The sequence below is a fragment of the Chenopodium quinoa genome, unplaced genomic scaffold (genome assembly GCF_001683475.1).
Source record: "Chenopodium quinoa cultivar QQ74 unplaced genomic scaffold, ASM168347v1, whole genome shotgun sequence".
Lineage (NCBI taxonomy): Eukaryota > Viridiplantae > Streptophyta > Magnoliopsida > Caryophyllales > Amaranthaceae > Chenopodium > Chenopodium quinoa.
In genome coordinates, this window is record NW_018743021.1 from 1,196,550 (window position 1) to 1,257,497 (window position 60,948).

A 60,948-nucleotide genomic window follows, 5' to 3' on the forward strand; every position below is an offset into this window, starting at 1 on the left:
ACTTGAGGTGCATAAATTATGCGCATCTAAACAAAACAAAAAAAATAATAATAATAAATAAAATAATAAAATAATATAACTATGTGGCCTTTATCTACCCAAAACATCTCATAAGTTAACATGGTTTGAGATTGCAATTTATTTTGGGAGTGAGAGAGGATAAGGAGATTACTTAAAGTTGTTATTGAAAACTGGTCTATTTCTTTGTATTTAGGTAAGACTAGAATACCCTTGCCATGCACGGCCATAATTAAATTTTACAATAAATAAATATGGTGTTAATTCAACAATAATTTATCCAAAAAATTAATTGTAACAAAGTAACTTAATTTAAATGTAAAGATTATTGAATTGGATTGTATAAAAAAAATATAGTAATAGAAACTTAGAAGATTTAACGTTTTGTATAAGAAAATTAAATTGTTAGCTTAGGTAATTAGGTTAGTACCCATATACGAACTCATATACATTTGTCCTTAAATTTTTGACACACTTTGATCGGCATAATATGAAATTTTATCTGAGTTCATTTTACTTTAGGATAATTAGTATTCTGTAATCAACTTTTTAAATATATTTTAGTTTGCGGATAATTAGAACAATTAGATTTAATTTTCCAATATATGTTATGTACGAAGTATACTATAATAAAATTATTTTGTTCTTATAAACGTTATGTATAGTTTTAAAATTAATACTCCGTAAAAAAGTATGCTACCTAAATGATATTTCTTTAAAATTGATATTGATAATATTATAATAATCTTGGAAAACAATATATTCCAATACCTTGTTTTTTTTTAAAGCTATGTTAGTATTTTTGTAATTAAAAGTTTCCTAGTATATATAGAATATATGTAAAAATTTTAATTGAGTAATATTGGATTAAATATGTTGTCAAAATGGAAATGACTATTATTATAAGTTATAAAATATATAGATGTCATTAAAATGTGGCAAAAAAATTAAAAAGGAAAGGAAAAAAAAAAGCGGGAAAATTTTTAACCAGGAAATGACAAGTGTCATTCCTGGTTTCGCCTTTAGTATAAGCTATTGACATAATTGATTTCAGACATGGATGGATATATTTCTTTGCCAAAATTAAAAATATAGCAAAACAATGATTTATACTTCCTCAGTTCTTTTTTATTTAGGGATTTCACGCTTGTCAATACATTTTTTAACTATTAATATCTTCAATTATACTTTTGAAAAAATTATAAAAATTTGATATTTGAAAAGAATATTTTGAGACGAATCTAACTAGATCCTACATGACTATATTTTTCCGAATGAGTAAATCACAAATGATGGTCAAAGAAAATTAAGTGAATAGTGTAAAAGTCCTAATGGTGCAATAAAATAAAAACGGAGGAAGTATTTTTTATGAGACAACAACATAAAACATAATTTTATAAAATCTATACAATAATGTGTCGGTTATTCTCCATAAACTAGAAGAAATCACCTTTCAGAACAAATCACCTTTCTTCATACTTTCTCCTCTCTACAAAGGAATCGGAATAATGTATGTCCTCCTTAGAAATTGAGTACTCCGTATGTCATAGGTCAAATCTTGTTCAATAGCACAACTATAGTCGTACACGAAATATTTAGTACACTCTTGACAAAACAAATAAAAAATATATAATTAAAGCAGTTAATGAATTTTTTTTTTTTTATTTACTTCTTAGTAATTAAGAAGAAAAATCTGATTTTAACAAAATGTTTAGGTAAATGAGTCTAAACATATAGGTTTAACTCCCTCAAAGGATCCATTCCGATTTGCTGAATTGAAGTGAATTGATTGGAGCTGAACTTAACTGAAGTGAAGTGAAAATTTATGAGAGAAAGAAATTATGAACTAAGCTAATTGAACTAAACTGAACTTATTATAGTTGAACAGAACTAAATTGAACTGAACTGAAATTAAGTTGAAGAGAACATACCCTAAATTAATGCAATTTCTGTTTTACTCATGTAGTATCATGCACAAGGTACTCTAGATTTATAAAATTTATGTTATTTTGATGTGAAATTTTTATTATGTTAATTAATATATACTAACTCAGTTTTTTATTAGTTGACACGTTTTGACTTTAGCACTATTCACACACCTTCCTTTGACCATGTTTTGTGATTTATATGTAAGGAAAAATATAGTCGAGTGGGATCTTATTAGATTCGTTACAATATATATTTTCATAATATCAACTTTTTTTTTTATATAATTGTTGCTTATCAGTAATTAAAGATATTAACGATTTAATTTATACATTGGCAAACGTGACTAAAAAAACGTGTCAACTACGGAGTAAAAGGATACGGAGGAAGTATATGTTTTTTTAATACACACTTCATATGTTTAACTCCCTATAAATAAGGGAATAAAGAAATATCTTAACACGAATTATAGATAAAATGTTTGAAAAGTTGATGAAATGCCAAAAGGAAAAAGAAAGTCATACAACATGACAAAAGTACCATATATTAAAATAAAGGGTCCCTAGAATAAAATTTTTAAAAAAATAAAACATTAATAGAATTCAAGAATTAAGTAATAAAACCAGGGTTATGTCTCTAAACCCATGATTTATACACATGATTTAGGGTTGGCAAATGATGCATGAAACGTGCCCAAACTATGAAAGTGGAAAATGGAATCAAAATAATGATTTATGACAATATTTGATAATTATAAAAATTGTCATTTTCACGATGCCCATCAAGCAAAACGTGCCTTTTTAATTTTTAATATTAGCTCTATTTTGATTAATTTAATAGCTAGTTGATCTACAATAAAATGAGAACCTTATCTTAGAATATAATTAACCATATAGTAATATTTAATTACAGACAATATCTGGAGCGGCCCCGTGACCAAATCAATGGTTATTGATTTTTCTCTCGTGAAGCCAACGCATTCTCTCCAACTCCATTTTCTTTGATGCTTTGGTTTTATTTTTTATCGCTCAAATGATTCATGACTTGATATTATTTGCAACTTGTTTTAATTTATTGTTTCTTTTTTATTTATTTTTTTCAATTTTTTGCGTGTATTCAATGCTTTCCTTCAATTTTTATCGTAACTTAACTAATACTTGTAGTTTACCAATAAAGTATTGGCTCAGCTGATAAGATTTTTATTTCAAATTCTAGAGATTTGGAATTCGAATCCTAACAATTAGTGAGGGTACTTAGGGTAGAGATTCCCTTACCTTTCCCTCTACTTCCAAATACCTAACCCGTAAATAGTGAATATAAGAAAATGTGAGGATTGAGGGTTGGTCACTTAGCTTGTTTATTTTTTTCTTAGTTGTTTTATCTTACTTGTATTTTATTTTGAGTATAAGTTAGAGATGTCCCTCTTAACATTTGGAATAAAATATTCAATGAGATCACAAGAGCTTTGAGTTTTTAGGTTAAGTAGAAGAGTTAAACATACATAAATTTGTGCCCAATTAGTGAATAGTAATAGAGTATAAAACATATTCCTGCAACATACTCCGACCCTTGAGACCCGTATTGTTGTTGAGGTTGCTGGTATAGGGCCATGTGGGGGGGTAGGCGTAGCATAGTAGGCTGCTAGTGCAGGAGCTTGAGGCGGGACAGCATAGCCAGGCCTTGGTGCTTGTTGTTGCGGTACGGATACGGGGGCAGGCCCCATTGAGGTGCTGTTATTGCCCATTGCGGGGCTCCCTGTTGTTGCGGGGCAAGCTGCTGCTGACCAGAGGCTCGACCACAATGCCCCGGCCTTTGCCACGGCCATGGGCCCACGACCCCCGGTGCCACCCCCACGACCAGTCGCCAGAGGCTGCTGTTGAGGCGGTGTGGTGGTGTCTGTGGTGGCCGAGTTGTCAAATTGTGCCACAAACAATGAAGTAGGAGCACTGGAATCATTAGCACGACACGATTCTTCAAACATGAGACGTGATCTTGATGTTTCAAAGGAAGGCAGAGGATCCGTTTGTTGAATCATTGCAGCAACCGTATCAAAATTAGTGCCCACGTGTAACACCCTAGAAATTCCTTTATTTTAAAATACCTGTTTTTCCATGTATAAAACTTTAAATAGGAATATCTAAGACATTACCACCACCGTGAAAACGGTTAAGACAAATATCAAAGATACACAGCGGAATACTAATTTTAAAAACCTTTCCAAAACAAACCAACTTGAAAAGCTAACCAAACAAAAGTAAAGTTAAAACCAAAATGAGCGAAGTAAAATGAAAATCAACCTACAACTTGGGACCATTAAAGGCCCTTATTAAAAACCAAACCAAATCCAAACTTGATATTAGTTCCACATATAAATATTAGCATAAATAATTAGAGCAGAAACACATTGTAACTAATATAAACTAGCATGATTCGCTCTTCACTCGTGCCCCATCATGAATATGCCTCAATACCCGAAAAGCTTATCTTTACTTGTCTCCACTACTCTCCATTAAAAATGGGTCATCATAGGGCCACGATAAAGACATGGCCAAAACACACAAACACACACAATCAGCAAAGCTGAGTACATAAGCGTAATAAAACACACTAACATGCTTTCACCTATCAAAACACACTTACCTCATTGCACCTGTTCACAAGCACACACACCAATCAATGAGACACAATGACTAGACACTAATTAATTCATTTTGCATTGATTACGCATCGAACGGGTTTCCACCTATTAACCTCCCCCAAATAAATTTGAGGTTAACTGGCACGGGAGTTAACCGTGCCAGCGACAAAACCACACAAAGGTGGCGGAATTCCAGCGCATAATAATAAATAATAATAAAGGAATATACAGCGTCCTGTACTCCATTGGAAGTTATGGTTAAATATAAAACCTCATAACCCCCCCATTGTTCATACTCAAGGTATATATGTTCCAAGAGTTTTGGTGTGTAATCTCTTTCACTTTACATTATTTACATATTACTAGACTTGATGATGACTCTCAAAGCATAATAAGTCAATCAACAATAATTATACAATCAAACAAACATACCAATTTAATTCTTGAATAATTAGTGACCACATATTATTTATTGTTGAACCCTTTTTAATTCTACCTCAGTGTCAAAGACACCTTAAACGCATAATGCGCCAAAAATCCTATCCCTCGGTGTTAAAAACACCTTAAGTGCACAAAGGCACCAACATAAAATTTATTCCTTGTGTACATAGACACTTATATAGCTCCTTCCTCATGCTTAAAACATCAGTAAAAATTATTTGAACCATAATAAAATTCCTTTTCAATATTCCAAACATAATTAAACATGTAGTTTAATTAATCATGCCTTCTAACATGCCATAAATAAAAATGTGGTTCAAACACAACATGCCCAAAATATAATTTTCCAATCCATAACCATCACAAATAATTCATGCTTCACAATTCAATCACAAACACCATAAATTCACAATTCCATACATAAACCTTAGCATGATACTACTTGTAATTGATTGAAATCCAACCTAGCATGATTCTACATCATCAAGATATGCTAAGTACGCGTACGTACCTCAAATAAGCTCTTAAAATAATCGAGTACTCTACAACAATTCTCGAACCAAGTCTCCTACATAAAGGGACAATAATACTATATTAATTACCCTTGTATACACAATTTCCAGCAACTTAAACTCACTTTAAATAACTTATTGTAGACACCCATTTGTGTCTCCCCAAAACCAAACCCGATGATGAGTACCTTTCACGTCGGATCATAATCGAATGAAACGAAAGTGTGGAAAGGTCTAGTGTTGCGGAAAGTTTTTATTTCTTTTCTCTTCTCCCTGTTTTGGAAAATTTTATTTTAAGAAAACAGTCAATCCAGTTTGGTTGGTCCATGATATGGGTCCAATAGTGGTGTAGTTGGATGGGGCTTGCAAAGACCTTTCCAACGATATATTATAAGCCCAATTTCGATGAATATTGAGGAAGTTATGACCAATTTACTAAACTGGACCCGGTTTGAGCTTTATGTACGGCCCAATGATCTAGGGGAGGGCCTAATGTGATTTATCATTCCTAATGCAATTAGGAATGGTTTTGGTCTTCTAGAATCTTCTAGAAGGTTCTTTTCATTTCTAATTCAATTGACATTGATAAGTTGACTTTGTTGACTTTTCAGAGTTTTAATGAAGATCAAATAGCATTTTCGAAGGAATTATATTATTTAATCTTCCAGTACGGTAAATTTATCAGATTTTCGAAAACGCGTTGAAATCCAATTTGGCGTCCAACCCTAGGCCTTGGCGCCTGGAACCAGGCTTGGCGCCAGACGCTGGCCATTGGCGCCTAGCGCTAGCCATTGGTTCCTGGCGCCAGCTAGCCAGGGTTGGCGCCAATCCTGTTTTGCGTGCGTCAGACTCTGTTTTGTTAAATTATCTTTTTTGGATGATTTTCTCTATAAATATCGTATTAAAAACTCCGTCTTGATTCACAAGATTTCATCAATTCTTATACTAATTCACCAATATCACTAATTCACCAATATTCACAGATTCACCAACTCTCATCAAGATTTTCTTGATTATTCTCTCTCTTTTCTAAACTTTGTGTTTTCATACAAAATTCCGCATTCACAAGATCTAGAAACACCTAGCCATATTCGAAGTTGTCTTCACCCTAGGCGTGAAAGGTTTAATTTCTGAGGGTTTGGTCCCAAATCTCTATTTCAATTATTTAATTTAATTGCTTTGATTATTATTTTTCCTTGAAGTTACTAACGTGTGTATTTTGTTATTAGAAAGAGGTACGAGGCATCAAAGTAAGTACTTTAATTGATTTATTGATATTATAATATAGAAATCATGTTTATATTGTTATTATGATTCCTAATATCATGTTTAGGGAAAAGGTTATAATATCAAATATATCGAATATGATTGTTGCGATGCTTCCTATGTTCTTCCTAATATTTATGATTGTTAGTATCATGTTAGGGTTAAAGATTTGATTTTTATTGCTTAGTGACATGCTAGGGTTTGTTATTAATCTTGTTAGTATCATGCCTAGGATCTTGCTATTTTTATTATGCTTTAATATTAACATGAACATGATTATAATTGTTATAATTTATTATTATTTTGATGATGATTATTTTATTCATGATTATTATTATTATTATTATTATTATTATTATTATTATTATTATTATTATTATTATTATTATTATTATTATTATTATTATTATTATTATTATTATTATTATTATTATTATTATTATTATTATTATTATGATATGATTATTATTATTCTTCATGATTATTATTGATTATGTTGCTTGATACATTATTTATTCTTTATTGCTTGATCACACCTTTTATGCATGTTAAAGGGAATTGGTACTTGTAATCACGCTTAATAAGATATTTAATAATCTTGTTAGGGTTATTGTGATTATAATTCAAGTGATCGCCAATAATAGTTTATTTGTGCATTAAATTCAACCAACATAGATTAAACAGGTTTAGGGTAAATCTATTGATTGCATGTTAGTCAGAAAGCGCACATGAATACAAGCAGAATAAAGTAGAGGCCTATTATTAGGGCAGGTTCAATCTCTTTTAGGTTGGATTTGTAATATCATCCCCGAACCCTTATTTGGTTCATGACCTTATGGAGTTGACGATCTCTTGGATCTTTAAGGGGTGTAACCTTCATCCTCATGAACGCTTTACAAGTTCCTTAAAAACTTGTTGGCGACTCTTTTGCTCTATCTTCTTCCCTTTTGGACGCCACCGTACTCTAGTGTATGATCACAATGGGGTTCAAGCTAGTGGGATTTTAAAGGCTTGAAATTATTCCCTACACTTATAATAATCTGAAAATTATTTAAAAACCCCTAATTAAACTCCTTTTTAATGGATAATCACACCCTTTTATTAAAAATCACAATTATACTACTTTAAATAAAATTCCACCATTTTAAACTAATAAAAAATCCTTTAAAACTTCATCAAAATACATCTTTATACATAAATTATCCCTAGAAACATTAAATTATCTCTTACCCCTTTTAAACTCAAAGATAAAATTTAAAGCATAAAAAAAAAACTTCGTTAAAAATCAAAAACTGCTCGAAAATCGTATATAGAGGCTGAATTTGGCCACGAGAGGGTAGTGCTCATTACCAAAGGTAGTGAGTCTTTCTTAAAACTTAATTTTCACTCGAAAAACACTACTTTTTTTTTTTTTTATCAAAATCGGAGGAGTTTAGAACCTGATCGGGATTAAAACGAGATTAATATTAACGAATGGAAATCTAATTACTAAAACATGAATTTGCGTGTTCAAAATAAATCTGGAATTAAGTTAAACTAATAAGTAGTTATAATCACCAAAATTTCAAAACATCATTACTATAAAAGCCCTAAATCAATTATTCATAAAAACCCTAAAATCATGATTTTCAATAATTAAAAACCCTAGGTTATAAAATTTACAAAATCTGAAAATTATAAAGTTCAATCATCAAAATACAATTTGATACTAGTTAAATTAATTTCAAACAATAAAATCAAAACCCATAAATCAATAATTATAATTACACAAATTAATAAAACAAAGGAGAGAGAAAATAAGACTAACCTTTTTGTGTGGGAAATTTTTGGGGATTCATGGGGTATTTATAGAGTAAAAAGTGTAGGGTTAAGTTTGGGCTTATAAAAATGTGGGCTTGAGTTATGGGATAGGGCTTAAGTTATGGGTTTTGGAATGGGTTATTCCAATAAGAGTATATAGGGATAATTTACATTGCTCAATAATTAATAAACGTTTGGCCCAAAACTTATTTTACTTTTATAAAACTTTATATTTAAAATACTTTAACCCTTTAAAATATTTAATTAAGCCCTTGACAATACATTTTATTAATACTTAAATACTTTATAAAAATACATAAAAATACGGGGTATTACACCACGAGCCTTGACACTAACCGAATCACCAATTTCTGTTCCGACACGGGTTGATCGACATTAGCAAGTTGATCTTTTATATTCTTCAATTCCCGACAATATGAAGAAATATCCGAAAAATTGGAGAGATGCAAGCTATTAAACTGAGTTTCAAGATCCACTGCCCTTATTGTGTTTGTTATCTTGAAAAATATCCTTTAATTTATCCCATATTTTTTGTGTCATATCCCTTCTACACAAAACAGTCGAGCAAGTCACGTGAAATAGTGCCATAAATCCAATTCTTGATAACATAATCAAGTCTTTTCCACATATCATCGGACAAATTCATAGGTTTCGATGTTTTTGGATCGATATATATGATCAAGAACATTGTAAGCATGACAGTAACACTCAAACAACTCAACCCAATTCGAATAGTGAACCTTTCCACGTTCAAGGAGAAGAGGGATAACATTTTTGATGTTATTCACCCCAAAGCAAGATGAAAATCAGAGGAAGAAGATGATTTGTTATCGTTGTTATTGTCACCATCTTTGGTCAACTTAAGCTTTTGGTTGATATGATCTACTAACATGGTATCGGAACTAGTGTGACACAAAGGTCACGGGGTCAAATCTCATCCATCCTTTTTCAAAGTGAAATTAATTCTCGCCAGGTATGGGAGGATCTGTGCTGCATACACATTTCAAGCCCAAAGGGCCTTTCATGGGGGGGGGGAGTGATAGAGCATAAAACATATTCCTAGGCCTCAGCATCAGTTTAAGCTTTTGGTTGACATGGTCTACTAACAAATAGTATATTATGGAGAATCAATTTTAATTTAAACTTTATCCAACCACGAGTTAGCGCATGTTTAATTCTTACTTCAGATACTTTAAGGGCCATTAGTTTATTAGGCAATAATAATCAATAAAGTCAAATTGAAACAACACTTTTTCACATTTGAAAAAAGATTCAAGGCTAATAAACATTAGGTAATAAGGTAAAATATTGGACTAATCGGGTCTAAGAATTTTTAATTAATGTGAAGCGAATGCACCCTAGGCCTAGAAGCATTATGCATAACAATCACTATACAATTATACAAAAGTTTTTCTTCCACATAAAGTACAATATAAGGAAATATACGGTGTAATAAAATTTTGAGCATATAATCTAAATCTTCAATATTTTTATTCATCTATAGTTAATTAATAGTAGCGGATTAGAGGTTGTGCTATTCTTTCTTATTTCTAATTTATTGTCAAATTAATAATACTAGTACGGATTATTATATTTTGTAAAAAACAATTGAAAATTAAACATACATTTGACGAGGAACATGTTTAACATTTGTATGGTATGTAAATAAATAAAGGCATGGGAAAGGCATAAATCTTCCATAGACAACCGAAGCTTCGTATGTAATAATGAGGGTTTGCTTAACTGAAAGAAGCAATAAAGTATAGAAGGAACTAAAGAAGCAAAGAATTATAGAACCAACTAAATTTGGTCAAAAAAGTTGATATAACTACTCTACTATAAAGTCTAAGCTTACTCGGTTCGTTACGTACCTACCGACCAAGTGATAGTAAAACACTATTAGTATTACTACTGTTGAGTACCGTACTACCGACCAAGTACGATACTTTAGAGCCCTCCTTCTTCATTCATGGTATTTGCGTGCCCTCTATGAATGAGTATGATTCGTGCACTGTAGAGCCGTAGATCGGTAATGTATATGTACACTATTTATGTTTTTACTCGTTTGATTTAGGGCTGTTCTCATATGTTTATTTTCAATTCTGTTCAGTTCAGCTCAATTTTGTTCTGTTCATTTCAGCTCCTAATTTCTTTTTCTTATAAAATATTCAGTTTAGTTCAACTCAATTCAGCTGATTTCAGTCTATTAGAACATACCCTTATTTATTATGGTATTTCTTGAGTAGAGATCAATGGTGAATGAAGGGAGTATTGAAAAAAAGTCTTCTTTGATTAAAGGGGTCGAGTTGAGTTGAGGACTTGAGGTTGTTGTTTAACCATAAACCTAAATTTTGTAAACGATTGTGTTGACAACAAAATCTCTATTACTTCATATTAACAGCAAATAAGTGGAGTACTACGCTTTTCATCCAAAATTTAAAATGATAGGTGCGTCATGTTTGTTAATTTGGTAGTTCACTCAACTCGCTAAGTAGCCACACCGAGTAAGTATTGACCAGTTACCAGTATGACTATTGACTACAGTCTACAAAATGCTTATGTAATTTTTTTATTTTAATTTTTAAGTATGGCTTTTGTGATTAATTAATTACGGAGTACTCGTTTATACAAAAGTAATCCGTATATTTGTGCAGTCTTCTTTCACAAAAAATAAATAATTGTGCAGCCTGGAGGATATTTCTGGAGTCCTGAGCTCAAGTCCCCACTGTCGGCACCTTCCTACAACGCGCTTTGTTTTACTCGTATTATTGTAATTGTAATATACACTCCAACATGAAATTAGGAGGGCTGAATGGCTCATAAGGGGCCCGATATTCTAGCCCTTTAGGAAGTATTCACTATTCAGGATTTTGGTTATATACTCCTTTTGTCCCCCTTTTTTATGTTCTATTTGACTTTTTATAATTTTTAAAATGTGTCTTAAAATATAATACTTTCATTTTCTTTTAGTTGACCCGTATTTTATTTTAGAAAATTTACTTTTGAGGTAACTTTTTTACCTTGTATTTATAAAGTACTTCCACTTGCCTTTTTTCTCTTTCTCTTTTTCTCTCTCTCATTTCCTTAATATATGTGTCTAAATCAAACGCGTCAACTAAATAAAAACGGAGGAAGTATATAACTCAATTTTTATATGCGTTAAAATAAAAACTTTATGTTAATAAAAATATGTGATAAGAGGAATCTAACAGTACCTCATTTAAATATATAATCTCTTATAGAATAATGAGAATTTGCCGTTAAATTTTATTAAATTTGACCTAATAATTTGCAATGGGGCAAAAATAGGATTTGAAGGAGTAGCAACAAGCAATAACCACCAAGAACTTCAGAAGCATGATATACTCCTGTATTTTGTACAAAGTATTTTTTTTCTCTTATCTAAACCTGGCAATTAGACTCGACCTGACCTATGATTAACCCAAACTGAAATTGATCTAATTTAAATCTGGGTCTGACTTGGACTTAGACCCAAATTTAGCGCAAACTCAACTTGACTTCATTAAATCTTAAGTATGACCCGTACTCGATTCGAACAACTTGTTTGCCAGGTTCTTATATTATTTTACGAAGTATAAAGCATAACAATTTTTGTTAAATAACAAACACATCTTAGGTAAGATCAAGGTAATCTCCATAAAATTACCGCTTATTTTCTTCATTTCAATAAGTTAGGACACGTATAAACGAGGAAGCTCATGTTTATCGTTTTGATAAACAAAATTTGTCCATCAAATGACAATATACTTCGTATAACTCTGTATAAGGGTAACCTCCACCATTAAACACTATCCTTATCACTATGTTGCCAAACACAGTAGTGGTTTACTAAAAGCTACTACTTCGTACCTTAAAATTAATAATGAACACACCCTTAAAAGAGCAAGTCGTTAAAAAACCAAAAAACTAAGGGTATGTTCTCATTGACTGTTCTCAGATGAACTGAACTGAACTGAAATGAATATTTTATAAGAGAAGGAAATTAGGAGCTGAACTGAACTGAACTGAACTGAGCTAAACTAAATTTCAACGTAAAAGAACAGACCCTAAATCTTTAACTTATTTCAAACAAAAGTAAATTGATACAAGTTCAATATTTTGAAAATCAATTACTATGAGACACACAAAATTTGTCGAATAGAACAGGTGAATACGAGTAAAAAAAAAAAAAAAAAAGTGGATAGTTATATAATAGCCCACGCAGGCACGCACCCATGACTGAGTGTCAAAAGCCCCTCTAGTCTCCTACCCACTCCTTCTCTAATCAATACTTTAATTTCTCTCTCCTCTTTCTTCCCCCACGCATTTCACACTGCCTTCCCATCTTCTCCAAGCCGCCACTCCCTCTCTTTCACGTGTTTCATTCCTTCCTCTCCTCTCCTCTCCTCATTTTTCATGAATTTCTCTCTCCTTTGAAAATTCATCCCCAATTTAAATAATCAAATAATGATGAATCTCTGCTCATCCGATGACATTAATGGATCTTCTTCTTCCTCCTTGCTCATGACGGACTCCTACAACCCTTCCATCTCCACCACCGCCTCCGCCGCCGCACACGACACCCTTCACAGCCGTCTCCAAGCCTTAATCGACGTCCCCGCCACCCCTCGCGGTGAAAGCTGGACTTACGCTATTTTCTGGCAATACAGCATCGATTACTCCGGCCAATCTCTCCTCGGTTGGGGTGATGGCTATTACAAAGGTGAAGATAAGCAAACCCGTCAAGAAAAGGCGGCGACTAACCGGATTTCTCAGGATTTAGCCGAGCAGGAGCACCGGAAGAAGGTGCTCCGGGAGCTGAATTCGCTCATTTCCGGCGCTTCTCCGCCGGAAGATTCCGCCGTTGAGGAGGAAGTTACCGATACTGAGTGGTTCTTCCTTATTTCTATGACCAATACTTTTGCTAGTGGTGAGGATTTACCGGGCCAGGCCCATTTGAGCTCATCCCCGATTTGGGCCGCCGGGCTTGAACGGTTGTCGAGCTCGCCGTGTAATCGGGCTAAACAAGGGTCTTGTTTCGGGCTTCAGACGATGGTGTCGATTCCGGTGTTGAACGGCGTTGTTGAGTTGGGGTCGACCGAGGTGATTTTTCAGAGCCCAGATTTGATGAATAAGGTTAGGGTTTTGTTCTGTTTTGGGCCTGGGTCTGGGCCTAATGACCCGGGTTGTTCATGGCCTGTTCCGGCTGCGGTTCCGGGTTCTACCCCTGTTCCTTCCGGCGAGAGTGATCCGACTGCGATGTGGATCAACGACCCGAACCCGCCGGAAGTGAAGGAGACGAGAAAATCTCCTACGCCGCCACCGCCGCCGGCGACGATACAACAACAATCTCAGCCGTCTCAATCGAAAGTGATTAATTTGGATAGTCCGATTAAGAGCAACGTTACTGATGCTCAGAAACCTGGGTTTTTTTACCAGAGAGTTGAATTTTTCGGAGTATGCTGGGTTGAATGGAAGTGGGTCTAAGAGTAATGGGAGTTTAAAGCCGGAATCTGGAGAGATTTTGAGTTTTGGTGGGGGTGATGTTAAGAAATCTGTTAACAATGGTAACTCCAACACAATTTTTGGGGCGAATTCTCAGTTTTTGATGGATGAGAATAGCAACAAGAAGAAGCGTTGTTCGCCTAATTCAAGAGGGAGTAATGATGAGGGGATGTTGTCCTTCACTTCCGGGGTGATTTTAGCGTCGTCCGGGGTGGGGAAATCAAGTAACAATGGCGGTGCCCATTCGGAGCATTCGGATTTGGAGGCGTCCGTTCGAGAGGTGGATAGTAGTAGGGTGGTGGCACCCGAGCCAGAGAAGAGGCCGAGGAAGCGAGGGCGAAAGCCTGCTAATGGGAGGGAAGAGCCATTGAATCATGTAGAGGCTGAGCGACAACGGAGGGAGAAGCTTAATCAAAGGTTCTACGCGCTTCGTGCGGTAGTCCCTAACGTTTCGAAGATGGATAAGGCGTCCCTCTTAGGGGACGCCATATCCTACATAAACGAGCTTAAATCGAAGCTGACAGACTTTGAGTCGGAGAAAGAAGGATTGGTTGGTCAAGTTGAAGAGTTAAAGAAAGAGTTGTTATCCTCAAAAGGAGGCGTGGGATCACTAAGCCATCATCAACAACAACCACCACCACACTTCGATAATGATATCAAAGTGAATGGAATCAAACAACCGCATTTGGTAGATTTAGAAATCGATGTTAAGATTATCGGTTGGGAAGCGATGATTCGTGTCAATTGTAACAAGAAGAACCACCCAGCCGCGAGGCTAATGACCGCGTTGAAAGAGTTAGACTTAGAAGTCACACATGCTAGCGTATCAGTTGTTAACGACTTGATGATCCAACAAGCGACCTTCAAGATGGGGAACCGGTATTATAGCCAAGAACAACTCAGGATGGTTCTAACTTCTAAGGTATCAGATCCCAGATAACATAAACAAAATTTAAATTCATGATCAGATGATATTTAGAAGCTAGTTATGCTATGCTGTTCATATTAGTTATTATTGATCCCAGTATGTATAATTATAGTTTAGTTGAGCTTAAATTCTTAGATTAAGTTTAGTGTATGTTGTATGTACAAGTAAACAGGAGCTGGGAATATATATATCCTTTTGCCAATCTCTGTAAATGGAAATAAAATACTTAGCTCCAACATCCAAGTTTTGATTCTTCAGCTGAGTTTTGTTCTTAGGTTTTATGTATGTGTATGATTTCTCTTTAGGCTGTTAGGAGAGTAGGAGTAAGTACTGTGGTAGTGTTAATAACCATTTTTTGAAACTACTCTTATCGGTTTACACTAGTGTTAAGGTTACGTACATCTACACCTCAACTCGGCCACAAGTCACAACCCCGTCAATGGAGTTTATAAGAGGAACTCCAAGTCGACATGCAATTTATCACAACCACATCTAATCCGAATGAAAAAAAAGTTAAATAAATAGCGTATATCTAGAAATGGAGCAATTATTCGAGTACAGAGCATGTATAAGTATTTTAGTAGTACTCGTAGTAGTAGTGTAGTACGGACTATTCCATAGTAGTGTAACGCGGATTGCTTTATAAATAAATTGGCATCAGGCATGTGCAGGTTAAAGGAAATTAAAAAGTGTGTTATGTTTGTAAAGTGACATTCACATGGGAGTTGTTGTAGCTGAGTAACAGTTTTTTGTTTGTTTATGCAAATAATAAAAATGTAATAGCAAACTGTATAGTAGTAATAGGTCTGTAGGTGGATATTTTTGAACAAAAAATTATCTGTAATTGAATAAGCATGTTATGTTGATTGGTTCATTAATAGCAAAGTGCATGAGTTGGAAGATTCAGGTTATCTCACTCCCTCACTCTGTTTATCGCGTCACTGTTTTTGGATCACTAACAACCACGTTTTACTTATTTCTGCTTTTACTTAGAATGTAGCAGCATGTTTGGGCTTATCTTTTTAAGCTTCAAAAGCTTACTTGCCAAACTCCTCTTTTCTTGTTTTCTTCCCCTTCCCTTAATTTGCATCATTATTAGGGTGTTTGTTTTGGACTTGGGTCTAATTAATTCATTTTGAATTAAATTGGCAAATACAAGTTTATCTGCCAAATAAACGAATTTTTGTTAATCCTGGTGGCATTTATGTAAATATATTGAAAAAGAGTGCTCATTTATTCAGTACTTTTGGTGAGCTGTCTAATTACTATTTGCAATTTGCATTTACTGTTTGCTGAGGAAATTACACATGTACCCTACAACTAGTACATAAAAAAACGCATGTACCCCTCCACTGGTACTTGAAAAGACAATTATACCCCAGATAAACAAATTTTATTTATCTGGGGAATTAACTAGGCACAACTTGAACAATTTTAATTGAATTTAATTTTGTTTGAAAATAAAAATTGAATTTTTATCTAAAATGTCTAAACAATCTAATTTTATTCAAAATGGATTATAATATGTTGTACTTATTTTTTTTTATCCAAATCGAAATTTGAATAAGAATAATCTACCATATAATTAAAAGGAAATGACAAGTTTTATAATACTATTAATTAAAAGTACAAAATATTAAGCAAAATTTAGTTTAGTGGAAAACTAACATAAGGTTACGGGAACAACTCCATTAAAAGCACTTTAATTTGGAGGTTGGGATTATTCTCTTACCTTTTCTTCCCCCCTACTTCTAAAGGCTCGAGTTGGTTGAACTTTTGAGAGATTTCGATCTACAATTCTCCTTTTCTTGATCAACATAAAATCATATACAATCCTAATCTGTGTCAATTGTATGTGTCACTTTAATTATAAGTTGCGATTATTTATCCATATATACTACTCCTGGCCTATATGTTTTAGCTAACATACCACCAATGATTTAATATTTAATCTGGCAGCTAACTAACTATTTGAACTCATTTAATATGTATAACAATAATGTAGTTTTATATAGCTAATCATGTTCGTTGCTTTTTCCATAAAAAAGTCATGCAGCTGCCAGACAAAGAATTTAATGCTCAAGTAATTATGTTAAATACTTCACTATTGAAATCAATAACAAACAAAAGATTAGAATTTTCCTGGATTGAAGATCCCAAACTCACAGTCGCGCCGTGGAACAATAATCCACTGCCTTAGAGGCGAAATACGCCACCACCGGTACAAGTTTCCTAGTGACGCACGCCCCCCAAGTTTAACGCAACTCTCTCCGTAATCCGTGCACCCGAACTCGAAGAGTGAAATTGCTCAAGAACTGTTCAGATCTCAAAAGGTAGGTTTGTATTTTTGGCTAGAAAGTGAATGAATATCATGAAAAAGGTATGACTCGTATTTATATGAGTCCTGGAAATAGGAAACACGTAATCAAACCGACCTAGGAAAAAAGGTGGGCCCGATCGGGCGAGCTGCCGCCAGATCGGGCGCGAGATCAGATTTTTCCAGACGTAGCTTCGCGCCCGGTCGGGCGAAGCCCGCCCGATCGGGCGATCTGAAATCCCCATTCCGGGCGAGCCATCGGGCGAAGCCGCCCGATCGAGCTCGTCAAAACCTAGAGTCAGCCGCCCGGTCGGGCGAAGCCCGCCCGATCGGGCGGGAGAGATCTCGTAGAAAAACTCTTGTCCGTCGCCCGGCCGGGCAAAGCCGCCCGATCGTGCGCGAGAGTTCCCGTTTTTTCCTTGACCACCTTCGCCCGATCGGGCGAGAGCCATCCGATTGCATTACTATTTCCAACAATCCCCCACTAATGCGAGCGGATCTTCAACATGAAATCTGAACAGTAATGAAAGTCTTAGTACTTAAATGCTAGTATCCAAAGGTTTGAACTAATACATTAGTGCACAAGGTTTTCAACACTTCCCTAGTGAGTATCCTAAGATTTGAACTCCTAGGAGCGAGGAAGGGACCTTGAATACACATACCTTGACTTTAGAGCTTAAGCAACTCCGCCAATCTTGGCCAACACTTGGGCTCTCATGAGTACTTCAGGAAAACAATACTCCAGTCTTTCCTTGAGAGAGGCCACCTCTCGTACTCACGTAGGTGTTCGTCCTATGTGTTATTCACACACGTTCCCAGCAAATTCAAAGGTCTTTCCCTGCAGGCTTAAACGTGTTTAAGCACCTTGCAAACCTAAGAAATCCATGCAGTGGAACTAGAACATTAAGAACATAAGTTCAACCCTTCAACTTTCGGTGTCATTATCTTTCCTATTTTAAGAGCCATTGGGACAAAGGTCTTAACTATATAAGCACCTCCATCTATCTCTGCTCAGAAAACAACTGGACTAATGACATTAAGAGATAAAATCATCCTAACAGAATCAACTTACAACTCTTATAGAGTAATTGATTCAAACACATGATACACATACAACAAATCCACATGATTCATTTCAATGAAACAAAATAACCAAAACAGGTTCTTGAATTTATTATAACTAATGTATCATATCACATAGCTAGAATAGCTACCATTTCAAGTCATTACAACAAAGGTCCTAAACCCATACCAGTTGATGACTCCACCACTAGTCTACGACTCAAACCCTTAGTAAAAGGGTCTGCCAGGTTTTTCTCTGTTCGAACATAGTCCAACGAAATAACCTCATTCACAATAAACTGCCTCACAGACTCATGTCTGACTCTTATGTGCCTTTTCTTGCCGTTGTAAACACTATTTTTAGCAACACATATAGCGGCTTGTGAATCACAATGCATAGAAACAGGTGGTGACGACTTCCCCCACAGAGGAATATCAACAAGCAAATTTCTCATCCAATCTGCCTCTTGTGTAGCCAGATCCAATGCGATGAACTCAGCTTCCATAGTTGATCTAGCTATACACGTCTGCTTACCAGACTTCCATGAAACTGCACCCCCACTAAGGGTAAACACATAGCCACTTGTAGAGCTTGTTTCATCACTATCCGTTACCCAATTTGCATCACAATACCCTTCAAGAACCAAGGGATGACCAACAAAATTCAATCCCCAAGACATGGTTCCACATAGATATCTGAGTACACGCCTCAAAGCAACCCAATGTTGCTCACTAGGACAATGAGTATAGCGACTAAGTCTACTAACTGCAAAGACAATATCAGGGCGAGTGCAATTCATTAAAAACATCAGACTACCAAGCACCTTAGCATATTCAGTTTGAGACACACCGTCCCCCACATTTTTCACCAAAGCTCCAGAAGGATCAAAAGGAGTTCTCAAAGGAGGCAAATCAAAACAATTAAAGTTCTTCAGAATTTTCTCCACATAATGAGACTGAGACAGAAAATATCCCTTCTTGGTTTTAGTAACTTTAACACCAAGGATCACATCTACCTCTCCCAAATCCTTCATCTCAAACTTTGAATTTAAATATTTCTTAGTTTCATTTATGACACACATGTTTGTGCCAAACAGGAGCATGTCGTCAACATACATGCATAATATCACACATTGCGTATCATACATCTTAGAGTACACACATGCATCACTACCATTGACAACAAAACCAAAACTAAGAATAGTTTTATGAAATTTTTCATACCATTGCTTCGGAGCTTGTTTCAAGCCATATAAGGATTTCTTTAGTCTGCACACCTTATTCTCCATCCCAGGAACTACAAAACCCGGAGGTTGCTCCATGTAGATCTCCTCCTCCAAATCGTCATTCAGAAAAGCTGTCTTAACATCCATCTGATGCACAATCAAATTGTAAGATGAGGCTAAGGCAAACAAAACACGAATAGTGGCAATTTTAGTCACCGGAGAATAAGTGTAAAAATAATCAAGGCTAATTTTTGAGTGAATCCTCTTATCACCAATCTAGCTTTGAACCTCTCCACGGTGCCCTCGTTTTTCATCTTTCTCTTGAAAATCCACTTGCACCCAATAGCTCTACTCCCTTTGGGCAGATCCACAAGCTCCCATGTACCATTTGACATGATTGAGTCAAGCTCACTGTTTACGGCTTCCTTCCAGAAGGTTGCATCAACTGAACTCATAGCTTCTTCAAACGATTTCGGATCTTCATCCACAACCTGAAGACACAGCATGATCTCATCTAGATCATCTTCGATCTCACCTAGATTTCCGCATTCTGCTATAAAGGCTGTTAGGAAATCAGGTCCAAAGCTTGTCTCCACTCTTTGCCTTTTACGTCTCCTAGGTTGAATCTCACTTTCAACCCTAGGGGAAGCAAAATCTGGCCCTGCAGATGAAGGAACTGAAGAAACATCGTCAGTAACTAAATTTTCCTTCAAAGGAAATACCTGTTCGAAGAACTCTGCATCACGAGATTCAGATATAGAGCGATCTTCCAGACTCCTAAACCTGTATGCGGCACTATTCTCAGCGTAGCCAATGAATACTGTATCATAGGTCCTAGAACCTATAGTTGAGCGCTTGAAAGATGGATAGCCCACCTTAGCTAGACACCCCCATACTTTCATGTGATTCAAGTTTGGAGCATAACCCTTCCATATTTCATATGGAGTCTTGTCTAACTTCTTGTGAGTTACTCTGTTCTGTACATAATTAGCTGATAGTACCGCTTCACCCCACAAATTATCTGGCAGCCCGGAACTTAGGAGCATTGCATTCATCATTTCCTTCAAGGTCCTATTTTTCCTCTCTGCCACACCATTTTGTTGCGGAGTATACGGGGCCGAAACTTCATGAATTATTCCCCCACTTTCATATAAGTCCTTGAGGAAATCGGAGCCATACTCTCCACCCCTGTCTGAGCGAACTCTTTTTATTTTCCGCTCCAACTGATTTTCTACCTCTGCCTTATACACAAGGAACTTGGACTCAGCTTCATCCTTCGTCCTCAGAAGATATACCCTGCTATATCTAGAGCAATCATCAACGAAGGTGATATAGTAGCGTTTCCCGCCTCTACTTTCCAAGTTCTTAAAGTAGCACATTGTGAAGAGCCAAGGTCTTCCCTGAAGTCAGCTTCAGAACCACTTTGCCCTTTCCAAGTACCTCAGAGCTGCTTGAATTTCCCATGTAGACTTGTTCACCTTCCTTTGCATCTTCCATACTGGCAAATAGGTCCTTGTTAGCACAAAAGTGTTTAGATGCACCAGTGTCCACAATCCATTCACTGTTGTTCTCAATCAGATTGACTTCAGAGACAACTGCAACAATGACATCTTCATCCTCATTCTCAACCAGATGAGCATGATCCTTGTTTCCTCCACTAGATTTCAGATTTTTCTTCTTCTTATTTTTGCACTGTGAAGCAAAGTGCCCCACTCCACCACATGACCAACACTTGCCAGTGACTTTCTTCCCAATCTTGCCCTTAGCTTGAAGATTTCCCTTCTTCTCAGAGTGCCCCTTCTTGGCACGATTATCACTTGCTTTCTTGTCAGAGTCAGCACCAGATTCAACAAGGTTAGCCTTGATTGCTAACACATTTTTAGGCTTAGAGGAAACATCCTTAAGCCTATTGGCTTCCTCAATCTTCATGTGGCTCACAAGTTCTTCTAGGGTTAGATCCCTCTTTTTATGCTTGAGGTGATTTCTATAATAAGACTAGGAATCAGGCAATTTTTCAATCAAGACATTAGCCTGAAGGATTTCACACATCTTCATAACCTGAGCAAGAATTTCAGCAACATAATTTTCATACACATGGACTTGGTCCATGATAGGCTTAGTATCAACCAATTTAAAATTCAACCAATTTCCAGTCACATACTTCTTTTTCCCAGCATCATCAGCACCATATTTCTTCTCTAAGGACTCCCACATCTCCTTAGCAGATTTCATATTAACATACAAATCAAATATGTTGTATTTCATGCTGTTCAAAAGATGACCTCTAACAAATTTATTATCACGATCAAATTTCTTGATTTCAGATTCATTAGCAACAACAGTAGTGGTCATCTGACTAGAGCTAGATTCTTTATTCCCAAGAACAGGAGTACTAGGAATTTCAATCATGGTATTGGTTTGCTCAATAGGTTTTGGAGCATCCCTAAACAAAACATAATCAATTTCTACTTGTTCAAAAGCAATTAACATCCTTTGTGACCATCCCTTATAATTAATTCCATCAAGAGACTCAACCTTAGACAAATCTAGGTATAGACGAGTTTGAGAATTGCTAGTCATGATATCAACAGAATAAATCAAAATATTTCGCTTCTAAATTGTTGGTAAAATAACTGTTGAAATCAATAACAAACAAAAGATTAGAACATTCCTGGATTGAAGATCCCAAACTCACAGTCGCGCCGTGGAATAGTAATCCACTGCCTTAGAAGCGAAATACGCCACCACCGGTACAAGTTTCCTAGTGACGCACGCCCCCAAGTTTAACGCAACTCTCTCCGTAATCCGTGCACCCGAACTCGAAGAGTGGAATTGCTCAAGAACTGTTCAGATCTCAAAAGGTAGGTTTGTGTTATTGGCTAGAAAGTGAATGAATATCATGAAAAAGGTATGACTCGTATTTATATGAGTCTTGGAAATAGGAAACACGTAATCAAACCGACCTAGGAAAAAAGGCGGGCCCGATCGGGCGCGAGATCATATTTTTCCAGACGTAGCTTCGCGCCCGGTCGGGCGAAGCCCGCCCGACCGGGCGACCTAAAATCCCATTCCGGGCGAGCCATCGGGCGAAGCCGCCCGATCGGGCTCGTCAAAACCTTGAGTCCGCCGCCCGGTCGGGCGAAGCCCGCCCGATCGGGCGCGAGAGATCTCGTAGAAAAACTCTTGTCCGTCGCCCGGTCGGGCAAAGCCGCCCGATCGGGCGCGAGAGTTCCCGTTTTTTCCTTGACCACCTTCGCCCGATCGGGCGCGAGTCATCCAATTGCATTACTATTTCCAACAACTTCTCTTAACAAATATTTACATTTGACTTTGGCTCGCGATCTGTTTGGTAATTCGCTATTGGCTTATTAATATAATTGATTGTATTAATTAGTCTGGCTAGGTGGTTATGTTAGCTGATTTAACTAGCTACTTGTAAATAGCTTATTATGTAAAAGTATTTGATAATTAGTTGTTTTAGTGTATTTAATATCCAAAACAAGCTAATTTCAAATGCTCTTTAATAAGCTATTTACTAACCTCTAAATTAGCTTATTAAAATACTCAAACCTCTAAATCTCTAATAGGGCTCAATAAGCTAAAGCGGTAGTCGGTAGGGGTACCAACCTACCAAATCATATATTTGTTTTTTTTTTTCTTTTTCTTTTGTTGAAATATTTGCTTCTATTGATATCATTAGGTGTTAAATTATCTAGTGAATTTGTATTTTAGAATCATCCTTTCACAATCTCACATACCCTTTGTATACGTGTACGTGCCCCTACTTAGAAGCATGATTGAGTATATTAAAAAAAAATTATATTTACCTAACATTTTAAATTATATTGTTACTAACCACACATCATATTCTTATAAAAAATAAAAAAAATAAATAAAAAATAAATAAAAAAAAAATTTGGAAAAAAAAAAACCTTTTTCAATTTAAGGGAAAAGGGAAGGAATAAAATAATACGAAGTAGTGAAGTACCATACATTACAAAATATAAGCAAAGTGAACATTACTACATTCGTGAGTGGAGTATGAAAATTGAAAAACACAGATTTATTTTTGTATTTTTTTTCTTATAACCTAATTTTCAATTCTTTTGATTTAGTGTAAAATGACTAATATGTTAATCATTTAATCTTTACTCCTATAAAAATTGGCTGTATGAGTATGAAAAAGGATCATGTAAGAATTGTGCCACAGATCTAACATGGACTAGATTAGACATACACTATGGTGGACGGAAAATCGAATTAGTCTAGAATTAAAACCGATTTTTTTTTTTTCATAATTTAAAATACATTTAAAAAATAGCTTAGAAGCATTTTGTAATTAATATATCTTTAAAAAATACTTCTACCGTTTTTTTAGTTGATACCGTTTGATTTTTACACTATTCACACAACACGCTTTGACTCGCTTTTGTGGTTTATAGATACGACAAAACATATTCATGTGGGGTCTTGTTTGAATTGTTTCATTGTATATTTTATTAATATCCACTTTTTACGGAGTATAATTTTATAATGTTAATAATTAGTGATATTAATCGTTAAAAACATGTATTGATAAGTGGATAATAGAAAATTGATACTCCGTATTCCGTATAATATACTCAAGTGGTTAAAGCTCATTTACCGATTTTAAGAGACTCTGGGATAGATACAATATAATTATCAGAATTTGCATGCATATCCTTGGCTAGTCTGCATGTACATGTAGCAAAACACATATGCATCTTCAAGGTAAGTCCAAAAACAACATAAACTGTATAAAGGTTGATCCCATCAAATCAAGCAGAAGCAGTAAATGGTTTCCCAGAAGACAACGAAAATTATAAGTGCATGTTAATTTTTTCAGATTATTACTCGTATTATGGTTGTTTTGTCATTGTCTGAATAGGTGCAAACAAACTCCCACCCACCTTTAAATAGAGATTAGATATATATTAGCTTAACTTTGATAAGAAATTTGTGATCGTCAATGAAGCAACGTGATTTATTATGTTACATTGATCCCCACCTCCCAAAATTTTGTGAAGCATGTATAATTATGATTCATTTTATGGTCCCTCCAATGCAACACACCAAAAGGTTTATGGATGAGCTCCGTACGCTTTGTTTTTTTTAACTTATTTTCAATTTATTTTTGGACATTATTTTACTTTATTTTAGTTCAATTCACTCTAGCGTAGAAGAACTGAAGAATAGAGGCTTATGAGTCATTCTCAATTTTTAACACAACATCGCAATTTACCCTTATAGTTTCACATATTTCATTTAATCAATTGCATCTAAAATCTTTTAATTAAACAAAAATATATCTACTACTCGTATGAAATTACAACTTCCTCATGTATCCCAATCCCTAGCTTCCCTTTGACGATTTAAAGCACATACAATCCGAGTAACAATGTCCTCTGCAATTCTGCATAGCTTAATTAGGAATAAGGTTCTCTTAAGGGATAAATTATCTATGAGTTATTTCACTAAAACAAGTAAACTTCTAAATTGAAACTAATCTAGCTAAGGGCCTGTTTACTTCCGTTGAAATTCAATTCAGTTCAGTTCAGCTCAATTCAGTTCAGTTCAGTTCAGTTTAGTTCAGCTCTTAATTTACGTCTAATGATATTGTTAATGATATAAAGCCAAATTTCATTCTTTTAAGCTCTTATTACAACGACGACAACAACAACAACAACAACAACAACAACAACAACAACAACAACAACAACAACAACAACAACAACAACAACAACAACAACAATAATAATAATAATAATAATAATAATAATAGGGTAGCAGCTCATATATTCACTAGAGTAGGCTTTGCTATAGCTAGAGGAGTGGGGGCCCAGATTGTATCTCGGCTTCCCACTAATTTATTGTAGGTTGTATGACTTTTGTTTTTGAGATTATAATAATAATAATAATAATAATAATAATAATAATAATAATTGAAATAATAATACTACTAATAATAATAATCATCATCAATAAATAATAATAATAATAATAAATAATAATCAATAAATAATAATAATAATAATAATAATAAATAATAATAATAATAATAATAATCAATAAATAATAATAATAATAATCAATAATTAATAATAATATTAATAATAATAATAATATTATTATTATTATTAATATGTACATTTGTATATACACATATGTATAGTAATAAATAATCAAAAATCACTAATCCGTAGTTAAAAATCACTAATTAATAAGTTCAGTTCAGTTCAGTTCAGCTGAGTTCAGTCAATCGGAACAGGCCCTAAGTGACAAGCTATATGTATTACTCCCTCCAGCTAAAATGAAAAAGGGGGTTTTCTATATAGTAATAACCATGTTAATTTCGCTTTTCTACGTTGTGCCCCAACATATATCACTTTTTACACTGTAATCCCAAGATACATTTTTTTTTCATACGGCAACTTTGTCGTTATCCCGCCGTTAAAAATTCCGTTAGTGAGGCCCACTCTCAATTTATTAATATTTTTTTATCGATTTGTGCGTTGGAAAATGTTCCATTAAAGGAACCAAGTGAACTCAAATTTCACAAAAAAGTAACGTAAATGTCTCGTTTTGCGTATTAAAACCTAAACACTTAAATCAAGACATTTTTTAATAAGCAAAACGAGACATTTGAGTTTTTTTTTTTTGCCAAATCTGAACTTAATTTGTAAGATCTAAAATAGCCCTAAAATCTTAAATGAAATATTTTTCAATGCGCAAATCGATAAAAAATATTAATAAATGGAGAATGGACCCCCACTAACGAAATTTTTTAATGGTGGGATGACGGCAAAGTTACCGTATGAAAACAAAATTATAATAGGGGTTTCAGTGTGGGAAGTGAGATATATTGGGACACAACATAGAAAAGTTAAATTAACAGGTTACTATTACCTCCGTAACATATTATTTGCAACGATTTGATATAAAGTAGAGAGGAAAATGTGTAATCATTGTAAATAATATGAAACGAAGGTAATATATAGAAAAATCCAATGAAAAATCAGTGAAAAGGGAGCTTTGAAACCTCCCATTTTTGATAAGGTTATTTTAAGCACGTTTTTATTTCAGCCGCAAAAAAACAGCAAACGCAATTATCTTTGGAGAAAAAGGGGGAAGTGGTATTTTCAAGAAATAGCAACGCTAGCAACTTATTAGCAAGTATGCATGTGTTACTGTGTTAGAGAGGATGTGATATGAAAGCTACCTTTTTTAATTAAGTACACTTCACTGCTTATTTTATGTTAAATTTTCCAATATATGATAATTGATACAAATTGATGTACTAGTAGTACTACCTCCGTTTTTTTTATGTGCAACTTTTGCCATTTTAGTCCGCTTATAATTATGTGCAACTTTCTATTTTCTTTCTATTTTTAGTAAACAAAGACCCTAAAAATTACAAATTTGCCCTTACTTAAAAATTCAAATTTTCTTAATATTACCCTTATTTTATTTTAAACACAATAACTTTTTTGTCTAATCTAAAATAATTAACCTAATTTTACCCACCCATTTACTCATCTCTCTACCCACCAGCCATCACCCATTCACCCTCTTCACCTTCACCCTCTTCATCTCTTTCACCCTCCTCCCTCAAGAGTCACGACCACCGCCCCTCCCACCACCATTCTCTCTCCTCCTTCACAACCACCTTCCATCCCACCCACCGGCTTTCTGGGTTTTTTTTTCGATTTTCGGGTCCTCGTTCTTCTTCTTCATTCAGTAACTGGTAGATCTCACTCTTTCCCTCTCTTCTTTTTTTTTGTACGGTGTTTAATTTATCCGATCTTAATTTAGATCGGAATTTTTGTGTTCTGTTTTTCCAGAACTTGGTTTCTTCGATCGATTTTGAGGTTTGTTTTTGTTTTTGTTATTCAATTTTTTTTTTTGATTTTGTTTTCACTACGATCTGAAAACTTTGGATTAACATTCTGTTTCTTTCTTTGATTTTTGAAATTTTTAATTTTGTTTTTTTTTTTGAATTCGAGTTATTATTTTGAGGTTAACTTTGGATTGAATTGAGTGTTGTTTTGATGGATCTGTGTGTATAGTTGAGAGTGTTTGGGTGGTCTGGGTTAGAGGTGAGTTTGGGTGGTGGGGTGGTCTGGGTTAGAGGTGGGTTTGAGGGGTGGGTGGTCTGGGTTGGAGGTGGTTAGGGGTGGTGGTGGAGGGGAATGATAGATTTCTGGGTTTTTTGGTTAGGGAGGGGGCTGCTGGAAAAAGGAGGGAAAGACGTGAGGGTGGTGGTGGTTTCGTGGGGTTGGTTGTGGTGGTTTCGTGGGGGTGGTAGTGGTGGTGGTGAAGCCGGCGGTGGTTTTGGTGAAGCCAGCGGTGGTGGTGGCTGGGCATGGTGGTGGCAGTGGGTGGTTTGATTAATTAACCAAACATTCTCTCTCCACCTTAATTACATACTCCTATAATATATTAATCACCATTATACTTTCTTAATCTTTGCCCTTCAATCTTTTGCCTCGTGAACCGCAACTTGTGCCAAAGTTGCACATAAAAAAAAACGGAGGTAGTATTTACTATTCACACATCAAGTTTGATTATTGTTTTTTTTACCATTTTGAAGTACTCCCTTGCCCCCTTCCCTCATTTTTTAAAGTGCCTTAGGGCCTGTTCTCATACGTTGAAATTCAGTTCAGTTCAATTCAATTCAGCTCAGCTCAGTTCAGTTCAGCTCATGTGTAATGATATTGCTAATGATATAAAGCCAAATTTCATTATTTTAAGTTCTTATTACAATGAGGATAATAATAATAATATTGATAATGATGATGATGATGATGATGATGATGATGATTAAATAATAATAATAATAATAATAATAATAATAATAATCAATAAATAATAATAATAATAATAATTATTATTATTATTATATAGTATATTTTTCTTAAATATTTTAATATGTATATTTGTATATACTCATATGTATAATAATAAATAATCAATAAATAATCAAAGATCACTAATCCGTAGTTAAAAATCACTAATTAATAAGTTCAGTTTAGTTCAGTTCAGTTCAGCTGAGTTCAGTCAATGAGAACAGACCCTTAGTTTGATTTTTGCATGTATCATGACCAATGTCACGGAGTAGTAATTTATTTATAAGAAGAAAAAAAAAAAGTAGTACTTCTAGAAAGTTATATAGATACATGTGGAAATCGGTTTTAAGTACATTGAAAAGTGTTCCAAATTAACCATGTTAATTATTATAAAATGGAAACAATATTAGCTTAAACTTTACAGCACAAGACCTTTTGTCAAGATTCAATGGTTCTTACTACTTTTGCCCCAGAATCAAGCAAAGAGTTAAATCATGATTGAAATTTTGGTCACTTTTACCGTCTTTTTTCATGAATTATTGAGACGGCTTTAGGCATTTGTCACAATCAACACTTTAACTGTACACGTTGTCAAAAAAAAAAAAAAAAAAAAAAAAAAAAAAAACACTTTAACTGTACCAATAATAATTATTACTTTTTTTTTTTTTTTTTTTTTTTTTTTTTTTTTTAAGCAAAGCCCTACTCATATGTGGGATCTTGCATTGTTTGATTTGTTTCAATTAACATATATGCATTTTTTTTGTTATAGTAAATGTCTTGAACATATTTTTATGTTGAACGTATGCATAAAAATTTCTACCAATGTTGATCACTCTCGCATGCAGTCCATGTAGACATGTACTAGCTAGGCCGCTTACAGACCCCTCCAATCTACATTGCCTTTGCCCTAGTTAAGCCCTCGATGTAAACTTAGCTTAATGCGTAATAGTATTACCTTATTTCATACTTTGTAATTGATATTTTTTTTTTAGTATACATGCCATTACTTTTACTCCAATGTTAAGGAAACAATGTAATAAGCAATATATTATAGTGTAACCTCAAAACAGACTCCAATCATCTGTAGATCCAAAATTTCCACCAACAAAATTACAAAAACCCATGTCCATTTCCATCAACAATTGTCCAATTATGGGGACCTTTGTTTATACCATATTTCCTGATTATGGTATATTAAATAACTGGTCACTCTAGGACCATTATTTCAGAAATAATCAATACAAATATGAATGACCAACAATTTTGTAAGAATCCTTTTCCCAAGGCTTCAAACATAGGTACATGTATATCCCACGTTGTTTTTAGGATGAGATGTCATTATATTCACTAGTTTTTATTTATTTATTTATCTATATTTTTTTTAATTATTTAAGGATAACACTGCATACATCTATACATTTTACGGCTATATATTATATCATGTCTCAACGAAAACCTATTGAATGGTTGTATGTCATTGATCATATTGACGGGATATACTAGTAGGATTATGAACTTCTAATAAGGCCACGTCTCAGGGTTAAAACCCTCACCCTTCCCGACCCCAATCTACATTTCCCTTTCAGATAGAGTTAAGCCATTGTTGTAATTAAACTTGTAACCTTTTTTTTTTTTTTTTTACAGCAGGAAACTTTAACTTATTTTAAATTAATACCTTTATTAATAACACCTTTATTAATATTTTTTTGTAAATTTTTTTTATTATTAGTTGTCCTTTGGTTGAACAAAGGATATGGAGGAAGCCTTAGTTAACCTGATAAACAAATATTGTTTATCACATGACATTTGGTAAATAAATCAATAACTTAGGTTTATCCATTCATCATCACTGTGAGACCAACTTTTATTGAAAAAGTTATTGATTTATTTACGAAAATATCATGTAATAAACAATAATTGTGTATCTCGGAGATGAACTTGTATTTACCCAAAGGATATGCTTTATGTTATTTGATTTACCACAAACTTTTTAAAAAATCGAATGTACAATAATTATTGTATGTACATCTATTATAATGATAGCCTAAAGTGATCAAAAGTTACCCCTGAAATGAATAAAAGTTACCCCAATTAACCCGATACAACTAAAAATTGTCTATGCTTAGTAAAAAATCACATTTTAAATGACTAAAAGTCAATTATTTGTGAGTGAATGTTATTAAATTACCTTTATAAAACTGTTCTTGTTGTCTATTTATATAAAAAATTGTATTATGGGATCTTTTACCAAAACGGCTAGTTTGACAAAAAGTATTTACCAAACCGGCTAATTATAAATTTTAATTCCCAAACTAACTAATTTATTAACTTAGATGGAATTTATCTATTTATTATTTCCTTTGAGCCGGTTTGGTTCAATTTTTTTTAACTTTGTTTTTTTGGTTTTATTTTTATTTACTTAATGTTTTTTTTTTTTAAGTTGAAAATTTTAAGCAATATACAAAACTACAAATAACGTAAATAATTGCAGACTCGATAAAAAAATTAAATTAAATTAAAAGCACTAATTTTTCATCTATATCAATCACAAAAATTTGGAATTTCAAGTAGTATTGTTCTATCGAGACTACCGTAAATTTATACAACGATAAAAGATTTTAAGTATTGTTCATCTTTTTCATGTCTATTAATTGTATACTCTTTGTTAATGTCGCCTAGTATGAATATTTTTTTGTTTAATGTGTATGATAAATCAAACTTACATATATTTATTTCTATCTTTATGTGTTAAAAAAATAGTTGTATTTTTTTTTTTCTTTTGTTGATTGGAAGTTTGGATCATTTTTTTGAGTGGTTGTGTGACTTTTTTAAAAATAGAGAATTGTTGCATATATATTATGTTGATTGTTTTTGTTCAAATTAATGGGATATTTTAAACTGTGGCCTTAGAATTTAAATAAAATCAAAACTAAAAAAACTACTCCGTATTCTTTTTAAATAAAACCAAAAAAAATAAAAAAATAAAAATAAAGTTAATGAACGGGTTCAAAGGAATATAAAAAATAAATAATATCCTTTTAAATCAATAAATTTAGCTAGTTTGGGAATTAAATTTTATAATTAGCCGTTTTGACAAATTAAATACTTTTATCAAATTAGCTATTTTGGTAAAAGATCCTGTATTATGTTTAAAGTTACCCCCCAAAAGGCAAAATATTACCCTAAAATTAGCTAAAAGTTATCCTTATACAGTTAGTACTCGATGTACACTAATATTAGTGTAAACCGGGTATATACAAAAGTTTTTCGTCCATTTAATTTCCATGTATCAACAATGATTGTATAATAATTGGGACCTTTGTTTGTCCTTCCTAATATCACACAATGGAATAATAATGACTAATTAACAATATATATTAATGAGCGGCCAGCACTAATCTTCTATGAATCTTATTCCATGGCTGTCACATAGATATGCCCCTTACTTATAAACCCGTTACGTTGTTTATAAAACTAGATCTCATTAAATTCAATTCTTCATCAATTTGATTAATAAGAGTAATCGCGTATTATACATCCAAATTATTTGTTCTCATATCATGTCTTCTCGACAGGATCATATCATATCGTTTGATTGTATAATTATTGACTTGAATATCTTATCAATGTGTTTAAAAGATATAAAAGGTTGATGAAGAATTTACGTTGATGAATTATGTTACGTGTGTGCATGGTAGCCATATATGGAAGGAAAAGAAGATGAGACGAAAAATGGGGTGATATATAAATAATACGCACGTGCTATAAAAGAATGTACTCATGCATGGCAGTTTTCAATAGTGTAGTACTCGTAATAAAATATTGAAATAATTGGATTTTTTCTCTTATGTTACCGACAGCTCCATTACTCCTACATTAGATATATTGTACGTTCTTCTACTCAACTTTGTTTGATAATTTAAGACATGGTGCTTTATAAAGGTTTTATTTGACAATTGGTTATTACTTTGTTAGTTATTTTGTATTACGTATATCTCTTGGCTGATTTGACCAATTGTTTGTATTGACTTTTTATAATTAAAGTTTACCTAATGTCTAATACTACCTCCAATTTTTATTATTCATAAATAATACTCCAAAGTTGCAAATAATAAAAATCGGAGGTAGTAATATATTTATGTCTAAGAACACTGGTTATTGGTTGCCGGTTATAGGGATTAAAAGTGTTAAAAGGAAACAACCAATACAAAAAAGTGGCTTTTGGCGAAAAGGTTTGCTCGCAGAGAAGCCAGATAACCAAACACAATTTTGGTTGTTTGACTACATCCAAAAGTCATAGGAGAGGTGGTTGTTTACTGAACAATCCCAGCATCTCTATATTTATTTCATATCCCTACCTTTTAGAGAGTATAAGAAAACACTTATGAATAGTGTGAGGATAATTTTATCTCTAAAGTATTTGTTTATTTATATGCCACAATTATATGATGTTATTAATTGCCGCTAAATTTTTCTTTGTGTGGTATAATGATTTTATTACGTACACTGATGAATAGTAGTTGGACAATTATACATACCCTTTAAAATATTGATTTACTTATTTGTCCTCGTTAATGTTATTTACCGTTTTTTTAATTCTTAAGAATAGTGTATGAACATTTATACCCCGATTAACAAGAAAAAAAAAAAAAACTCTCTAGACATGACTAATTGATGCGCACATTTGCCACCCAACTAAATTTTGGAAGAATCACATTTATGAATAGTGTGATGATAATTTTATCCCTGAAATTTTATTATAGAGTATTAGATTTGCATTGTCTAAATACATATGAACCAATTATTAGTATAAGAATATCTCTCTCTCTCTCTCTGTCTTTTTTTTTTAATTTTTTTTAACTTGTTTTTCAAATTGTCAATTTAGTATATAATTAATTTGTTTGTCTCATTTGACATCACATAGCTTTCCCATTTTCACCATTGAATAATTTTTAGATGTAATTAATAATACACATTGAGACGAATCTTTCAAGATTATGCATAATTATGCCTTTTTCACATACTCTATAATTTAATGATTGATACAGTCAAATTTATCTTTATTCATATGAAATACCTCAAAATCGAATAAACATAAAGGTGTGAGTATATAAACATCATCAAAGAAAAAGGTTAACAATTGCCTATTACCTCGAGACAAAGGGATAAGTAGTTAAGTGTATATCTAACCTCACACCACTTTTCATGTTGGAGAAGTGATGGTATCAATTTAGGGCATTTCTTTACAATTGAGCCATGAGGTTTCTTAACTTTCTTATGATTTTGTAATCTCTTAGCAATTTGTGTCTCAAATTTATAGGCACGTCACAATTATAATGACCTTTGTCCTTAAAGGTTTGTTTTCATAAGCACTAACTCTAAGCTAATCAACAAAATTTGTCTAGGTTAAATTAGGTAAAATTTTTAGGACCGTTGAAGAATTTCTTTACTACTTACTAGTTGAGATCGATGGATCATGATTCATCATCATCATACCCACCCATGTGGAGTTTCGTATTTCTGGGCCCCTGATCATTAAGTTCAAGAAAATTTGGTTGTTACATTTGGGTAAATAAAGAGGAGTAAAAATGACAGATTTTGTTAATTTTCGGAATTTTTATGTGTTAGTGTGTTACTGATAAAGACACGCTTTTGATGTTTTGGAGTTTTTCTTAACTACGAAGTACTCTGTATTAAACACTTTTTGGGTTTTCAAACTATTTCACACACAAGTAACTTTACTATAGGCAAATTAATTTCAACTAGTATATCTTCTTATACGATAATTTCAAACAAAATAAGTCGAATGTAATCAATATATAACATAACTTTGCAAGTATATATGTAATTGCTATTAGCATAACATTGATTTTAGCTTTGCTAACAAAGGCAGTTAATAAACACACATTACCACTGGTTTAGCTTACTTGCCGGCAATTTAACTACATAAATAACATTAGTAAAAACCAAATGTTATCCAAACATAGATTTTTTTGGCTGGTTTTCCTAAATTTCATCTCAAAACCTTAAAATATTTACCTTCTTTTACTCCAAAAAATGATTTTCCTTCATCTATTAATTTTTTTTCCTTCTCTTTTCCTATTCTTTTTTTTCAAATTTCTCCCACCCATTATACCTTAGTCTTCAACTAGTACATGTAAATATTTATAGAATAATATCATAAGATAGAATAAAAAGGGGAAGAAAATGAGTCTCAATTGTTGCCATGTTCTTCATAGAACGGACTCAGATCAAGACCTTAGCAAGAGACTAATAAGCCATGATGATAAACCTAGCACTCCTAAGAACATATCAAGCCTATTTAGTCACAAAATTTTGGCGGAAAGGAATTGGTCAGGAAAACTTATGGCATCCCCTCGCGACAAAAAGGTTAAATCAATGGTAGGTGGTGCAACTCCTAAGAAGTTCAAGGCTCATCACCGTAGGTATGGAAGCACAGGAGCTTTGTCATACGGAGGTGAGGGCGATGATCTTACACACGAGCCGAAGTTAGTGAGGAGTGGTGGATTAAGAAGGGATTGGAGCCTTGAGGATTTGGAAGCTGAGCTGAGAGATGGCAAGAGATCAAAGCAAAGAAGGATGAATGGATTCTCCTTAAACAACAAATATTAATTAATTAATTAATTAACCCTATTTTGCATGATGATAACTAAGAAGCTAATAATAATGTATTTATGCAATTTTGTGTTATTTGGTTGAAGTTATCTCAAGGGTGAATGGGTGGGGTGGAGGTAAAATTGATGGATGAGGAAACTAGGAAAGGGAGGTATTGTTTTGTGTGTCGTTCTAATTTTATTAGATGTCTCTCGACTAGACATAATTTCATGTACAACGTAAAACTATTACGTACTAGTTTTGTTCCATTATTATATCCTCCATCTTATATATTGGAATTTTTTTGGTATAAAGATAAAGATATTATAAACTTGTAAATTTTAGTTTATTGCACTTAATTGATACTCATTTCTGAGCTTTATCATGTATCTTTTGCATGAGTTATATAAAATATAAGAAACCATGCTTATGCTGCAATAATAACGCATCTAAATTTCTCAAAGATGCCGAGAGATTGAAAAAGGTGACGAATTTATCAATGGATGCTAGGATAGGAAGTCCATATCAAATACAATAGCTACATACTGTAGTAAACATAAACAGAACAAGGGAAGCAGCACGCATCACGTTCGACCCTGACCAATCTCCTCCCACAAGCGGCAGTTGCAGGACAGCAGGACAGCAGGACATCAGCAACACATAACACCCAGTCATCGCCTCCTCGATTGTTGGCAAGTCAACACAGCCCTCTTTTCCGGGCTATACTGTAACTACTTTTCATCTTAGGGACTCCAGAGTCCAGATGTCTGCCGGATTAAGGAAGGCTTGCTATATTAATAGATCAAGACAGAACCAGGAAAACCAAAGTTATTCTGCCTATTAGAGCAGCTAATAAGTCAAGCTGTTCATAATGAGTTAAAGCACTTTCTAATTATGCAGTGTTGCATGATAGAAAGTAATCATCAAAAACCCCCATAAAACTGATAAGATTGCTGACACCCTCACTAAAGGAGTGGCTTTAATCACTTACTAAAGATCAGTTCTTTGAAAGCTTTAAGCCTGGTTGTTTTGATAGTCTTCTTCACAACCCAACAAACTACTACACTCTAGGCGCTGGACGCTCACAATATATCCCAACTGGTAGTCAGAGAAGTGAGAAATTCATCAAAGCTCTAGCCTGGTGTACATATATAACAGAAGTTGATGCCGGAAACTATAGTTGCAATGAGGCGCCCAATTGGTCAGGACTAAGCTGCATACACCTAAATTGTGGACCATGCAAAATTTATAGGCCTGCAGTTTAATACTGTATACTAACAAAAGTTTGTTCGGGTTGGTGGCTGTTCAAGATGGGAAAAAAATACGAGTACATATATGAAGGACAACTACACTGAAGGGCAGCAACCGTACATGCCTTATTTTGCAACAACAGTACAAAGTTAGCTGCACGGGAGAGGTTATATTTCTAGTTTGACAAATGTTAATTATGGCTCACGAGGACCACTCAAACCAAACTAGCCCTGACATCTTTTATGTTTTTTGGAAACATGAAGTTTGGATCTGTATACACAGAAGTGCGCTATCTCTAAAGCTAGGAATGGTGAATGCGGTGTGATGTTGCAAGTTTGAGAACCAATGAAGGTCCTGAATGCCAATATGAGAGCTAAGTTATGATATATGCTGTTTTGCAATGGCTGTGGAGGTGAAGAGATTCAATATGGGTTTCCATTATTGACTATATGTAAATTCATTTGGTAGAGTTATCTTTAAACTATATTAAAAAAAAATAAAAAAAATAAAAAAAGGGGGAAAAGGAAGGGCTAATATATATATATATATATATATATATATATATATATATATATATATATATATATATATATATGTATATATATATGTATATATATATATATATATATATATATATATATATATGTATATATATATGTATATATATATATATATATATGTATATATATATATATATATATATATATATATATATATATATATATATATATATATATGTATATATATATATGTATATTCACATTTTCAAGGAAAACCAACATTATCCAAATTGTAAGATGATGCATGAGCATAATATATGTATTTTTAACCATTGAATAGCCAAAACTGGCTGATTTCATAGACTTGAACTTACGAAAATGTATATAATTTCCAGGATTCATTCCTTGAAAATATGTACATATTCCACATTACATACTAAAGCATCAATTTCATGTCAATTGCCTTCAATAAAAAGATGTGTATGATATATTCATCACAACTTTTCAGGCTAACCCTAAAATAAAGATTTTCATCATGTATAAGAATGTTAAAAGAATCTTTGTTTACAATGAGTTTTAGCAAATAACTATAAAAAGATGCTAGGAGCACTAATGCTCAGGTACAAGAAAGACGAGCAGCCTACAAACAGCTTGTTACTAAGTTGATTATGCAAGATTGGCATATATCATATCTATAAATCATAAGACTTGTCATTTTGGCTATTTAAAGGCTTTCCAATTCAAATAATCAAGTTTCTCTGATCACCCATTGACTGACCTGATTTGTAGAGAGACTATTCCTTTCAGAAATTACCAAGCAGCTGAACAAATTGGATAATTACTGCAATGAATCTGCATTAAAATACTGATTAAGTATATATGAAAGTAATGAAACAACAAAAACAAATGCGGAAAAAAAAATACAAAAAATCAAAAACAATATTATGCGAGGAACTACCTATTTATTTCTTATTTCTTGCCTCTGCTTTCCAATCTCTTCTTCCGGGTCTACTTCTACTTTTATCACTATCATACAAGCGGGGATAGCTTTCTGAAGAATCTTCACTTTTCAGAGCTTGTTCTGATTCCCGCATTCCCCAAGGAGCATGTGGCGTGTTATTTTCAGTGGCTAAAGACTGACCATTGGGAAGTAATCCATTGAACATGGCTTCTGGTATGGCAACATGGACTCTCCTCGCATCCTTTTTCCAATCTCGTCTACAATGAACACGGGTTACAACTTGTTCCACATTCCCATTCCTGTCAGGCCCATTTGCATCTGGCAGCGATACAATTTGCATCTGGGATGACTGGTCAGTGACATGCCCATTCCTGGCATTTCCTTGGAGACGTTTCCGTTCCCTGTATCTACGCTGTCGTTCTCTGTTCTTCAGCCGGCGATTCATGACATCATTGAGGATTTTGCTACTATTACTATCAGAAATGTCCATTGTATCTCTATTATCCCGTATTTAGTAGGGTTCCCTTGCGTCTGCTTCCCACAGCTCAGAATTTCTATATGTGAAACTTGCAGAGACTGATAACAAGGTTACTACTTATCAACGGCTCCATTGTCTTATGATTGTGTTGTATTTAAATGGAGCACCCTTTGTCTGCTTCTAAACTCAGTTTCTCTGTATGTAAAATTTGTTGAGACTAATTACGGGGCTACCACTCTGACGTGAAATTAGATGTCAGTGAAGAAGTGAACTATTTCACTCTTCTACGGTATTGTTAGACATCAATGTTATCAAGGCATCCTATCTTTCTCAACCATCAACTACGCAAAATGCAGCAATATCTTGCTCCAGGTCCCTACCCTTAGAATATACAGTTTCACGTCAAATAAAGGCGATCTCTACATACTAGCCTGAAAAGTGGAAAACAATCAAGAATACAGTATGTCAAACAAAGAGAAATTTTAAGTTTCCAGCTTGGAGATGTTTGCAAGGATAACTCTTAAAGTTGCTCAAACTTGACAAAGGGAAAATCCAGTATACATTATTAAAGCAAAACTCTTGAGCACCAAAAATAGCCATTAATTCATTTCACATTCCTGGTCAATACATTCACAGCCACATGAGATAGTTACTAGACGTCTAGACAGGCAAAAACACATTAAAAAAAAGTCAACTTCAAAGTAAAGGAAGCACTATGAAAATAGAATGGTAAAGAGTCTCATGCTAACAGTAAACAGAAAGTTCTTTTCAGGTTAGCAGGTCCAACAGGCTTTGCATAATAGTACTTAGTCCAGCAAGCTTTAATATCAGATAGCAAACACTAATATTTTAATACTTACTGATACTGATATCTTTCTTTGCATGATCAATCAATCAAATTTTATGGTTGATGCAACAATGCTAATAAATAATACAGAAACACAAAACTCACAAAGGTTAGGTTTGGAACCTTGCAACTAATCATAAATTCCCTAAGAAGCGCCCTATCTGCTTAGCTTGCATCAGGGTAAATAAAGATATAACGAAGACAAAAGCAACTCAGAAACAGAGTTGTGCAGTTTCCTAAACAATCAGTCCAAAGAAAACAAAGTGGAGACTCCAAAATGAAATATTTCTAAATGGAAGATGTGAACAAGATTCTACAAGTTGTGCAGTTTCTTAAGCAATCATCTACAATTTTGTTTTTCTCAAATTAGGGGTGAAAGATGTGAACAAGATTCTAAGAGGAGGTGAGTAGCCCTTTCTTTACTTTTATTAACCACCCCCCCCCCCCCCCCCAAAAAAAAAAAAAAAAAAAAAAAAAAACATATAACAATATCCAGGATGCCAGAATCATCAAGGATAAGCTTGTGATAATGGCAGGTCTTGTAAATCATACAGCAATTGTGATCATAGCTTCTGCCCCTCTTAATTTAGAGGTCTGAAAATGAAATTAAATAGCTTCTGAGTCCCAGTTATCTGTCAACAAAATGTTACCCTGTCTTGCCGATACCTCAAACATTAAGAGTTAAGAGATCCCAAGCTTGGAAAAGGATGAGGAATGAATGAAATAGGTGCCTTCAGAGAACTGTCTGGGCATGACCTCTGTTTCAGTCGAATAGACAAGTAAAACAACGCCATAATAAATTATCCATAATCATATACTAGTACAAAAATTGATGGATGATACTGGCCAATGGAGTTTACACACTGCCTCAATGACTTAAGATGGAACTCAAATTCCACTAACTTCCCTCATCTTTGAATTCTAAGTTCCATCTTGACTAGCCCCATTCATAAATTCAAGGTTTCAGACGTTCTTTTATACACTACAAAGATACAAATTCAGAAAAATCATGAGAAAAGAATTGGTCAAGGTCTCAAGGATGTGTGAAATGGAAACAGTCTATCTTACGTTTTGAAAGGTCCCAACTAGGTCCCCAAAAGCCAATATGTTTTCTGGTTAGCTTCCTAGAAAATGAACAGTAAATAAATTTACTCTTGCTAGGGAAAGTCTCCCGTAGGGCTCCTCTACTTTTCTTCCTATGTCCCAAAGCTAAGGGACTATGAGATAAAGATGATTGATAGAAACATCCTACTTCAGAGACCTTTTTATATCTGTTTCCTTTAGCTCTGGGTAATGAATAATCTATCCACTAAAGCCATCTACAATAACTGGGTAATGAAGGTTATGACCAGATCTTTCAAGGTTATACGTACAGTCCCCTTTGACAGATGGCCCAGTTCAATTTGTTGACACAGGACTATGGAAGTTTCATTCCACCTCTCTGTCAAAAAAAAAAGGTTTCATTCCACCTCAAATAGACCTTAGCCCTCTACTAAAACCACTCATCCCAGCTTCTCAATGACATCCCTCCTTAATGCACTGCTGTTGCTTGGTAAGCATTTGGACACCACTTGGAAACTCTAAATCCAGAGAGTTTACGTTTTTGACTAAAAAAGAGGGATCAGGATCATCCTCACCTCTAATTTGCCCCCAATTGCCCATCACCCCTCTCATATACAGACTCCTTGGTACATGAAAGGGCCCTATTTCAATTTAGAGGGGGGGGGGGGAACTAGGATCATTCTCACCTCTAATTTGCCTCCATCAAGATGGATTAGACTCATTAGAGCGATACAATGAAGGGCCCAAGAAAAAGGTGAGCTATCATATAGGCAACATCTAGAGATCTTATATGAGTCACCTATCTTAGGTGTAGAGAGCTCTTCATGATTATGTGGATACTGAGTACTCAATTCATACCCGTGTTAACACAAATGACCTTTGCCTCCACAATAGCCTAACCCTTCCAAGCCTCCCCTAGCCCCAAGAGAGAGAGGGTGATGGCTGATAGGTCCTTTAAACCTAAATTTTTCAGTGCTTCATGAGTTCATGATTTTGTTCTGTCCCTTAAACCTCTTTGCTGTTCTTTCTTCAAGATCAAATAACGAATTTAGAGATGGGAGTCCAATATAAAACCGGATTTGGAAGATAAAAGTACTTTGTGCAAAAAAGCAGTTTGTATGTAAAACAAAAGACTTTATATTCAAGGCTTCAAGCAAAAGAGGGTCATAAGCCAAGAAATTGATTTTAGTCAAACTAAACCTATTGAGTTTCAAAAAGCACAAGAATTAGAGAAAGGGGGGGGGGGGGGGGGGGGGGCGCTGCATCTATTGTGGGAGAAAATGGCAAAATAGCAACTCTGGTCAGTCTGGTGACGGAACAAACACTTCGCAGCAGTTCAGACTTCAGATACGGTTGATACATGTCTGTAATCGACAATTATATCCTTTTACAATTTTGCAGCCTCTAGTTCAAACACAAAAACAAATTCTTCAATTACATAAATGATGGGGTATAAATGGCAATACCCTTTTAGTAGTGTGGAAGTTTGAAACAAGTGCCAATTAGGTTCGAAATTTTGCTCTTAGGGTCAGCACTATATGTCTAAATTCTTCTGCATTTTTTTTCTTATGACTCACAAAATTAGATAAAAGAATCTACAACAAACCACTGTGTAGAATCTAAGTATCTCACAATCGCACTAATGAACCTTTTCAAAGCACAAAATCAATAGCCCAATACGATATCTAGAAATTGATTTATTGGGTGATTTGGATTCAATATCCACCAAAAAAACTGTCCTCCATTAATCTAGAATTTTCAAATAGCTCAATTTACAAGTGAACCATTGTTTTCCTTTCCTATTATAGTTCCCATAACACATATAACTACCCAAAACTTGTCAAATTTGATAGAATTTATCAATACCATCCTGACTTCCTGAGACTCTCCCACATGAATTAATCCAAACCAACCAACACATTGACACAAAGCTACTACGCCTTCGATATCAACAAAACAATACGGAGTACCTAGTAAAGGTACCAAATACAGATAACTTTACCAACAATAACCACACTGCAAAATACTACTAAACTAGCTATTACTCTTCATAAACACTTCATAATAAACACAAACCATCAATTTTTGTTTTCAACCCACCTTCCAAATCCATTTTCCAAATGCAAACTAGCCAACCAGCTTTCCCTTGTAAAAGAATTTCTGGGAAAGGCATCACAAAATCCTTAAAGAACTACATGATCTACCAAAAACAATCAAACAAAAAATAAATGAAATAAAAAAGCCAGCTTTCTCAAACTAAGACATGAATTAAATAATGGGTAAATCAAATTTTAACTCTGGAAAATCTAGAATCACTGGGTTTCAAATGAACAATAAGGAAAACATGATAAATTACAAGAAGTAATTAAGGAAATGATCAATAATTAATTCGAACCCATTAATGAAAAATTACAAATCAAAAGATAAGTCAATAAAAAAAAATTAAGTAAAGATTGGGATACTAAGATACTTACCATTTGCAGGTCACAGGATTATAGACTGATTGACAGGAAAGATTTGGACTTTTGGAGTAGTTTTAAGGGTTCTAGCGACTGCTTCCTAGATTGGTGTTGCAGCCTTCTTACACAAACGAGAAACGAGAAACTCATAAAGTGTTTTTTGTATGACCAACTTTGAGTTTAGACATTTAATCCGTATCTTTTTCCTTTTTTTTTAAAAAAAAAAAACAATATTTAATACAGTACGTATTTTACTATCCATTAAATACTTTGTATTATTCCTTTCGTCCCAGAGTAAAGTAAAATTACGGTCCCTTAACTTTGGTATAAGTTTGATTTAGGTCCCTCAACTTTCAAAAGTCTGATTTTGGTCCCTCCACCACCACTAAAGACTTATTCTGGCAAAATAATTAATGACTAGACAAAGTTTAGGGACAAAATTGCTGAGTTGTCAAATGAAGGGAAAAATTTAGGGACCTTGCCCATATGACGTGGCATTTTTTATTAATATTGGTGAAAGTTTAGGGACCTTGGCAGTCCATTTTTCCCCAAAATGGGTATTAACTTAGGTGATATAATCAGAAGGCTTCATTTATTCCTTTAGAAATTAGAAGCCCATAAAAGTACTTTTCATCACAAAATTGTATTACGCCATTGTTGCTGATGTCGGGTTGGGAATTTGGCGAAACAAGGGAGCAAAAAGAGTTCAAGCTTGCGAAAGTATCATCTGCTGAAGGTAATGCCATCCTCTAATTTGGAAATTGTTGTCATTATCACTCGTTTTTTACTCTGTTTTGTTTAACATGTATGAGTTAGGGTTTGGTGATTTTTTTTTTTACTCTGTTTGCTGAAGATAATTTTTTTTTATTTGGTTTGAGTTCTCCCTTCTATTATGAAGATTAGTTGCTTTAAATAGCCATTTGAACTTGTAACGACTAGTTTTTGAAGTCTATTTTGGAATTCAGTTGTTTTTGCTGTGCAAACATTCCTCAAACATTAATTGCAAACTCTCTAAACTTTTAACTACCTTTTATTTGTTCTTATATGTGACATGAATTGTATAATCAGCACGAAAAATCATTAAAAAATTCCGAAGTCCCTAAACTATGGTCCAGTCAGCAATTAAATAATAGCAAGGTCCTTAAACTTTGCTGACTCATTCTTATAGCCACCACAATTGATGAGTCATTGGTGGTGGAGGGACCAAAATCAAACTTTTGAAAGTTGAGGGACCTAAATCAAACTTATACCAAATTTTAGGGACCGTATTTGGTCTTTACTCTTCCGTCCCATACTGTATTATTTAGAGTTAAGCTAAAGTACGGTCCCTCAACTTTAGTATTTGTAGCATTTAGGTCCCTCATCTTTCAAACGAAGCAAATTGATCCCTCAACCACCCATAACTTACTTTTCCGGTGGAAAAAGATGAGTCACCAAAGTTTCCAAAGTGCCCATGTGGCCATGTGGCAAAAAAAAAATATTTTAAAAAAAGTTTAGGGACCTATCCTAGTTAGCAAAAGTTTAGGGACCATGATTAATTAATTTTATTTTTTAATTTTTTTGTCAGTTTTTTTTTAAAAGGGAATCTTTTAACTAACATTAATTTTTTTTCCATCAACATTAATATTTTGGTTATGATTTGCATTAATCAAACTATAGAATTTCCAAAAAAAAAAAAAAATAGAAAAAAACTATAGGATTTTCCACCTTTTCTCACCCCCACATCACCAACAACCAGCCACAAACACATAACCCCATTTCCACCCGCCTGCAGCCTCACCACCGTCATTAATCAACCACGCAACCCAAACCTCTGGTTCGACTGAACTATATTATGCATGAGCTTGTACAGAATTAATTAAATCAGGAGGCCAAGATTAAATCACAAAATAAATCAAAGGCTGGGATTAAAAGATGGTGATTGATGATGATCGTTAATGAGGTGCAAAGTAGGGGATTATTTCCCATTAGAGCAGCCAAACCGAAAGTGAAGAAGATAGGGCCGACCCTTTTTTTTCTTTTTTTTTTTCTTTTCCTATTTCTTTAATTCGAATTATTTAATTTTTTTTTTTTGAAAGAAAGTCAAAGTATTTAATTTTTTAAGTCATATTTAATTTTCTTCTTTAATTCTCTAAGTCATATTTTTTTAAAAAAAATAGTCATTTAATTTTTAAAAAAGCAAAAAAATTGGGTATGTTTTCTTTCATTTTAATCAAAGTTTGTACATAATAAATAATAAATATTAATTAGTAGCTGACAAAAAAAAAATGATTTGTAATCCTTAAACAAATGCTAACTAGGATAAGTCCCTTAACTTTTTCTTAGTTGACAGTACACATCCCCAAACTTTGCTGACTCATAAGTTCCTCCACCAGAAATGGTGAGACAAAAGTGGTAGAGGGACCAATTTGCCTCATTTGAAAGATGAGGGACCAAATATGCAACTAATGCCATAGTTCAGGGACTGTATTTTAGCTTATCTCGTATTATTTACTCCATTGACCCAAAAAATTCTTACAAAAAGTGAATCCATGGTGCAATAAGAATGTGATTGAGGATGTACGTATTAATTTAACTTTTGTTGTCTTTATAGTTGTTATTGCATGACTTTAATCAATTACTTCCTCCGTTTTTTTTAGTTAACACGTTTATTTAGTCATGTTTGTCAATGCACTTATTCAATCATTAATATATTTAATTATCAATAAGCAAAAATTATGAAAATTTGATATTTTGAAAGTATATAACGTGACGAATCTAACAAGATATCACATGACTATATTTTTCATTACGTATAAAGCACAAAACACTGTCAAAAAGAGGTGTGTGAATAGTGCTAAAGTCAAAACGTGTCAACTAAATAAAAACGGAGGTAGTATATATTTGCATATGTTTGATTATGAAAATTTTGACAATTACCCCATACTATTGTTTTCATTTTAGCAATTACAACCTACAATTTTTTAATTTTTTTAAAAAATTACCGCCAACTATTTTTTAAAACACCCAAAGTTCCCACCTAATTGGCTCTCAACCACTTTATGACGTCTAAGTGCCCCACAAAAAATCTTCCCTCCCTTTTTCCCTCCCATTCCTTTTTTCTCACTCGTATTTCTCTCCCGTCTCTCTCCTTCGCCATTAATGGCATTAATTCAACCTCACCCACCTAATTTTTTCAGAAAATTAACTCTACTGCGTCACTTCTCCTCTCTCTCTCTCTCTTTCTCTCTCTCTCTCTCTCTCTCTCTCTCTCCCTCCTAATTCTTGGTCAAAAAAGTTGTAAAATTTCCCAAATTTGTACCTCATTCCAATCATATAGGAGAGTACAATTGTGTGAAAAACGACATCGTTGAACCAACCTCCACAGCTGCAACAAACACCAGGCAAGGCTAGGGTCGGGAGAAGCTCCCTATTAGAAAGGGAAAAACAAAGGTTGTAGGTAGCCTTTATAAGTAGTAGCAGTGTGTGTATGAACAAGTTGATTAATTATGTGGTCTGTATTTTTTGGGGTGGATGGTAAAAACAGCTGGTGTTTGCTTTTTTTTTTTTATTTTTAACTATGGTCAGCTTTTGGGAATGATATTTTGTTGTAAATGATGACATGAGTAGATAAACATGATTAATGAAAGTGCTAATTATGGATTTTATGTCCAAATTCTTTGTGTTATGTTGGAGTGACAATGTAAAACATTAGACTTTGCACAAAAAGTAGATAAAAGTGTCATTTCTTCATTAAAGGATCCAAAAAGGTACATTTGTGTTCATTCAAGACATCACACTTGATTCTAGGCAACATATTGCTTCATTCTTAGCTAATTCAACAAAAGTAAATCACCAACAAGGTTTCACCAACCTCTAAACTAACCTAAACTATCTGAACTACCTAAACATAATAACATTAACCACCACAAACACTAGCAGACAACAAAATACAAGGAGCATGACTCCATGCTTTTTCATTACTGTCACTTGATCTTTTAGTGCTTCATTCTCAAGTTCAAGGCAACCTTTTTTAGCTTTCAGCCAATTCCTTCTTCACCATCCTTAACTCAATCTTTTGCATGTTCACATCAACCATCAATGAATTAGTTGCATCCTTTCGCCATTTAGTCATTTCAATGTCCACCCATTTGAAATAGTCACAACCCTTGCTATTAGTGTTTTGCTCGTAAAATTGACAAGCTTGAAATCTTCTCCCAGGATTCTGCTTAGTCCATGAAGTGAGATTGGGAAATCGGATATCCACACTTGCAGATGTGAAATCGTGTCTGCACAAAATCAAACCTTTACTTAGCTATAACTACTTGTAAGTTAGAGAAATGGGTCATAATTCACAAATTGTTGTTAATTAATTCACCAATTGAACACCCTTATCCTTAATTTGAATCGCAAAACCCTAATTTGAAATACAGTGATTTCATCCCCAAATTAACAATAAAAAACCCTTAGCTGACTTCAATTGAAATCCCCTAAATTAAGATGAACAACATATCTTTCTTCGTGGAATCGTTGTCATGTTGCAACAACAGTAATAGTTGTTCATTAATTTTGCTTTGAAGAAGTGAATTGCAATTTATTCGATTAATTTCATAGAAAAATGAATAGAGGAGTGAAGTATTGAGTGAGAAAGAAAGAAAGAGTTTTTTTTTTTTTAAAATCTTTCCATTAGTTATTCATATAGTAATATAATCAAGTGTTAAGTGAAAAATAATTTTTTTTTTTGGTTTTTAGGTAGTAGAGGGAAAGTTGTTTAAAAACATTGATACATAGTATTATTATATAAATTAAAATTTTTACTTTTTCCATTTCTTTTTAGTTGACATGTTTCTTTAGTCACGGTTGATAATGCACAAATTCAACCGTTTATATCTTTAATTACCGATAAGTAAAAATTATATAAAAAAAGTTGATATTTGAAAATGTATTATGTGACGTATCTATAAATAACAAAATACTGTTAAAGATAAGTATGTGAATAGTACTAAAGTCAAAACACGTCAACTACAAAAAAATAGGTAGCATGAGATAGGGTAACTAGATAAGAAGTGATAAAAGTGGAATTTTGGTAAAAAAAAAAAAGGAATAAATTTATTTATTTCTAAAAAAGAAAAAGGAAAACATATCAACGGAGTGTATAAAGTGAAGATAAAAAGTAAAATCATTTAGGAAGGTTTTTGAGCAAAATCCAAATAACACTTCACTAGTCAAATGTGACATTTGACTGATTCATTATTCAACCGTTTTACTCTCCTTTCTTTTACATATGCAAATTGGATAATTTGGATTACATCAAGTTTCAAAGAATAATCTTTGCTTGTTGAACTTTGACTCCTTCCTCCAATGCTCTTCCTCGTTGTTGTATGAGCACATGTGTTCAATTTTTTTTTTTTTTTTTTAATAGAACATGTGTTCAAATTTTAATTTATTATTGATTTTTAATTTTAAAAGTAATATTATAAAAATTAGAAAGTGCATCTGTAATTTCTTATTGTCAATTTTTAAATTAAGGATGAACGTTACCCCGTAACACAAATGGCGATAGTCAAAATTTCAAATTATAACTTACTTAAAAAAAAATTGATACTCCGTATAAAACATGTGATCAAGTCCTATTTTTATTTTTTTGAAAGTTGATCAAGTCCTAATTTAGTTGTGTGCGTTAAAAAAAAAGTCCTAATGATCACATGAGATTCATTTCCTTGGTTTATATGATACTCCGTAACTATAAGGATTAATTCTCAAATTCCCATAAAAAAATATATGTTACTTCCTCCATTATTTATGGAAATCAAATTTTATTGGAAAGACAATTCTTATATTTTGGTCAACTAAACAACTCTACCGTTCACAACTTCACATGATACTCAAGTACTTCCTTTATGAATAACATTTTACAACCTTTATTTTTTATTGTACCATATAAATAACTCGTATATAACTATATACTCCTTCCGTCCCTAAATAATAGGAATGTAATTTAGGGACGGAGGGAGTATTAATTAGGGTAATGCTAATGCAACCCTTAAGGTTAATAAACATATATATATATATATATATATATATATATATATATATTTGAATAGCCATTTAATATATATATTTTTTTTGAGGCCAAATTTAATATATTTTCTAATTTGGTATTAATTTAGATTTGTACGAATGCACAAATCATTATAATTAATGCTATATTTTTATTTTTTTAAATTTTTTTTTACTCAGTAGCTTTTTATATGTAGCCCTGCAAACGACGTACAATATCTTTCTATGGAGTATTAACAAAACAATCGTTTAATTTATATTATAATCCATATATTTTGTTAATCCGTATTTCATAATTATTCCATATAGTGGGACCAAATGACCCCGCAACCTTCGGTTTTTGAAAGTTTGCCCACATTCCCATCTCGACTACTCAAATAATTCCCCTGGATTTTTATAATTTCCTACAAATAATTTCCTAATTTTGTTGTATAATTTATTCCCAGAAAATCACTTTCATTTCGTTATTGACCCACTTCCCTGCTTCTCTCTCCTCCTACTAGATACGTTACCCTCGATTCAACTTTCCTGTTTTTTGCAAAATACAAAAGAAATTCTTTTCTAGGGTTTTCCAATTTTTGCTATTCAATTTCGATCTTCCCTGAAATTCCCAATTTTCGTGTGAACGCTAGTGTTTTGACGAAGATTTTGGAAGGAGAAAAAAAAGTGTATTTCTGGGGTTTTTCTACAAAGAGGAAAACATTTCTAGTCGCCTTATACTTCAATTTCAAGCCACAGCTATTTGTAGTAATCTCCAATTTAATAGTCTAAAAGCTGGAATTTTGTGGGGTTGATGCTTCTGGGTTTGATTGGCTTTGCATTTTGGTGGGGTAAAGTTAATTGCTTGTTTACTCTTTGTTTTAACAGTGACCCATTTTCAGGGTTTTGTTTCAGAAGAGATCTGGTGCTGTAAATTCATGTGATTGCAGGAAAAGGGTATGATTTCTGGCTTTCTGTAATTCAGTTTTTACCCTGTTTTTATTGGTTATATGCTTGGAGTTTTTGTGGGATTATTGGGATTAGGACTCAATTTTGTGGGGATTGTGGAACAGTTGACTATGTGTGAAAAGTAGTGAAAGAATTAGTTTGAGGTTCATATTGTTGTGGCTGAATTTGGTTAAAGAGTTTGTGGATGGATAATTCGAATATGTCGAAAAATCAACCAAATGATTACTTGGGTGTGAACAAGATTGGGAAGAACATTAGGAAGAGTCCATTGCACCAGCCTAATTTTGTTAATAGTGGTACTACTAATAATAATGGTAACAACAACAACAACACAGCAAGGCAGCAACCACAACCCCAGGTGTATAACATTAGCAAGAGTGATTTCAGGAGTATAGTTCAGCAGTTGACAGGGTCGCCTTCACGGCAAGATCCTTTGCCAAGGCCGCCTAATAACCCCCCTAAGCACCCGAGTATGAGGCTTCAGCGCATTAGACCTCCACCATTGAATCCTATTAATCGCCCTCCAATGCCGCCAGTGGTGGCAGCTCCGGCTTCTATGCAAATGCAACCTCCGCCTCAAGGTCATCATATGGCACCACCTCAAGTCCCATTCAATAATCGACCACCACCTCAATTTGGTCAGCGCTCCCCTAGAGGGATGCAGCCATTTGCTCCTGGTGATGCAGCTTGGGGAAATCCAGCACTCTCTCCTATATCAGCCTATATGCAGCAGCTACAAAGTTGTATCGGTGATGGTGGCTCTAGACCGAATCAATTCCAACAGCAACCGCAGATGCCAGGACAATATCAAACTCAACCTCAGATGCAGCCACAAGCTCCAAGGCATATCCAAAGTCAACCTCAGGCGTATCCACAACAAGGTCCTGGGCATTTTCAAGGTCAAGCACAACACCCTATGCATCAACAAGTTCCTGGGCATGTTCAGGCACAGCAACCACCATCTCCCGGTTTGCTTCCTAACCCGAACATGCCACCAGGTCCACCATTTCCTTCACCGGGATCAAATGGTCCTGCCCTTTTGCCATCACCAACTTCCCAGTTCTTGTTGCCTTCACCAAATGGATTCTTTAACATGTCTCCAACACCGAGGTCTCCATATCCTCTCCTTTCACCTGGTAGTCAGTTTCCACCGCCATTGAGTCCAAACTTTGCATTTTCACCATTTGGTCAATCTGGGATTTTGGGTCCAGGCCCTCAGCCACCCCTTTCTCCAGGATATGCATTTCCTGTATCACCTTCTGGCCTTTTCCCCATGTCAAGCCCAAGATGGAGGGATCCTAGCTTTTAGAAATTGTGAATGACTTGTTAGATGGCTGTGGCATGATTGTTTAGATGGCAGGCACATATCCTTCATTGTAGGATTCATTTGTATGTTGTGCATTGAAATGATCTGTACAATCTGATCTTAGTTGTTCAGTGGAAATTATAGCTTTTCCGTGGCCCTTTGTCCATACTGATTATTGTGAACATGAGAGAAGTGAATATCAGCTGTTAGTTGTTGGTTCTCTGGCAAAGAAGCCCTCTTCTTGTTGCTCTGGTATGATCACACAAATCTCAAGAGGAAGAGGCAAGATAACCACCCAAACAAGCTGGCATATAACGTCTCAACAGTATACTATGTAAGCAAACTAGTCAACAACTTAGCATACCTTCATTGTTTTTTTTTATTTTTTATTTTTTTTTATTTTTTATTTTTTTGGTTTATTTTATTAGGTAACTTGTTTTTCGTATTAATATCATGTAGAACAATAAGCAATTTCAGCTCTTTACCAGTTGCTTAGGCATAATGGTGTCTATTGCTTCTGTAAAGCTAATTCAGTGCTTATAGAATCTAATATACATGTTTTTTTGGGGTTTCATTTGTGATGTTTTGTTTGAAATTTGCAATATGCAATCTGATTATTTTGTTTTCCCTTGTTGGGTAGGTAGATCATCTATGATACTTGTATGTTCCTTTTGCATTTGCATTTCCTTTACATATTACATCTCAGAATTGAGAGCCATGAGCATGCTGCTCAATATATTCCTTTGTTTTCCCTTATTGGGTAGGTAGATCATCTCTGATACTTGTATGTTCCTTTTGCATTTGCATTTCCTTCTCAGAATTGAGAGCTGTGAGCATGCTGGTCATTATATTTGCTGTGTTTAAAGCTCCATAGATTAGAAATGTTTCCATATTGTCTCTGGGTTTGCCGGTATTGTTTTCAAGAGCTTGTTATGGCATCGTGACGTTGGTGTACTAAGTAGCCTTCCTGCAATAATTAATATTTTCGGATAAGGAGCTAATTGGCCTTCATTGAACAATTGCTTGGTGCGGAGTTTGTCTACTCTTTAGTGTAAAGATCAATGTAATTCTTTTTGCAGAGCTTTGGAGTCATCTTAAAAAAAGTACAGGCATAAAAAGGTCAGTGGCTTGTAGAGAAGTATGCTACAAAAATTAGCTGATAGAATTGATAATTGGGGTGCTGTGAGTGATGTTGGGTATATGGTATGTTAATACATCATTGCCTAGGTATCAATGGACTTAAATATTTTTGTTAATGCATTTAATGACAATCTTGTGTTGTTGGAGATCTGTGGTAACTTTACTTTCGTCAATGGTGGTTATGCAAGGCGTGATAATTATTGGTTTTGTGAAGTAGATAATTAGTAATTTGAGGCTACAGAGATCAAAAGAAGCTTAAGGATGACTGTTATTCTGAGATATTCTACTTATCATCATCATATATACTTTTTTTTTTTTTGAAAAAATCATCATATATACTTAAGTCAGTGTTAAGTAGTTGTCAACTAGAATTGATGGGAAAGCTGTAACCCTGTAGGATAAGGATAAGAATAGAATACAAGTATTCTGTTAACTATATGTTGGTTTATGTCTATAACAATATAAAGCAAAGGAATTTTAGGTGATTTATACATAGTGAAGCAGTTTTCAGACTATATCACTAAGGATTCTTGGGACTGAAGTCATGTTTTAATAACCTAATTTCATTGGGGGAAAAAATACAACAATGGAACCTGTAACGCTGCAAGTGGGGAAAATAACGTATTATGTGTGTGGAGATGACACATCAGAGAGTCTCTTTGGAAGATATTATAATGAACTTAACATCAATGACTTAACTTTGCAGTGAACACGAGATGATATTTTAATAGAACAGGGAATAGAGCAAGATATTACATTGAATTTATTGTCTGTGATTTGATTTTGAGAGCTGAAGGATATATTTTTTGGAACCCACTACTGACCTAATCTGAATGACTTGGTGTCTATGATATTGAACTAATGGTTTAAAAAGTTCAGGAAAAGAAGAATTGGGTGATGTGAATTTGAGAATTAAAGCATCAGAGAGCATGCAGAGTGAATTGAAACTGTAACTTGAATTAGCATAATGCCATTTTTTGTTTTGGTTTAATGCTTTGATCTTCGACGTTAATGCTAAGAATTGGTTCTAAAGTAATTAAGATTAGTTACATATTTGACTTTAGTACTTTAATATATTTCTGGAGCTCTCCTTAATTACGACCCTTAATTTAGCCCTTGAATTATTACATTGGTACACCTTGTCAGTGGATACTTCCTGTCATGTTTCAGTTTGAGTTTTCTAATTGTCAATAATCTTATAATCTATGCATTTGAAGCACTGGTCATGCAAAAGGTATTATTATGAAAAGTCAACAAGGACAAATTTTAGGAAATGTATGGAGTATGATGCTTGTCGTTAGATATTATTATTTTGTTCCTGCAAGTTAGGCATCTTACCTTGTATTCCCATTAAATTGTTGTACCCAGGATTTTCCAATTATTTGCTTAAAGTAGGTTTGAGAAAGATTTATAGCTAATTATTTAGTTCTTGTTCAACCTTAGCACCCATGTTGACTGAGCTCCCAAGTTGACCATCCAAGTGATGTTTTTAGTCTACATTATTTTAGCATTTCTTAATTATGGTTATTCTGTCTTAATTTTGTAGTGTGTATCTTGAATTCGTAAGATTATATTGTCTCACGTGCTAACATGTGCTAGCGTTTCTCTGATTTGGAATATTTCTGTGCCAAATGACCCTCGTTTGACATTCTCTATAAATATCCTGAATTTAAAATAAATAATGGTAACCTTGAACAGACTTCATCATCTACCAGGCTATCATATTCTGAAGTGTTGGAGTCTGTTTATCATTCTTGAATTATCTGACTTATGTGAGCAAAAACTGTATTGCTTTTGATAGTTATCTAGCTTTGACTTTAGTCAGGATGACCTATTTTGATATTTTCCATACCTTCTCTTCTTCTGTATAAGTTTGTGCTGGATAAGAATTTAGGCCTTAGGAGAAAATTATCTATACGATAGCTTGCAGGAGCATTTTCTCACAACCTGGTTTCCGTTTTTCTTACTAACATCTCCTTTCTTTATGGCTGAAGAAGAGAGCGGGTCAGGTTAAGCTGCTAGTATTGGCTTAGAAATTATCTTAAAGGATGTTTGAGCTTTTAGATTTTGTAAAACCTGCATTTTTGCTGTTATTTTTGATGTTTATTGGTACATATTCACGAGTATGATCTTGGTTAGCATTGAGCAAGTTTGAATTGTTTAAATTACTTTTCAGTTTTACCTTAATAAATTAATGATCAAGTTTTATTTATTGTTCTATTTGATTGGTAACAATATCATTTAGTCCATTGATATCAGAAACGAGTATTTGCAAAGATGAGAATTGTAGCCTGCATATCTACTTGCTGCTCTCTCTCCATGCCCATCTATCAAAACTTATAGTTATTCTTGAAGTTTATTAGGGCTCAAGTTATGTTCTGCTCTAATTTCTGAAATGAGTGTATGCTGTTAAGTGTTTTGATTCCTATAGTTCTCTGTAACTTTAAGCATCAAATCTTGTATAATCTTGATTGTTTGATTGAAGGCATCATCACCTTCTGTTTTGACATATTTGATTATATACGTGGATGATTATTTCAAGGGATTAGAGAGCGGATAGGGGTGTCGATTGAGTGGTAGTTATTGAATGAACTGCACTTTCAATGACAGATCTCGTGTGTAAGGGAAGCAGGGAAAATCTGTATGCAAGCTAGGTTGAAGTATGTACTTTGTTGCTTTCCCAGTACTGACTTTTTCTTCTATGCTCCTGGAGTTTTTGTATTATGATCTTCTTCGAAGTATAGTGATACTGGCAACTGGAAACTTGGCAAGGGCTGCCCAAGTGCACTAGCTGTATAACCGTTTAGACATAAGCATGCGCCTTCTTGCAGAGCTTTGCCCTGTTTGATGGCATCCTAACATCAAACTTTCTTTCAAATATCATCGATTATTATTAGTTAATTGGTTGATGATACCGATTGTACCCTTCTTGATACCAATCTTTTGAAATTTTGATTTCGACCTCTGTTTCATATTACTCACCCTTCAGCTCAGGAGGTGATGTGCTCTACTGCTCTGATGCCATGGTTGCATTTTTTAGCTGCATCAGCCATTTGGTTCCATGTCTTATTTTGACTGCCTTTCTGGGTTTGCTATCCGTTCTCGCAGATTTTACTTCTTTGCCCATCTGTATTCAAGCATTAGCACCACTCACCTTCCTTCTAATTCCCCCCATTTCAATCGTCAAAACTGTTGCCTTTCCTTTCACTTTTGGTTACACTATCAGGTGATTGAAACTGTTGCATTCCGTGTTTGACCTGTATTGAATGTCATATGCATCTCGATCTCATATTATGCTAACTGTCAAAGGAGTTTTTATAAGAGGAAAAAACAAATGTATGCATGTTTACGGTCCTTTATTCAAGTTGTATATTATCCCTATAATTCCTATTATATTCCTCTGGCATATAACAACCAAATTCAACATAATAATTATATCGGCAACAACACCAACAATAATGGTAGAAAATATTAGTGGTGTTCTCAAGTTGCGTGCTTATCGTCTTCAATTGGTTTCTTTGAAAAGCAACCCTAATAAATTTCCCTCCCTCTATCAACATTTTACCATTTTTACATGCTTCAAATCTATCTCACTCCCATCACTAGTCAATTTAAAAGGTACGTCACACGAGATAATACCATATTTTGGTAAAGATTGTAAGGCCCCGTTATCTTCATCTTAAGCAAATACATGAAATACTCTTTCTGACTTGTAATCTAGTTTTTGGTGTGTATTGTGTACTTTCAACAACACTAGTGTCGCGACTAAGACCTGTTCTCATTGATTGAAATGAGCTGAACTGAACTTATTAGAACTAACCTGAACTGAACTTAAGTTAATTGATATTTTTATGAGAGAAAAAAAATTAAGAACTGAACATATTAGAGCTTAGCTGAACTGAACTGAAAATAATCAGATAAAAATAGAGCCTAAATTTATATGTTAAAAGGTAGTACTTTTTTTTTTCCTTTTTATAATTTTGTGAAATGGTGCACCCAAATATAAAAAGGCAGTCTTTGTAGCTTCTATAATTAATTCAAGTTGTAGTACTAGTACTAACTATTAACGTCCCTCTCAAATTAAGAGTCTCACGTTTGTATCTCTCTCAAAATTAATGCAAGTTGGCAAGTTGCAACCAATCTAAAACATGTTTTGATCAAAATTCATAAGTTAATACCATACTATAAAGAAAGGTAGGTGGTGTTATATTGGCCTTGTCTGCCAAAAATTAGAGTCTTTCACGTGGGATCTTAGGCTATCAATCAAATTCTCCACCCAAAAAAAAAAAAAAAAAAAAAAAGAAAAAAAAGAAATGTGTGATCACCATATTTCAACTTCAAATCTAGCTAATTTGGCAAAGAAAAGAGAGGGCCAACTCAAATGGAAAAAAACCCTAAAGTTCTTGGTAGGTTAGTATATGCATATAATCACACATTTTCATGACTATAAAGTAAAAAAGTCATTGGAGTGTTTTATAACCCGTTAGAAACAGCTAGTCGCATGTTTTTAGTGATCTGAACTAGAAAAATCATAGTGACCTGAACTAGAAAATTCATATTTTTTCTTATTAAATATACAAGTTATATCCAATTCATTTAAGTTATGACCGATAAACATTCACGTGAATATTCAAAATACAATACAGAGTATATATATAGTTAGAGCTGTTAGTTCGGGTAAACGATTCGGGTTTGGGTCGGGTAAGAGTAGGTCAGGTCAACTCGGGTCGGGTTAATTCAGATTGATTTCATAACCTATGTGGGTCGGGTTTGGGTTGGGTCATGCTTGAGTCGGGTCACGTCGGGTCATACTTCTTATCAGGTTTGGGTCGGGTTTAGGTCGGGTTAATAACAGGTCGGGTTACATTCGGTTTGGGTGAACAATATGTCGGGTTTAATTCGGGTTTTCACGGGTTAGGGTAATTCTCAGGTTTGAGTCAGGTTTGATTCAAGTCAATAATTTGCGGGTTAAAATCAAGTTGGGTCATTTTTCGGGTTTGAGTCAAGTTTGGTTCAAGTCAATAATTTGCGGATTATAACCAGGTCGGGTCATTTTCAAGTTGGGTCATTCTCGGGTTCAAGTCGGGTTCGGTTCAAGTCAATAATTTGCGGGTTATAATTAGGTTGGATCATTTCCAAGTCGGGTTATTCTCGGATTCAAATTGGGTTATGTTCAAGTCAATAATTTACATGTTACAATCAGGTCGGGTCATTTCCAAGTCAGGTGATATTCGGGTTCAACTAACTATAAATAGATAATTATCATTTATATCAAGCTAATTATTTCCTTTGACTATAATATATATGGAAATATACAAGGGAACTATATATAGTCTATCATTTAGGAAGATAATTATCTCTTTTGACCATACAACAAATATATATATACTATATTTAACTCTTAAATTTGAGGATGATGCTCATTTCTTTTGTTGGCGTGGACCGACTTCGTCCCCCAAGACAAAATGCTTTGATCAACAATAATAAGATGGTCTAAATTGCATTTAAGGTGATTTGAAATCGGATCAAGAACAATTTGGTTTGAATTTAGGTCGGGTCGATAACAAGTCATGTTAATTTCGAGTCGGGTTAGTAACAGATCGGGCTGAATTTTTGGGTTGGGTAAGTAATCGGTATGGTAAAAATCAGGTTGAATTTGGGTCAGGTCAATAACAAGTCAGGTTTATTTCGAATCGGATTTGTAACAGGTTAGGTTAAATTCGGGTCGGGTAATTAGGAACTAGTCGGGTTGACTTCAGGTCAGGTTCATAACAAGTCGGGTTAATTTCGTTTTTTGACGGGTTAAAATGGGTTTAAATCAATTTTAGTTCAAGTCAGGTTCGGTGTAAGTTAATTAAATTGGCCGTTGTAAACAGGTAAATCGGTGCAAGTTGTAAAATGGTAAATTGGCCGTTTAAAAACAAATTGAATGGTTCGACGCACCCAATTGGAATAACAGAGGGTATTAGGGACCATGGTAAAGATTTCGACAATTTTTATTTTTGGAAGAAAAAAAATTCCAAAATTGAAGGCTAATATCCACGCTTTTTGAGAAATTTTGGAGGTTTCGGGGCCCGGTGTCGAAAAGTCTTGAAATTCTATGGGATACATCTCGGGGTCATATAATGACATTTGGAACCATATATGATCATTATTTGTTGTCATAAATATTCGTGGTAAGCTTAAATTAATGAAATCGGTGCAAGTTGTAAACCGGTAATTTGGTCGTTTAAAGGCAAATTGGATGGTTCCACCCACCCAATTAGACTACCGGAGGATATTAGGGACCATGGTAAACATTTCGGTAATTTTAATTTCCGGGCGAAAAATAAAGTCAAAAAAATCCAAAATTGAAGGCTAATATCAACGCTTTTTGAGAAATTTTGAAGGTTTCGGGGCCGGTGTCGAAAAGTCTGGAAATTCTATATGATACATCTCGGGGTCATATAATGTCGTTTGGAACCATATATGATCATTATTTGTTGTCATAAATGTACGTGGTAGGCTTAAATTAATGAAATCGGTGCAAGTTATAAACCGGTAATTTGGTCGTTTAAAGGCAAATTTGATGGTTCAACCCACCCAATTGGACTCGCGGACGGTATTAGGGACTATGGTAAAAATTTCGGCAATTTTTATTTCCGGGCGAAAAAAAATCTAAAAATTTTAAAATTGAAGGCTAATATCCACGCTTTTTGAGAAATTTTGAAGGTTTCGGGGCCCGGTGTCGAAAAGTCTGAAAATTCTATAGGATATATCACGGGGTCATATAATGTCGTTTGGAACCATATATGATCATTATTTGTTGTCATAAATGTTCGTGGTAGGCTTAAATTAATGAAATCGGTGCAAATTGTAAACCGGTAATTTGGTCGTTTAAAGGCAAATTTGATGGTTCAACCCACCCAATTGGACTCGCGGACGGTATTAGGGACCATGGTAAACATTTCGGCAATTTTAATTTTCGGGCGAGAAAATTTCAAAAAAATTTAAAATTGAAGGCTAATATCCACGTTTTTTGAGAAATTTTGGAGGTTTCGGGCCCGGGGTAGAAAAGTAATAATATTTTAGGGAATAAATCTCGGGGTCATATAATGCCGTTCGGAACCATATATTATCATTATATGTTATCATAAATGTTCGTAGTAGGCTTGAGTTAATGAAATCCGTGCAATTTGTAGATCGGTAATTAAATAGGCCGTTTAAAGGCAAATTGGATTGTTCCACCAACCCAATTGGACTTCCGGAGTGTATTGGAGACCATGAAAAAAAAATTGGCAATTTTTATTTCCGGGCAGAAAAAAGTCAAAAAATTCCAAAATTGAAGGCTAATATCCAAAAAAAAAAATCCACATTTTTTGAGAAATTTTGAACGTTTCAGAGCCCGATGTCGAAAAGTATTGAAATTTTAGGGGATATATCTCGGGGTCATATAATGCTGTTTGGAACCATATATGATCATTATTTGTTGTCATAAATGTTTGTGGTAGGCGTGAGTTAAAAAAATCGGTGCAAGTTCACTACTAGAAAACTGCTGAATACCGACGGAAAAATTCCGTCGAAAACACCTCAAAATCCATCGGAAAACACCTTTCCGTCGGAAGAGGATGTCGGAAAAGGGTTCGTAGTAAATAGGGTCTTTTTCGACGAAAATTCCGTCGGAAACACTGTTCCGACGGAATTGGGATTTTCCGGCACCGGCAAATTCGTCAAAAATCTCCGACGGGCGCAATTCCGTCGGAGATTTTCGAGGGAATTTCCGTCGAAAAATTCATTTATGAAATTAAAAAAAAAAAACTACGCCGCGTCACCACCGGCACGGCGTATCACCACCTCCAATCGCATTTCACCCACCACACACCTAACCCAGCGGCCACCACACACCCACCCTACACCCTAAACACACTTAAACGGCTAAACCCACCTAATCCCAAACCACCTCCCCATAAACCTAACTCGGCCAGCGCCACCCACCACACACCACCAACCCACCAAACCCAGATCTAAACCCGAACTACGCCCCACCTAAACCTAGATCTAAACCCACCAACCATGGTCTACCTAAACTCGACCCACCCACCACAGTCCACCTAAACCACCCACCACCTCCCACCTAAACCACCCACCGCGACACCAAAATAGCCCCAACGAAATCCAAAAAACCATCTCCAGCCACCATACGCATGCACATAAGCCACACCCACCACCACCATCGAAATCCAAAAAATAATAGTAATAATGATAAAAAAAACAGAAACATAATCGAAAATTTAAAATATAAAACATACCTTAAATTGAAATATGCTTCGAATTTCACATGGAAACGGTTTAACAAGGCCAAATTCGATCATTTAAAGTCTAGATCTAGGCTTTAAATGGACGAATTTGGCCTCAAAACCTTTAATTTGCTTTATTCATCATGAGAAGAGAGAGAAAGGGCGAAACCCTTGACCGATTTTGGTGTGATTGTGGCCTGGTGGTGTTGTTGGTGATTGTGGTGTTGTTGGTGATTGTCGAAAAGGGGGAAATAAGATGAAAGAGAGAGATGAAGAAAGAGAAGAGGAGCAGAAATAAAGAGAGAGAAGGAGAAGGAGAAGAGGAGAGAGAAGGAGAAGAGGGGCTGATTGAAGGAGAAGAAGAGAGGAGCGGCTGAGAGAAGGAGAGAGAAGGAGAAGAGGAGAGAGAAGGAGAATGAATAAAAAGGAGGCGGATCGGAGGCAGCTTTAGGGTTTAAAATTTTTTTTTTTAAATATATTCCGACGGAAAAATCCGTCGGAAATTTCCGACGAAAAAATCCGTCGGAAAACACATATAT

The 60,948-nt window shown here is 34.3% G+C and overlaps 4 protein-coding genes and 1 long non-coding RNA gene across 5 annotated transcripts; 3 read left to right on the forward strand and 2 right to left on the reverse strand.

The window, feature by feature from the left end:
• Positions 1-12,829: 12,829 nt before the first annotated feature.
• On the forward strand, positions 12,830-15,312 carry LOC110730184 (transcription factor MYC2-like). The gene is given in 2 exon segments (XM_021909960.1): positions 12,830-14,046; positions 14,048-15,312. Coding segments are annotated over 2 exon segments (1,977 nt in total). The 5' UTR covers positions 12,830-13,089; the 3' UTR covers positions 15,068-15,312.
• A 6,343-nt stretch (positions 15,313-21,655) lies between these two features.
• Positions 21,656-22,240, reverse strand: LOC110730027. Its single transcript, XM_021909808.1, has one exon. The coding sequence runs from the start codon at positions 22,238-22,240 to the stop codon at positions 21,656-21,658; it is 585 nt and encodes a 194-aa protein (XP_021765500.1).
• Positions 22,241-34,480: 12,240 nt separating this feature from the next.
• Positions 34,481-35,418, forward strand: LOC110729992. The gene has a single exon (XM_021909777.1). The coding sequence runs from the start codon at positions 34,735-34,737 to the stop codon at positions 35,158-35,160; it is 426 nt and encodes a 141-aa protein (XP_021765469.1). The 5' UTR covers positions 34,481-34,734; the 3' UTR covers positions 35,161-35,418.
• A 1,845-nt stretch (positions 35,419-37,263) lies between these two features.
• LOC110730185 lies at positions 37,264-43,052 on the reverse strand. The gene is made up of 3 exons (XR_002513009.1): positions 42,716-43,052; positions 37,852-38,763; positions 37,264-37,745 (listed from the first exon to the last, which is right to left on the reverse strand). It is a non-coding gene; the product is annotated as an uncharacterized LOC110730185 (long non-coding RNA).
• Positions 43,053-49,064: 6,012 nt separating this feature from the next.
• On the forward strand, positions 49,065-51,620 carry LOC110730186 (protein HAIKU1-like). Its single transcript, XM_021909961.1, has one exon. It carries the CDS (start codon positions 49,872-49,874, stop codon positions 50,994-50,996), a length of 1,125 nt encoding a protein of 374 aa, XP_021765653.1. The 5' UTR covers positions 49,065-49,871; the 3' UTR covers positions 50,997-51,620.
• The last annotated feature ends 9,328 nt before the right edge of the window (positions 51,621-60,948 follow it).

Excerpts from the sequence above, each read along its gene's own strand:
- LOC110730027 (XM_021909808.1), bottom strand. The coding sequence starts at position 22,240 with ATGACTAGCAATTCTCAAACTCGTCTATACCTAGATTTGTCTAAGGTT.
- LOC110729992 (XM_021909777.1), top strand. The coding sequence starts at position 34,735 with ATGAGTCTCAATTGTTGCCATGTTCTTCATAGAACGGACTCAGATCAA.
- LOC110730186 (XM_021909961.1), top strand. The coding sequence starts at position 49,872 with ATGGATAATTCGAATATGTCGAAAAATCAACCAAATGATTACTTGGGT.